General features: G+C 31.3%; 9 protein-coding genes across 10 annotated transcripts; 4 read left to right on the top strand and 5 right to left on the bottom strand.

Annotated features, from left to right (window-relative positions):
• The first annotated feature begins 12,940 nt into the window (after nt 1-12,940).
• Nucleotides 12,941-14,840, top strand: LOC126656403 (desmethyl-deoxy-podophyllotoxin synthase-like). The gene is made up of 2 exons (XM_050350971.2): nt 12,941-13,929; nt 14,021-14,840. The coding sequence occupies exons 1-2, from the start codon at nt 13,030-13,032 to the stop codon at nt 14,642-14,644; spliced, it is 1,524 nt and encodes a 507-aa protein (XP_050206928.1). The 5' UTR covers nt 12,941-13,029; the 3' UTR covers nt 14,645-14,840.
• Nucleotides 14,841-22,482: 7,642 nt separating this feature from the next.
• Nucleotides 22,483-26,519, top strand: LOC126656813 (uncharacterized). The gene is made up of 11 exons (XM_050351433.1): nt 22,483-22,708; nt 22,831-22,961; nt 23,034-23,336; nt 23,421-23,891; nt 23,958-24,099; nt 24,295-24,439; nt 24,674-24,866; nt 24,947-25,087; nt 25,313-25,510; nt 25,661-26,009; nt 26,158-26,519. The coding sequence occupies exons 1-11, from the start codon at nt 22,483-22,485 to the stop codon at nt 26,517-26,519; spliced, it is 2,661 nt and encodes an 886-aa protein (XP_050207390.1).
• A 4,409-nt stretch (nt 26,520-30,928) lies between these two features.
• Nucleotides 30,929-34,723, bottom strand: LOC126656812 (ethylene-responsive transcription factor LEP-like). Its single transcript, XM_050351432.2, has 5 exons — nt 33,645-34,723; nt 33,453-33,505; nt 33,386-33,408; nt 31,244-31,384; nt 30,929-30,958 (listed from the first exon to the last, which is right to left on the bottom strand). Exons 1-5 carry the CDS (start codon nt 34,505-34,507, stop codon nt 30,929-30,931), a joined length of 1,110 nt encoding a protein of 369 aa, XP_050207389.1. The 5' UTR covers nt 34,508-34,723.
• A 6,843-nt stretch (nt 34,724-41,566) lies between these two features.
• LOC126656811 (uncharacterized) lies at nt 41,567-42,960 on the bottom strand. The gene is made up of 2 exons (XM_050351430.1): nt 42,739-42,960; nt 41,567-42,184 (listed from the first exon to the last, which is right to left on the bottom strand). The coding sequence occupies exons 1-2, from the start codon at nt 42,958-42,960 to the stop codon at nt 41,567-41,569; spliced, it is 840 nt and encodes a 279-aa protein (XP_050207387.1).
• A 6,408-nt stretch (nt 42,961-49,368) lies between these two features.
• LOC126656384 (terpene synthase 10-like) lies at nt 49,369-56,055 on the bottom strand. Of its 2 annotated transcripts, none has more exons than XM_050350948.2 (7): nt 55,839-56,055; nt 55,045-55,309; nt 52,808-53,162; nt 52,252-52,470; nt 51,361-51,499; nt 50,001-50,249; nt 49,369-49,865 (listed from the first exon to the last, which is right to left on the bottom strand). In XM_050350948.2, exons 1-7 carry the CDS (start codon nt 56,043-56,045, stop codon nt 49,560-49,562), a joined length of 1,740 nt encoding a protein of 579 aa, XP_050206905.1. In that variant the 5' UTR covers nt 56,046-56,055; the 3' UTR covers nt 49,369-49,559. The 2 variants fall into 2 exon arrangements, with proteins under 2 accessions (XP_050206905.1, XP_050206904.1); XM_050350947.2 differs by having other exon boundaries at nt 49,370-49,865; nt 52,808-53,183.
• Nucleotides 56,056-61,477: 5,422 nt separating this feature from the next.
• On the top strand, nt 61,478-63,237 carry LOC126654968 (uncharacterized). The gene is made up of 2 exons (XM_050348974.2): nt 61,478-61,603; nt 61,683-63,237. The coding sequence occupies exons 1-2, from the start codon at nt 61,600-61,602 to the stop codon at nt 62,798-62,800; spliced, it is 1,122 nt and encodes a 373-aa protein (XP_050204931.1). The 5' UTR covers nt 61,478-61,599; the 3' UTR covers nt 62,801-63,237.
• Nucleotides 63,063-65,542, top strand: LOC126656810 (uncharacterized). Its single transcript, XM_050351429.2, has 4 exons — nt 63,063-63,934; nt 64,040-64,348; nt 64,441-64,528; nt 64,601-65,542. The coding sequence occupies exons 1-4, from the start codon at nt 63,063-63,065 to the stop codon at nt 65,375-65,377; spliced, it is 2,046 nt and encodes a 681-aa protein (XP_050207386.1). The 3' UTR covers nt 65,378-65,542.
• Nucleotides 65,543-66,860: 1,318 nt separating this feature from the next.
• Nucleotides 66,861-68,383, bottom strand: LOC126656808 (uncharacterized). Its single transcript, XM_050351427.2, has 4 exons — nt 68,073-68,383; nt 67,581-67,943; nt 67,406-67,510; nt 66,861-67,328 (listed from the first exon to the last, which is right to left on the bottom strand). The coding sequence occupies exons 1-4, from the start codon at nt 68,349-68,351 to the stop codon at nt 67,101-67,103; spliced, it is 975 nt and encodes a 324-aa protein (XP_050207384.2). The 5' UTR covers nt 68,352-68,383; the 3' UTR covers nt 66,861-67,100.
• Nucleotides 68,384-68,458: 75 nt separating this feature from the next.
• LOC130014817 (uncharacterized) lies at nt 68,459-70,058 on the bottom strand. Its single transcript, XM_056103756.1, has 2 exons — nt 69,822-70,058; nt 68,459-69,319 (listed from the first exon to the last, which is right to left on the bottom strand). The coding sequence occupies exons 1-2, from the start codon at nt 70,056-70,058 to the stop codon at nt 68,459-68,461; spliced, it is 1,098 nt and encodes a 365-aa protein (XP_055959731.1).
• Between the last annotated feature and the right edge of the window lie 1,280 nt (nt 70,059-71,338).

Genomic DNA, 71,338 nt, shown 5'->3' with positions numbered 1-71,338 from the left:
TTTTACAATTTAATTAATGTTAATAAAAATTCAATAATTTAATTAATTATAATTTATAAATTTCCTTCTTACAAATTCATTTTAAAAAAGAAAAATTGATTAGTCTTTCATACTAGACTCTGAGAGCATGTTTTAGTCCGTACAAGACTTTTAACAGTTTGTAAACACGATCAGGCTTAGCAAAATCTTACTTCACATGCACTTCTTCCTCTAGATCTGCCACGTCCAATTTCATAGATTGTGACCGATGCTAGGATATGAGAGTGTTATTTCCAGAATCCGTAGCTGGCCTCGCAGATAACACACAAACATACCGAGTTCTGAAAGCAGTCTTTGAAATAGCTAAAGGAGAACTTTGGGCCCCGAGTTCACTCTGATGCTTAAATTAGTCGATTATTAATAAGTGTAATTAATGTCAGTTAAAGAGAGTAGGGGAGTAAGACTATTATCCTTTTTATAGGATTCTCCGAGTAACTTTCCTATCTTTGGCGATGTGAGCCTTTTGGATTTTGTAGTGTTCCATCAGAAACTATTGTCCCATCCGCTTATCCTTTCCTTACAACCTTCTGTATCTTTACCTTTACTCTTTACTTTCCATCTTAAATATTCTTCTTCTAATTTGACTAACAACTCAATTTGAATGTAAGAGTCTATATATAAACCACATATGGCTTACAAGAAACGCATGGTTTTCTCTGACCATCGTTTGTCATTTACAATGGTTAATCATTTACAATTTACGTATCTGTTTCCCAATATCATTTATTGTAACACTATATGAATCAAATTCACCTTATATACTTCAAGCATCATGTACTAAATCAACGTTACCACTTTTATAATCTTATTTCTGTTAGATTTCATCTTAAAACCAATTGGTGTCAAGTGGAGTTGCCCAACCAATATTTAAACGCATGTTCATTCACAAACATAACCAATGTGGGATTCCCACTTCAACACTCCCCTTCACGCGCAGCGTGTCCGGGCCGAGCAACCAATCCCCCCTCACGCATCTTACGTGGGCCGGGCCAAATTCAAATTGTGTGAATGGACAAGGCTCTGATACCATGTTAGATTCCATATTAAAACCAATTGGTGTCAAGTGGAGTTGCCCAATCAATATTTAAACACATGTCCATTCACACACACAATCAATGTGAGATTCCCACTTCAACAATTTCAACATTACCATATTCAAAAAATGAACTCTACAATAAATTGACTTTCTAATACTCTAGCTCTCGTACGATATACATATGTATATCGATTTTTTATCGATCTAATTCGCTTGATCCCTCGATTTGTCCAATTTAAAACATCAATATCAGATATTCTGATAACAGCGTTAATAATATTATTGAATTTCCACTCTGGTGAAAATCTGGATATTCATTAATGTTGGGTTATGGCTCATATTTTTCCTATTTGGATTAGGATACTTAATTCTTTGTTTAGCATTACTTTCCTTTATAGATTTGTAGTCTAGTTCCTTAATAGATTAGGATTTAAATTGTGTCTTAAGGGTTCACTATAAATACAGTTGATGACCCTATTGTAAAATACAACAAACATATAGAATAAATTCTCTCTCTGCACGTGGAGTAGATCGCATTGATCGAACCACGTAAAAAATCTTGTGTGATTCTTTTCTCTTTTCTTTTTATTTTCTGCTGCGCTAACAAGTGGTATCAGAGCCTAGATTTCAAGTCTGAGATTCTAGGTATTTTGTTGATTGAAGATGTCGCTTCATAAATTCGATATTGAGAAATTCAATGTTTCAAATGACTTTACTTTGTGGAAAGTGAAGATGAGGGCTGTTTTGGTTCAATAACGATGCGTTGCGGCGTTAGGAGGAGAAAGCAATTTACCAGAAGGTTTGTCTGTGGGAGAGAAGGCAGATATTATGTCAAAGGCACATTGTACGATTTTATTGAGTCTTTCTTATGAGGTGTTGAGAGATGTTATCAGTGAAGAACTGTTGATGCTTTATAGGGAGCGTTGGAAAGCATGTTTCAGAAAAAATCTTTAACAAACCAGTTGTATCAAAAACAACGTTTGTATACTGTTGAGGCATTTATACCGATTGTTAAACCTTTGGTACCAATTGTCGTGACCGGTTCTTGACCGGATTGGTATGCGCAGCGAAATCAAAACCATTCGGTAGGTATTTAATTATGAATTTGATCAACAAACAATAATATAGCAAAATAATAAATAGCACAAGAGATTTATGTGGTTCTGCATTAAAGCGTACATCCACGGGCGAAAGAATCGAGCCATCTACTAATCATCAAAAGGAGTACAAAATTGGTGGAGAATCACCAAATCGAGAACATCTCTAATAATATGCCCTTTGAAGAAAAACCCACAAAGTGTTTAACTCTCTACAAGAAGTAACCCGAAAGGGTTAGAATTAACTTTTATTCCTCACACTAGACACACCCCCCTTTTTCCCCTTATTCACATCAATGTCTACACTGTGTGTTCGGTTTTTGGTGTGGTCCAAATGGTGAACAAGGTAGTGTATTTATAGTGAATATATATGGTATTAGGAGTATTAATCCTAATTGGATTTATACTTACTAATTAGCCAATGATAACAAAGTTATCCTTCTCCGAAATACTTCACTAATTAGAATCCTAATACAAATTAAAATTAGAATTCTAGGCATACTCCAACAATCTCCACATTGACTTGAATTCTCCAATAAACTGTGGTTGCTGTTGTGCTCCACCTTCTCCATTTAAGTTCAAACTGAACTTATTTCATAAGAGGTTCTTTGAGGAAGACCATACAAGTTTCAAGAACGTCTTGAACTTGCTGAAACCAAAATGACTTGAAGATTTACTTTCTTCGGGTGTCTCAATTAAAATATCACGAAGCTTCGAATTTTGTGGGTCTTGAAACTAATACCAGAAACAAACGTCATTAGTAGCCTATAATGATTAAATAAAAAAACAAATGTTGAGGTCGTTACATATCCCTTAATCTTCATAAATCGACCAACCCAATGAGCATACATCACAAGTGCAGCATCCAATCTCACTTCATCGCCAAATAATCCATAAAACTCGTAGTTTTATATATAGAGATACAGGACATGTGCATTTAGAAATCATGTTGAACAGTCATTATTGTTCTAACTGTCTCATTATGCATCTTTCCCTTGACTGAATTAATATCCAAACTTCTGCATTGACCATTGCCCATAACTACACTCCACTATCAACTCAGTTGTAGTCGGAAAACCAATCGAAATTGCCACATATGTGATATGAGCAACCTGAATCTGCATAAAGTTCATATAAAAAATAATTATGCTGCAATTTTAAGCGTAGACAGATTCTCTGACCCGATTCGCCTAGAACTACTAGAATTCAGTCCTCGTCTAATTATCTCCAAACAAATTGACTTATGAGTGATCTAAAAGTGACGCCGTTCCAAACTACAAACGTTGTAATCCATCTTGTGTCTAAGATTGCTACTTATTCAAAAAAAAATCTCTTTTGCAATGTCATGATTTTATCAAAATCTGACTATGCCCGAACAAACTCTTCATTTAATAAATTCTTAAAAGTAATTTTTAAATCACTAATAGAATTTTATGAGAGTACAAAGAGATCACCTCAATCATTCATCTTGCAATGGCTCTATAAAATCCTCAAATAGTATGTTTAGAAAAGTCATACCTTTCTTCCTTATAGTTTAAAATGACATATGCATCTCCATCATAAAAATATCCTAAAGAATTTTAATACCCAAGTCTGTCTTCAACGACTTTCGGCACTTGAAAATTGGTGGCTTCTCTATCTCCAAAACATCTTATTTGTGTCAAGTAAATGCGCCTTGCGAAATCCTCCAAATAATAATTTTGCCATAATAATCATAATCCATAATAAATCTGAAAAACCAAATTAGCTTTGATACCAATTTGGTTTTTCAGATTTGTTATGGATTATGATTATTATGGAAAAATTATTATTTGGAGGATTTTGCAAACAAGGATGTGTTGCGGCGTTAGGAGGAGAAAGCAATTTACCGGAAGGTTTGTCTGTGGGAGAGAAGGCGGATATTATGTCAAAGGCACATAGTACGATTTTATTGAGTCTTTCCTGATGAGGTGTTGAGAGAGGTTATCGGAGAAGGAACTGCTGATGCTTTATGGGGAGCGTCGGAAAGCAAGTTTCAGAAGAAATCTCTTACAAACCGATTGTATCAAAAACAACGTTTGTATACATTGAGGATGACGGAGAATACTCAGGTGAGAGATCATGTTAATAACTTCAATCGAATTGTTATAGATTTACAAGGTGTAGGTGTTTCGATTAAAGAAGAGAATCAAGCCCTCATTCTCTTATGTTCTTTGCCTAGTTCATATGAAAACTTTTTTGATACAATGTTATATGGTAGAGATTCGATTTCTGTTAGTGATGTAAAGGATGCTTTGCAATCCAAAGAACTAAAAAAAAGGTCTCTAACTCTAATGAGGAGGAATCGGTTTCTGGTCTTGGGGTGAGTCGGGGCAGGAGTCATGAGAAAGATGGTGGGAAAGGAAATAGGCCACGTTCCAAATCTAAGTCTAATGGACGACGATGCTATCACTGCAAGGAGAAGGGGCACTTTAGAAGAGATTGTCCAAAGCTGAAAAAGGGTGGCGAAAACAAGGAATCAAGCGGTAATGTGAGTGCAACTGTGATACAGGAGAGTTCCGATGAGGAAGAAAGCGGTGATGTTTTGACTGTGAGTACATCAAGTTCTGATAGTACTTGGGTCCTAGATACTGGTGCATCTTATCATATGTCTTCTAGAAAGGAATTGTTTAATTCTTTCAAGGAGTGGAATGGCACTGTAAAGGTGGCGAATGATAAGGAGCTTCCTGTCAAAGGTAGTGGTTTTATTCATATCAAGATGTATGATGGTATGGTTAGAACATTTAATGCTTGGTTTATTCCTGAACTGCGGAAGAACTTGATTTCTATGGGTACAGTGTGGTAGTGGGAACAGTGACGGTTGCTCGGTCCTTGGAGGTGCATGATGGTAAAACCGAGTTGTGGCATCGGAGGTTAGGTCACATGAGTGAGAGAGGGCTGTCCATATTAAGTAAACAAGGGTTGTTAGAAGGAGCAGAGATGGGAAAGCTGAAGTTCTGTGAAACTTGTATTCTTGGCAAGCAACGTAGGGTGAAATTCAGTTATGGCAGGCACACTTTAAAAGGCATCCTGGATTATATTCACTCGCATTTATGGGGTCCTGCTCGGGTTGAATCCTATAGGAGACTCAAGTATTTTCTGACCTTTATCAATGACTACTCGAGAAAGGTGTGGTTGTATTTTCTGTAATCAAAGGATAAAGTTTTTGGGCGGTTCAAGGAGTGGAAGACCATGGTTGAAAAAACATACTGGTAGACAGGTCAAGACACTCAGGACGGACAACGAGTTAGAATTTTGCAATGCATCATTCGATGACTTCTGTAGAATGGAAGGTATAGTGAGGCATCACACTGTACGGTACACACCACAGTAGAATGAGGTTGCAGAGCGAATGAACCAAACACTACTACAGTGTGCTCGGTGCATGCGATTAAACGCGGGCCTTCCAAAGCGTTTCTGTGCTGAAGCAGTTAACACTTCTTGTTATCTAGTGAATATATCACCATCTATTGAAAATGATTTGAAGACGCCTCAAGAGGTATGGTATGGAAAACCCTCTTATTATTCTGGCTTGCGTGTTTTCGGTTATGTTGCCTATGCTCATGTTAATGATGGTAAACTTAAGGCGAGGACAATGAAATGCATATTTCTATGGTATGCGACTGGAGTTAAAGGGTACAGACTGTGGTGCACAGAGATGGATAGAACTCCAAAACTGATTATTAGTAGAGACGTAACCTTTGATGAATCTACTATGTTTGGCCAGAAATAGGAACTTGGTGATCTTGCAGGAAAAACTGATCCGGGTGCTAGCTAGAAGGTGGAGTTTGTAGCTCCAATTAGGATTACTAATGATCCTATAAGCGAGCATAATGAAGAAGTGGTAAAAGAGAGTATAGCAACAAGGAGAGGAAGAAGGCAAATCAGAACACCAATGAGATATGTGGATTGTGTTAATACGGTTTATACTAATCCTATGGCTTATGCTTTGGCAATAAGTGAGATCATTGATTCTGATGAGCCGCAGTCGTTTAAAGAGGCACTGCAGAGTAGAGAAGCATCCGAATGGTTAATTGCCATGAATGAGGAGATACAGTCTCTCGAGAAGAACAGTACATGGGAGTTGGTACCTCAACCAAAATGAGTGAAACCGGTAGGATACAAATTGGTCTTCAAGAAGAAAGAGGGTATTCCAGGAGTTGAATCAGCTAGATTCAAGGCGAGACTTGTAGCGAAGGGTTTTTCACAAAAGGAGGGAATTGACTACAATGAAGTATTATCACCTGTTGTGAAGTGAAAAACCATTTGGGTTCTTCTAGCTATGGTGAGTGCGTTGGATCTTCAGTTAGAACAAGTTGATGTGAAAACAACGTTCTTGCATGGGAGTTTAGAGGAGCAGATTTATATGTCACAGCCGGAGGGATTTCCTGATTCTGATCATAAGGACTATGTGTGTTTGCTGAAAAAGTCCTTGTATGGTTTGAAGCAGTCTCCTAGACAGTGGTACAAGAGGTTTGATGCTTTCATGCTTTCTCATGGGAATTTTCGAAATCAGTTTGACAACTGTGTGTACTCTAGGAAGCTGTCTGATGATTTCTTGATCTATTTGTTGCTATATGTGGATGATATGTTAATTGTAGCTAAGTCTAAAGCTGAAATTAATGACTTGAAAGCCTTGTTGAGTAGTGAGTTTGAGATGAAGGATTTGGGTGCAACCAAGAAGATTTTGGGCATAGAGATTTGGAGAGATAGGAAAGAAGGCATGTTGTATGTTTCTCAACAGAAATATATTGAGAAGGTGCTGCAATTTTTTCAAATGGAGAACTCTAAGCCAGTAAGTACTCCTTTGGCATCGCATTTTAAATTTGATTCTAATGCACTACCTAGTACTAATGCTGAGAAGGAATACATGAGCGATGTTCCGTATTCGAGTGCGGTTGGAAGCTTGATGTATGCAATGGTCTGTACAAGACCTGATTTAGCACATGCTATAAGTGTGGATAGCAAATTTATGAGTAATCCGGGAAAGACTCATTGGGAGGCGGTCAAGTGGATTATGTGGTACTTGAAGGGAACGAGTGACATATGTATGGTTTATGGTTCTAGTGGTAGTTCTTATGGAATTGTGGGTTACATAGATTCCGACTATGGAGGAGATCTTATTCGAAGGAGGTCCTTAACATGTTATATCTTCACCCTATATGGATGTGCTATTAGTTGGAAAGCAACTTTACAATCTACAGTTGCTTTGTCCACAACTGAGGCAGAATACATGTCATTGACGGAAGGGGTCATGGAAGGCATGTGGAAAAGCACGAATGGTTATAGACTATCGTCAGGTAAATCAAATGACCAAAGATGATGGCTATAAAATTCCTACAGCCGGAGATGTAATTGACAGGTTAAATCTTAAACAACCATCTATTTTTTCTAAATTTGATTTAAAAAGCGGTTATTGGCAGGTAATAATGGAGGAAGACTATATACCATTAACAGCATTCAATGCTCCTCAAGGAATGTATGAATGGTTAGTACTGCCATTCGGTTTGAAAAATGCCCCAGATTTCAACAAAAAATGGATAATGCTTTTAAGGCATTAAAGAAGTTTTATGTGGTCTATATAGGCGATGTGTTAGTTTTTAGCAATAAAGAAGCTGAACACATGAGTCACCTTGAACAAGTGACTGATATCCTTCAAAAGGAAGGTATGATTCTATCTGAAAGAAAGATAGAATGGTTTAAGAAAAAGATAAAATTTCTAGGGATAGAGATAGCAAAATGAAAGATATGGCTACAAAGTCATATCTCTGAAAAACTTATCAATTTTCCTGATGAATTGGAAGATAGGAAGCAAGTACAAAGATTTTGTGGACTTGCTAACTATGCTAGACAATTCGTGAAAGATTTGTCCAAATACTTAAGAATGATATCTAAGAAATCTTCTAACAAAACTCCTTGGCATTGGGATGAAGAAGACACTCTAGCTGTACAACAGGTAAAAGATAAAATGAAAAATTTACCATGTTTAAATTTGCCTTCTGATACAGATGAGTTAGTCTTAGCGACAGATGCTTCAGAGAAAAGTTGGGGCGCAGTCCTTAGAATTAAAGGACGAAAACCTGAACCTATTTATAAGTATTGGTCTGGAACCTTTAAAGGTGCAGAATTAAATTATCCAATTCACGAAAAAGAAGTAGTAGCGGCAAAAAACGGTATGAAAGCTTTTTATCTCTTCTTCGCACCGAAAAGGTTTATTCTTAGAACATATTCTACTAATGTTAAAAGGTTTAGGAATCTGAACTTCAAAGAAGTTAGACAAACTAGACTCTTGAGGTTGCAAGAATGGTTTAGCTATTACAGGTTTGATGTTGAATACATTGCATCTAATAAAAATGTAATAGCTGATTCTCTTTCTCATGAACTTTCTGATATTGCACATGGATCCTGCTGCCAAAAACAAGCTATGTTGGATTTGCAAGAAGGAAGGGCATACAAGAAAGAAGTGCCTTATGAAGCGAGGAAATGAAGAGAATGAGAGTGTAGGCTCTGGTCCTAAAAGGACGAACAAGAAAACAAAGGCTTCAAACGATAGTCTTTGTTGGCTGTGCAAGCAACTTGGTCATTTTACTTGAGAATGCCCAAAAGGAAATGAAGTTGCAAGTTCAAAAGAACTGATAAACCCTAAAAAGGTTTATTAAAAGGTAAAAAAAAAACCCTTGGTTCCCCAAAAGGAACGAAAGGAATATTCCTTGGTTCAACAGAACGAGAATAAGAAGTCATTGGTGTCTCAAATGCCAAAGAGTGATCATCTAGCCGAAGGAGTTGCAAAATTTGGCTTGACTAAAGAAAGAGCTGAAAAACTTCGAGAAGAATGGTACAGAAAATGAAAAGAAGACTATGACAATCAGCTTTCTTCTAAAAACGATAGCTCTGAAATACTGCAAGGTGACATTTTAGGTCACGAGGCTATTGAAAGTGCGAGTGAACCTACAAGATTCCAAATCAAACTCGTAATGAGGAAGAATTTGTTAATAATTCTGGAAAAGAATACTCAGATAATGATGATCTTCTCGATGATGGTCCTGAGTGGGATACGTTGAGCGAACCCTCTGGAAAATATGACTTTAAAGTCAAATATTCCGTGGAAAAACTATCACATTCTCAGGAAGAAAAAGATTCAAAAATCAAATCTGAAGATATTGATCTTGGAGGATTTCTTGCATCACTAGAAAATCATGAGGTTGAACAAACCTGGAATTATTATGAAGACGAAAGTCTTGGTCTTTTAAAAGATGGATCTAATCTGTGTGCAGGTCTAAAAGGAGGAATCCAAAATAAATATTTTCAGCAAATCTCAGACTTTGCAGATGAAGCTGTTCAATACATTTTACAATTGGAAAAACAACTTGGTTTCCGTTCAGCGCTAGAAGAAGATTTCCTTAAACATATTTCTGAGAGGAAACAACTTCTTGAAAGAATGAATCAATATTTACCCCCAAATGTGAGATACACTATTAAAAGGAAAATAGTTGATTCGATAGATCGTTCTCTCAAAGAATATTCTATGTTACCACCTTACATTCATTGGCAGTCACATGGATGGCCTGGTTTGCAAACTGAAGCAGACGTGGCGGTGGAATGTCTAAAATTCACAGAAGCAGGTCTAACTTCAATTTTAGAAGTGGATTTAGAAACTCTCCGGTCAGTATTTTCAAGAATTATGCAGACAACTTTAAGTTATGTTAAACAAACATCTAGGTTTGTTACATTTCAAATTGTAAGTACAATGATGGAATATGAAGAGGATGGTAAGGTCCGATATCCTTATCAAATTTGGGATCTTCGTCCTATCATCAATAGAGAGCTTGTGGAACTCCATAAAGTTAATAGTCAAAATCAAAAGTTAAGGTGGAAAATGTATGAAGAATCAAAGCTCGCAAACAAAGCTCATCATATTAAGTTCTGTAAGTCTCTTCATATTGTTAATAATTCTAACTACATCATTCTTGGAGATGGAAGAATGTTCATAACCATCTGATCCAAAGATCTTGAAGTTGTCGATAATGCAAGATTTATCTCTATATGAGAAGAGGCAAAAGCATTACACTTGAAGCTAGTTAACAGGGATGCTAGCTTAAATTTCAAATCAGAAACCTTTGATATTTGGAAGAAAGTAGCTGAGTATAGAGAATAGCTCTTTGAGAAAGCAAGGCAGGAACTTGACGAAATGAATTGGGACATGTCTGTCACTCACTCACAAGTGGCATGACAAAAAACGTCATCCATGATGTCACCCTCAGCATGTATAATTGAGGCAACCATTATCCTACAAAGCACTACCCATAATACGACCCATGTGTCTTAATATGTGTGCCATACCTTTAGTGTTGTAGTAGGAATCTTATCTTTTATACTGTATTATTGTGAGTTATTGTACTACAGCTGGAAAATGGGACAAGAGACACCAGCTGTCTAAATTATTGCTTTCAATTATTGAGTCTTTTGAGCTGGAAAACAGTACTAGAGGCACTAGCTAGTCTTTGTATTCCCTATAAATACCCTTAAGTTTTATGAACAAAAGGAGAAGAAATAAATCAGAGTGCTTTCATATAATTTTATAAGAGTTTTTGCTACTATATACCTTGTTTATTTTACAACAGTCTGTTTTAGTGAAGGAGTGTTTCATAAGTCCCATAATCAATTGAAGTGAAGCGGGCATTCATAACACAGAAGAACCTTCTAGATGCTGGTGACGAGCGTAAAGGAAGTGGAAGCTATTGTGGAAGCTTAGTGGACCATGTTCATTGAAGGTATATATTTAGATGAATAAATTGTTTTATTTATCTGAAGTTTTAACTTAAAGCTTGATGAATGGTAATTGCCCTCATCCTAATTGTTTCCATTTAGATCACGGAACCGGTAATATGATTGTTAAATTCTATTATTGATCGTATTAATTCTCTAAGTGTGAATTTAAAAACTTTAAACAAATCTGTAGAAAGTTTTTCTAAATATTTAGAAGAATTGACTCTCAAACTGAGCGAATTTGAGAATTATTTTTTTAAGAATAGAGAACTATTAGGTTTTGATGCTAGCTCTCGATACTTTCATGAGTATGAGAAGCTGAACGAGTCTAGAAATAACAGACAAAAAATGAAGGATCTCTGAGTAATTTTTTAGTTCCGCCATTGTAGGAGTAGGCTCACAATTGATGGTATCAGAGTTTAGTAGATTATTAGAAATTTTTGGACTGTTTTGAAAAAATAAAAATTTAAAAATTAAAATTGAAATAACAAAAAACTTTAAAAACTGGCTAAAGTAAGAAACTGACAAGTACACTATATTGTAACTATTCAACAAGTTGCAACACCATATTGTGATAAAATAAAATTCAAACACCATATCATCATTTCATAAAAAGTTAAAACACTAAAGGTATAGTAATCCCTTAAAAATAACACCTTTTTGGAATAACTTTTCGTAAAATAACTTATATTTTAAGATAAAGATTATACTTGTACAATTTCGATTAATGGACAAGTAATTAAAAAAAGGGAAGGAGTAGTAATTAACGTATAAAGACATTCTTTAAATTAGGAGATACATTATACAAATTTAACCAAATCTAATCATTTTTATTTATTCATCTACAATATTTCATTAAATCATTTTTATAATAAAATACTTTTTCTTATTAAACCGTTAACCTCATAAATATTTTTCTTGTATCTATTAATTAAATAATTTGAGAACTTTGGATATTGTTATGAAAATTCAAAATATGGCTGTTAATAAAAATTAACAATAAACATAGATGTGAGTGTTAGTGTAACACAATTTTTTACAACAACTTTTTATAATATTTGCCGTTGCTATATGTTTTACAAAAATATAAAATTCGTTGTTAAATATATTAATGCCCATAAGAAGTCGCTGTCAAAATGACATAATATCAATTACTATTTTAATATGTTATGTAATTTTATAGAAGTTTTTTTATTTTTAGTATATTTTTATAATTTAAAATTAAAATATTCTTAAAATTTAATATTTTTACTTTCTAATTGATATATATTAGAAAAAAAGTAAAAGAAAAATATTTTTTATAGTGAAAGGTGAATTTCTTTAATAATAAAATTACAATATTTTCATTTCATTTTTTAGTTGACGTGAGATTTTTAATTTTTCTTTCTTTTTTTTAGCAACAAAATTATTTATCGTTGTGAAATTGTTATATTTAAAAATGACATAAATTAAGTTGTTGGAAAAGTAAATATTTTACAATGACTTGATTAGCTGTATTAAAATATATTTAAACATGATAAAAGGTAAGTCGATACTAAAAATGCAATTTCTTATAACGGCGTTAATAGGTGTGGTAAAATAATAATAATTAAAAACGATATCATAATATAGTCGTTATAAAATGTATATATTTTAAAACAATTTCAATAGTCATTTCAATAGACCGTTATTAAAAGTTATTTTTAGAAGGGAATATTCAACTATGAGTTATGTGGCTTATAAACTTAGGATGATATAGTATTTTGAATACTATATTGACAATCTGAAGTTTTCTAAATATTATCCCTCTGGAAAATGAGTTTTTAAAAATTTATAACTCACATCATCTAAATACGAATTAACTGTTAAACCATTTGAATATATATATCTTGTATTTGTCAGTTTTTTTATCCTTACTTATTTTATAAGTAATATATTTTACCGACACATGAGTTGGCAACGTGGAACATTTTAAATTTAAATTAATATCATAGTTTTTGTTTATTGAAAGTAATATATCATAGCTTATTTAAGGGACGCTTATGCCTTGAGGTTATCAACCAAACAACTCTTCAAGTTAGCTCAGCCTTCACCATGATTTCACAAATCCTGTCTCTTCCATTGCCAATTTTGTTCTGCTTGTTTTTCTTAATCTTATTGGTAATATGGAAGAAACTGAAAACCAGCAATAGCAAGCTTCTAAACCTACCCCCGGGACCACGGAAGTTTCCCATCATCGGAAACATACCCCAGTTAATAGGTGGTCTGCCCCATCATAAACGCAAAGAGTTGGCAGACAAATATGGACCAGTCATGCATTTACAGATCGGAGAAGTTCCGACAGTTGTAGTGTCTTCAGCAGAAAGTGCAAAACAAGTGCTGCAAACTCATGACATTATCTTTGCAAATAGGCCCTTAATCTTGGCTGCAGATGTCATGTTTTATAAGGCAGCGGACATTGGTTTTGCACGTTATGGGGAAAGCTTCAAGCAACTGAAGAAAATTTGCATGTTAGAGCTGTTTAGCCCGAACAGTGTCCAGTTGTTCCGCCCGATCAGGGAACAAGAGACATCAAATCTGATGAGATCTGTTACCGCTGGTGCAGGATCTCCGATCAACCTTACCAAAATGTTACATTTCTTATCGTGTACGATTATCGTACGAGCAGCCTTTGGCGACAAATGCCCGATGGATCGAGAAGCATTCATACCACTTGCCCAAGATGTTTTAAAGGCTGCATCTGGTCTTTGCATCGCGGACCTGTTTCCTTCTCTGAAATGGCTCCATGGGATTGCCGGTTTTCAGTATGGACTCAGAAATCTGCACAAAAAAATTGATCTTGTGCTTGAGAAGATAATCAATGAACATAGGATTCTCAGAGCTCAAAATAATACCGATAAAAACAAAAACTTAGTCCATGTTCTGTTAAATTATCAAGAGCAAGGGAACCTTGAACATCCCTTAACCATCGAAAATATCAAAGCGGTTATACTGGTTAGTGTTTACATTTGTATGTGTGTATGTATTATAATTTCTAGTATTTGTTTGTGTTTCCTGAATTTAATAATCGTCCTACATATTACAGGACCTTTTCATTGCAGGGACCGATACATCTTCTATAACTACGGAATGGGTCATGTCAGAATTAATAAAAAATCCAAAAGTGATGCAGAAAGCGCAAGCAGAGGTTAGAAAAGTTTTTGACGGCAAAAGAAATATTGATGAAACAATGATTAGTGAATTAACGTATTTGAAGTTAGTTATCAAAGAATCGCTAAGATTACACCCTTCTGTTCCGCTCCTAGTTCCAAGAGAATCTTCCAAGCATTGCGAAATCGGTGTATATGATATTCCGGCCCAGACCAGAGTGTTTGTAAACACATGGGCGCTAGGAAGGGATCCTAAATATTGGTTTGAAAGTGAAAAGTTTTTACCAGAGAGATTTATCGACAATCCAATCAATTTCAAAGGAGGAAATTTCGAATTTTTGCCATTCGGTTCGGGAAGAAGGATATGTCCGGGCTACTTATTTGGCCTGGCAAGTGTGGAGCTTGTACTAGTACATTTATTGTACTATTTTGATTGGGAACTTCCCGACGGGGAGAAGAAAGAAGATTTGGACATGGCTGAAGAGTTTGGCGCAGTGACTACTCGAAAAAATAATTTATACTTAATTCCTATCCCATGCCATGAGTTTCCAACTGACTAGACAAATGAAAGAGTACCACATGTGTTCTAAATCTAAATAAGAAAATATTGTTCTAAATAATAACTTATGATGATGGGGTGTTTGTGTGCAATTATGAAACTTTGAAGTCTTCTTTTGTTTTTCTTCCGTTGTAAAAGAAAGGATTGATTATTAAAGTATCATTTATATAAATCTACATATAAATTACTGTTTTGTACTCGGATTTTAAAAAAATTACTATTTTTATTTTCTTTAACTAACACCCTTTTTTATAAAGGGATTTCAAATATCAAATATCAAATTCAAGAGAAAATTAACAATATTTTTAAAATTTAACCGAAGATTAATCTATGAGGACCAAGGTTCGACTGATTCAAACGACAGAGGGAGGGGGGGTGGCATGAGATGGCCATGGCCCCCTTCCAACTTTCAGAAAATGTTAAAACTAGCACCAATTCTTTTATATTTTATGATTCGGTCGTCTCTATTTTAAAAATTATCTCTCCGTATATCTATACTATATATAAAAGCACGGATTGGGGGGGGGGACAGGCAAATTTACTGAATAATCGTTTTCAATTTACTACTAAATAAAAGTTTTATATTCATTAACTAATTAGTAATTTATTAATCACTATTGTAATTAAAGTCCTAATTAGAATAGGTAGTTAAATTATCTCCAATAGTTTTTAGTATGTACAAAATAACTAAATTATCTCCAAATTAGTAGGAATACCTATCTTTTAGTTTGATTGAACTATAAAATTAAAATACTGTATTTGTCAATATAATATTATTTAAATTTATATCTTATTATTTTTAAAGATATTATTAATAAAATTAAATTAATTATATAATTATGGTTATTATAAAACCAAAAAAAGAATAAATTCAGTATGAAAAAAAAATTTAATAACATAATATATTATATTTATTTTTACAAAAATTCTTAACTAATTTAATATTAATTATAAATAAAAAATTAATATAATTATAATAAATTTACTAATATATTCATTGACGAGTTACGTTACGAGCCACGTGCATAGCACGTAATGCGAAACTAGTATATATTAAAATTCTGATGTTAAAATTCTATTGTAATTTGGCCTCTTTGATGTTAAAATTCTGATTCCGTCTCCCATTCAACTGGGTTAAGTCATATAGACACAAGCTGTAAAAATTGGTTGATATAAACTTGATGCCAAGTACAGCCTACATAATTTTTTGTAATTTTTAGTTTCCACATGCTTTATCACTTAATTAACTGAGGTCCAACTCTTTTATGTTGTGAAAATGTTTGATTGTTTTGTTTTCACCCTTCATTGATGTTAGAAGTTGTTTTTGGTGTGCTTGTATTAATATGCTAGCCTATAAAACTTTTTAGTAAAGGATTTGAAGATATATAAGCAACAAATTGAAATAAAATGCTCATTACACTATAAAAAAAGTGAGTTTTATAAACGGTCTATTACAACAACCATTAAAATCGTTATAATACATATATCTTTTATAACGATTATTTTAATGTCGTTTCGAAATATAATTATTTTACAACGCCTAATAAAATCGTTATTAAAAGTTATACTTTTAGCAGCGACTTAATTTATATCGTTTTTAAATATAATTATTTTACAACGACTAATCATGTCATTGTAAATTATTTGCTTTACCAACGATTCAATATGTGTCGTTTTTAAATATTATAAAGAAGGAATAGTTAAAATCCCACATTGAAAATAAGTGAAATGAGAATGATGCATTTCCACTATAAAAGAAACCAACCCTTCACTATAAAAATAATTTTTACTTTTATTATAATATATCTATCAAAAAGTAAAATATACAATTTATATAATAATTGTATTTTAATTTTTAAAAATAAAAAATAATCTAAAATTATATAACATATTTAAATAATAATTAATATTATAATGTTTTGACAACGACTTTTTATAGTTACTAATAACTTTTAATACCCAATCTTAAAGAAGTTGTAAAATCTATAGTAACGATCATTATTAGAAAAAAGTCGTTATAAAAAACATTACATTACGCCAACATGCACAATCACATTTATCGTTGTTAAAAACTTTTAACAACCATATTTTAGGTTTTCACAACGACAACTCATGTTTCCAAAAATTAAATTTTTTGTAGCGTTACGAATTCATATGCGATGGTGGACACAAGATGTTGAATGGAACACTCTTTTGAAGCTCGGTAATATCTTTTTTTTTTGTCATGTATTTGTTCTTTAAGATGGTTCATTGTGTTTTCCTTTAGTATTAGATTAGGGGGCATAATTCTCAAGACGCTGATGAATCAGTAAGATGTTTTTCTGGTTTAAATGAGATTGTGGGTTCAAATCGTACTTATGTATGCATTCGTTTAAAATTTAGTGCTAGATTTACCTCCCACAAAAGGACCTACACGGCTTGAATAGAAAGTAGTCTAAATGTAAAAAGTTTAATTTATGATTTTAATTAGAACTCATTCAGAACACCTCACATCATATATTATATACCAAAAAGAAAAGATTAGGGGCATAACTATATGTCTAGAGTGAGCGTTCTTTGAGATTGGCATGGCTTGTAAGAAAATTCATGTCATATTGCTGGCTTAAGAAATCATCGCTTAGGCCTAGTTAACTGAATTTTGTACTTAATTAATGAGCTACAAAATGACTTAAATTGTATTTAAAAACATTTAAATTTATTCTTTATTATAATATAATTTTAAACTTCAAATTAACCATTAAGCATCATTGATATTTTGACAAATGGACTGACCACAAATTGTCAAGTGGCAATTTGTTTTATTATTTCAGATTGATTTATTATATTATAAAATATTTTTCTTATTAATTAATATAACATTTCTAATTTATGGAATATAAGTTTTTTTATTTTAAAACTTGTAATAGGAGTTTTTGTTATTCAGCTAGGGATTTATATAAAAATCCACGGTGTATTTTGGACTTTGGTCTTTAACTGTTTTGCAAGTTCTCTAAACTGTAACCTTTAATGTGACTCTTTATGTGCGCCATTTTTTGTACGAAAGTTTAGAGCGCTTGGTTTTACCACTTCTTGTAACTTTTATTCATAAAAAAACCCATTAAACTTTAGAAACCTAATGATTACGAAATTTGAAATTTTTTAATATAAAATTAATGTTTATAAAGAGTTTAATATAAAGAGTTTTTATTCTCATTTTTCAATAAATTTTTTATTTTATTAAATATATTTTTATTTAATATTTATAAGTAATTTAGTGTATGTTTTAAATGTTTAATCAATAAAAATTAAAAATTGTGATTATAAAGTTTTAATATATTAATATTGTTTATAGACTATTTTATATGAAGAGTTTTATAAATTTTAGTCAATAAATTATTTTATTATTATATGTTATGAAATATAAAAAGTTCTAAAAATTTAATAAATTAATTAACATTTAAACATTATATAATTTAAATTTTAATGATATTGGATTTTGAAAAGTGGGTTGACCATAAATTTTCAAGTGATAATTCTTTCTTTTTAAGTTGATTCATTATAATATTAAATTTTTTATTAATTAATATTAATAATTATAAATTATGAAATGTTAAAAATTAAAAGTTGAAACTTATAGAATTTTAAAACTCAATGGATATAAAGTTTGAAATATTATATTGTATAATTGATGTTTATACAAAATATATATTAGTTTTTTTAAAAAATAATTATTAACATTTTAAAAAACAATTATGGTCATAAATTTGAAAGATTTATTATATAATAATAAAATATTTTTTATAAAATTAGATCAATAAATTATTATATTATATTACATTAAAAAATTTCCATATTTAATTAATGTTAATAAAAATTTAATAGTTTAATTTATTATAAGCTATGGTGAATAATGTTTTATCAAATTTTCCTCTTACAAATTCCTTTTTTCAAAAAACAATTGCTTAGTCTTTCGTACCAGGCTCTAAGAACCTGTTTTAGCCCGTATAAGACTCTTAACAGTTTGTAAACACGGTCAGGCTGAGCAGAATCTTCCAACCTAGAAGGTTACTTCACATGTACATATTCGTCCAAATTTTTGGCGCAAAAATCAGTGCTACTAATTTCAAATCATGTGTCGAATGATCCATTTCATGTTTTTTCAGCTGTCGAGAAGAATAGGCTATGACTCGACCATACTGCGTAAGGACGCATCCTAATCTGACTCTTAAAGCATCGCAATACACTGTGAATCCTTCAATCCCTTCTGGTAGTGCTAACATTGAAGTTGTTATTAAGCACTCTTTCAACCTCTGAGAACTAGACTCACAATTATCGGTCTAGTCAAACTTTGCATTTTTCTAGGTTAACTTGGTTAGCGGTGAAGAGATTTTTGAAAAATATTACATCAATCTCCTATAGTATCCTGCTAAAACACGTCCTAACATGCATTTTAAGCATCAAAATCGGAGAGAAATTGAATATGATTTACAAAATATGTGAAACCAGCCTAATAACATGTTTCTAATCAGTTTGCATGGCAATCACGGCAAAAATATCAAATTTAATTGTTATAGCAGTTTTATGGTAAAAACAGTCAAAACAAGCTAAGCATGTAATATAACACATAGAATCTAACAATCCTATATCATATATGGCATAATGATAAGAGAATATAATAGAGTCCTTCGAAGTACCATTATGAGTCTTTGACTCGTTTTCTAAGGATCCGGATGTGGAATCCAGCCTCAGATCAGTGTGCAACAGGGCGTTCTTGAGTAATTAAAGCGTAGAAGCTTGTTTTCTAGACTGGAATCGACTGTAAAGTGTGTGTGGTGGAGCTATATAATTCGACTATTGTTAATATTTTTAGAGTTTTATTATGCATTTCTATATGTTTGGTGCCACCTCTGACTAGGCCGATTAACTGTATTATTTATAGGAGTTAGGTTAGACTTAGGGTTTACTAGTGATTGTGTTATGTTAGGTATATGTGCAAAATGAGTGGAGTGATTAATATTTATCGGAAAGTACGTCATCTTCAAGAGGTAAGTTATAATTTTTAGGCCTAATTACTTAAAAAAAAACCCACCTTGTAATTTTTTTCGTTTATACCATGACTTAGGAAAAAGTTCATTTGTACCTTTTTTTGATTTTTTGTTTTCAACTCTACCCTAAAGCACTAAATTGAACTGTTTTTATTTAGAAAAAAGTTTAAAATAATCCTTCATTTTTTTAACTTATTTGTATTTTTTCAAATAGAAAAAAGATGATATAATCCTTCTATTTAATTATTTTTAATGTTTTCATCCTTTAATTAATTAAATTGTCAAAAAATAAAATTTTGGGTACAGTAGAAAACAAAAAATCAAAAAAAGGGTACAAATAAACTTTTTCCTAGGTCAGGGTATAAACGAAAAAATGTTTTAAGGTGGGATTTTTTAAGTAATTAAGCCTAATTTTTATTAAATTTTGCAGTTTTTTTATTAGTGTATTTAGATGTGTAAATATCGGTAGATTTTAGTAAATAATAAAAATGCACGCCGATTGATAAACTGTCATTTATTAGGCTTCGATCCCGAGTAGTCATGCATGTTATTTTATTAGTTGTAAATTAATTTTTGTTTGGATTAAATGTTTGATTTGAGTGTTTATAATTCTGTAATCTATATAATGGGCCAAAAAAAGATATAAGGATATGCTCTTCACCTGCCTCTTCTGAGGATCATGTGAATCAAAACTTATATTTAAACGCCATCTTAATCATATAATTTTTAATAAATAATAAGAGTGCATGTCGGTTGATAAATTGTCATTTATTAGACTTTGATCCCGAGTAGCAATTCGTATTATTTTATTAGTTATAAATTAATTTTTATTTGGATTAAATATTAGATTTGAGTGTTTATAATTCTAGTACATATATAATGGCAAAAAAAAGATATAAGGGTATTGCTCTTCTTCTGCCTTTTATGAAAATCCTGTGAATTAAAACCATATATATTGTTTTAAACGATGTTCTAATGCTATAAAATATAGTTAAAAATATTGTTATTTGTAATAGTGTTATATGTTGACTACTGTAGTTATTGCAATCATGGTGCTATCCTTTTTGATATATTGGAAAGGTGAAATGGTAAACATTCCGGGTGAAATAGTGTATGATAATGGGTGTCAAGCTCCGGGTGGTATAGCGTACAATGACAGCACCAGAGCCTTCTAGTCAGCCGCATCCATTGCCAAAGGATCCACACTCGACCGTGATCTGCAATCTCTCCGCGGCTGCCGTTGTAGACATGATCGATTCCAGCCCCCAGTACGGTCTCAGCCAGCTGACCTCATCCCGCCTCCTGCGATTTATCATCCTTTTGAGGGAGCAGAGCCGTTCATACCGAGTCAGTATTATAGCACCGGATACGACACTGCATATGCAGGCACACCTGATACATTTTCTCCACCACCAGCTTATACCATCCCGACTTCTGGCGTTTTGGTGCTAATGAAGTAAAAATGAAATAAATAAATTTTATGGCTTTTTTTTTATCAAATCTGATTATCAAATGTATAATTTTAAATCATTTTTCCAATAGATAATTTACTAATCTCTTGTTTGATTAAAAAAAACTCTTTAAAACCTTAGATTGACGCATGACTTAAACAAAAAATATAAATTCTATACTAGAATTCAAAATAGCACAACAAATTAAATATTTAAGAAATTAAAGTTTAAATATTAAAATACATGATCAATGAGCTTAAATGGTATATAAGTTATTTTTTATATTTTTATATGTACATAAGTTATTTTTATATTTTTATTTATGTATAAAACATAAATATACATTAGAAAATTATACATCTTTTTCATATATTTTATTAAGTACCATCATATTTCAAAAGTGTATATTAAGTTAATTGTTTATTAATTTTTTATTTAATAATTTATAATTTAGTCTTTCTATAAATATTTTTCTAAAAAATGCATTGAGATATTATAAAAACATTTAAATTTGTTCGCAATTAAATCTAATAATTTACTATTTTGAAATTAGTAATTTGATATTTGAACAAACTTCTATGTACAAGAAGATTGATAAAAAATAATTTACAAAATAAAATGAGATTAAAATATTATTTAATAGCATACTAAAATTATGTACTTAATAGTACCAGTAACGATATAATTATTTAATATTTTAATAATATAAAAATTTGTCTAGGATCATTATAAAAAACTATTTATTTATTATTTTGTTGAAAGTTTACATATATTTATAGCTCAAATTTAGTATATAAAAGGACCTAATCTTACCGAATTTCTGGATTCATCACTTATTGGCTAGGTTCACCCATGCAAGCCATGGAGATTTGTCGAGGAGATCTGAGACTGGTTTAGGTTATGGATATTACTAGATCAGAATCATATATTGTAAAGAAAGGAGCTGATTATTTAGCTACTAAGTTAGTTAGTTATTTAATTAGTTAGCTTAGTTTTGTTAGTTTATGGTAGTCTCTATTTCAGTTAAGCTAGGCTTAACATCTTTTATATAAACTGCTCTGCTGAGCTGTTTCCATTTTAATCAAATCTTTTGATTCTCACCTCTAATTTGAAATCGGAGCATTCTTATCATGGTATCAGAGCAGGTCATTCCTGTATTTTCTTTTTGATAACCATTTTATTTTTCCTCACTTTCTCGGCATCCAAACAGGCTTGATTCAGCTTATTTCTTGATCATTTCTTGCTCAAATCACATATTCTAGCTCACATTGTTCATCACATTCCGAGAAACTAATTTTCTTCGATTGATTCGAAGCATAATCACATATTTTTCTCAATCAAAGTTCTAAGTTCTTTGATTAATCATGGCGTTTTCTTCACAAAATGAAGATTCAGCTTCTCCTTTTTACCTTCATCCAACTGATAATCATAGTTCAGTAATTGTGCAACCAGAATCGAACTCTGTAAATTATGCTACATGGAGGAGATCTTTCCTTCTTGCAGTTTCAATCAGAAATAAACAAGGTTTTTTGCATGGATATATTTCAAAACCTTCAGTTGCTGATACTCAATTTAATGCCTGGGCTAGATGTAACAATTTGATGATTACTTGGTTATTACTTTAATTTCTCCATCCAATGCTTCTATTGTCTTTTTCATGGAAGATGCTTGAAAGATATGGGCAAAGTTGAGTTAGAGATTTTTGCAACCAGATGATGCAAAAATTTGTCAATTACAGCACAAATTATGCACAATTACTCAAGGTGATAAGTCAATTGACACTTATGTTACAGAATTAAATGCTATATGGGGGAACTTCAATGTTATAGACCTTTACCACATTGTAGCAATGGAAAGTAATGAAAACTGTTTTCAGAAATTTACTGATATTTAACAAAAGGATTATGTGTTTCAGTTTCTGAATGGCTTGAAGGAAACATTTCAGATTCAAAGGTCACAAGTGCTTAATACTAAGTCATTTCCTAACATTGACCAAGCTTACAACATGATTCTCAGAGATGAAAGTCAGAGAACTTTATCTCTTCACAAACTCAGTATATTTGATACAGTTGCTGCTACGGCTAAAACGAAGCGTAAACTAGATCTTATATGTTCCAATTGTGGAAAACAAGGGCATGAGAGAGAATCTTGTTTCAGATTTGTTGGATATCCTCCTAATTTCAAATTTAAGAATGCTCCCACAAGAAATCCTAATCTGGTTAATAATTACACAGGCACCAATCAATAAAGGCCATATTACATTGCACCTAGACCTCCAATTCAGTCTAGTTGTTCTTATCAGAATCAACAAGTGTCTAGATCAGCTTACAATGTGCAAGATCAGATCAATGAAACTTCGATCATGATAAATGACCAAACTTCACTCAATCTCTCTCATGAGCAGATTCAGAAATTGTACATGCTGCTTAATGATTTCACAAATGCTTCTCAGTGCAACTCTGCTCCTCAATGCACTCTAGAACCACTCAACACTCCATCTGGTATGACTATCTCGCCATCTACTTTTGCTGCAATGAATGCTCAATATGGAAAAGTTAATGCTCAAACATGGATAGTTGATACTGGGGCTACTGACCATATAGTATGCTCATTAGAGCTATTCTCAACTTACAAGCATGTCACAAATTGGAATGTTCAATTACCAAATGGAATGAAAGCTCCTATCACTCACATTCAATATGTTGATTTGTTTTCAAAACTGACCATTCACAATGTGCTTATGGCCCCTTCCTTTAGTTTTAATTTACTATCAGTCAGCAAATTAACTACTTGCAGAAATTTTAGTTAGACATTTCTTGCTGATCATTGTTTGATACAGGATCACAACACTATGATAAGGATTGGTCAGGCTAAAGTCTTACAAGGGCTATACTATCTTCAACTTGCAGCTTCTGAGTGCAAAGTGATTAATACTAGTGTTGTTTCTACAATAACTGCAAATAAAATAGATTTAAGGCATTGTAGACTATGTCATCTATCTAAAACCTAGGATGCATTTGCTTAAATCTGACTTATGAATTACAGATGTTGATTTGTCTAATGTTTGTGAAGTTTGTCCAAGAGCTAAACAGAAGAGATTACCTTTTCCTATTCATACAAATAATTCAAGTTCAATTTTTAAACTTATTCACATGAATGTCTGGGTCCTTATTCAGTTTCTGATTTGAATGGAAATCACTATTGTTTGACAATATTTGATGATTATTTTAAAGTAACCTGGATTTATATGTTGAAATATAAATCACAAGTTACAAATATTGTTGCTCAATTTTATCAACTGGTTCTCACTCAGTTTCAAAAGTCTATTTAGATGATTAGAACAGACAATGGCATAGAATTTCTTTAGTCTTCCTTTTATGCTTCCAAAGGGATTATACATCAGAAAACATGTGCATATACACCACAACAAAATTGTGTGCCAGAGGGGAAACACCAACATCTGTTGAATGTCGCAAGATCCTTGTTATTCCAGGAAAGCATGCCTATTAAGTTTTGGGGTCCTGCTGTTGTTACTGCTGCATAAATCATTAACAGGCCACCTACTCCAGTTCTAAATAACATAAGTCCATATGAAGTTCTATATCACTTCAAGCCAAATTACTCTCATTTTAAGGTCTTTGTCTCTCTATGTTTTGTTACAAATGTGGATCCACACAGGAAGAAATTTGATTCTAGAGCCATAAAATGCATTTTTCTTGGCTATCCTATGCATACAAAAGGATACAAGGTATTTGATCTGAACACTAACTCAGTTTTATCTCTAGAGATGTATTGTTTCATGAAACCTCTTTTCCTTTTCAAATACAGTCTCAAAATGATTTACATTCTACTGTTTTACCAGTTGTACCTCCATATAACTTCACTCATCCTTCACCTACTTTAAACAGCCATTCTAATCTTTCAAACCCAGAAACCTCATCAAACACTACTTCTGCTCTTTCTACTCATGTACCTCTTCGCAGAATTTCAAGACCTCATATTATACCTTCATAACTATCTCATTACCAATACAATGTATCTGCTTGTTCTACTTCTCATCCCCTCACTAATTACATGTCATACTCCAAACTTTCACCTACTTGCAGAACTTTCATTAATCAAGTTTCTGCTCATCCTGAACCAAATACCTATAATCAAGCTGTTTTATCTCCTCATTGGCAACAAGCCATGTAGGAAGAATTACTGGCCCTTAACCAAAATAATACCTGGTCTATTGTACCTTTACCTTCTGGTCTGCATGCCATTAGATCCAAGTTGGTTTATAAGGTCAAATTTCATTCAAATGGAAGCATAGAATGTCATAGAGCTAGGCTTGTAGCCAAGGGTTACACTCAAAGATATGGTTTTGATTATCAAGAAACCTTCAGTCTTGTTGCTAAACACACCACTATCATATTATTTCTTGCATTAGCAGCCATCGACAACTGGCATTTATCTCAACTGGATATTAATAATGACTTTCTTAATGGGGATTTCATTTAAGATGTCTATATTTCTATTCCTCAAGGTTATTGGATTCAGGGAGAGTCTTCTGATAATCCTGCTGCAAAGCTTGTGTGCAAATTGAATAAGTCTTTATATGGCCTTAAGCAAGCCTTTAGACAATGGAACATGAAATTTACCAATTCTTTGCTGACACAAGGTTTTACTCAATCTAAATATGACTGTTCTTTATTTAATAAGTCAGATTATACTGGTTTTATTGCTCTATTACTATATGCGGATGACATTATTATAGCCAGTTCTAGTATCTCTGTTATTTCATCTATCAAAGCTTTCTTGGCTAGTCAACTCAAGTTAAAGGATTTAGGATCCATCAAATACTTTATTGGTTTAGAAATAGAAAGAGATCATTTTGGTATTAACCTGTGTTAGTGCAAGTATGTACTGGATCTTCTAGAAGATTATGGTTTAGTAGGTTCAAAACCAGTTTTCATTCCTATTGAAGCAAATCATAAATTGGTTCATCAAACTGCAGATCTTTTTGGATAATCCTACTGGTTACAGACAATTAATAGGTAAGCTTCTATATCTTACGCTTACAAGACTAAATATTACATATGATGTTCATGTTCTTACTCAGTTCATGGACAAACCAGCAGCTATTCATCTTCAGTCTGCTATGACAGTTCTTAGATATTTGAAAGGCTCTCCTGGTCAAGGTATTTATTTCTCCTCCACTGCAATTCTTCAAATGCGTGCATACTGTGATAGTGACTGGACTGGTTGTCCAGAAACAAGAAGGTTTCTTACTGGTTATTGCATATTTCTTGCATCTTCTCTTATTAGCTGGAAGTCTAAGAAGCAACAGGTTGTTTCTCGCAACTCTACAGAAGCTGAATATACGTCCATGTCCCCAGCTGCTTCAGAAGTCACTTAGTTGTTATACCTTTTGACAGATTTTCAGATCAAGCATTCTCTCCAGTACCTTCTTCTTTGATAATATTTCAGCACTTCATATTTGCAACAATCCAGTTTTTCATGAACGTACAAAGCACATTAAACTGGATTGTCATGTCATTAAAAGAAAATTCAAGCTGGAGTCCTTAAATCAATGTATATTCCTACAAAGCAGCAACTTGCTGATATATTCACCAAAGTATTGAGTCCTGGAATTTTTCATGGTTTGTTAAACAAGATGAGCATTCATAACGTTTATGCTCCTCTTGAGGGAGAGTGTAAAGAAAGGAGCTGATTACTTAGTTACTAAGTTAGTTAGTTATTTAATTAGTTAGTTAGCTTAGTGTTATTAGCTTATGGTAGTCTCTATATCAGTTAAGCTAGGCTTAACATCTTGTATATAAACTGCTCTGTTAAGCTGTTTTCATTTTAATCAAATCTTTTAATTCTCACCTCTAATCTGAAATTGGAGCATTCTTATCATATATGAACATTCGAAATTACTATTGTTGAAGTGGGAATCCCACATTGGTTGTGTGTGTAAATGGACATGTGTTTAAATATTGGTTGGGCACCTCGCCTTAATACCAATTAGTTTTAAAATGGAAACTAATATGGTATCGGAACTTTGTCCATTCACATAATTTGAATTTGACCCGGCCCACGTGAGATGCGTTAGGGGGGATTGGTTGCTCGACCCAGACACGCTACGCGTGAGGAAGAGTTGAAGTGGAAATCCCACATTGGTTATGCATATAAATGGACATGTGTTTAAATATTGGTTGGACACTTCCACTTAACCCCAATTGGTTTAAAGATGGAATCTAACAACTATTACCTGAAACATAAATAAAACTTAAGTTAATGAAAATATATAAATTAAAATGATGTAGTATAATATTGTTTTAGTTACATCCTGGTTTCATAGTAAGATTCGCAATGAGATTTGAATTACTGAAAAGCTGATGCCTGATGCCACACTCTAGGGTTTCCTTCAATTGTGCAGCCTCTAGTATTATGATCTTCTACCTATACTTTGTAGCTGCCACCTAACTTTGACCTCAGTTTTTCGTTCCAAATCGACTCAATTTTTTTTACTTATTACCTCACCATTTCTGGTGTTAAACTAAAATTTCAAAGAATAAATTTTTCACATTTAAATTAATCCCCTCTTGAGGCAGGTAGGTATTTTGCGGAAAAAAAAATTTTGATTCCAAATTTTAAACGGTTGCATACATAAATACGGTTCAAATCTGCAACCTCATTTGCTCAAATTTAGTGAGAGAAAATTTAATCATTAAACTATGCCGGTTATTGATGCCGGTTATTGATGTTTATTAAACTTAGTTGTGATACTATATATCACTATAAGGAATTCTATATTTGGCAATACATTCTTTTGCAGCTAATTTTTTTTACTGCTAAAAAATATTTTGCAGCATTAATTTTGAAAGTTGCTGCCATTAATTAAGTTATAGCAGCATTTTACAGCAAATTTTGTTACCAATTACTTAAGGCAACGTTTTATTAGCAGTAACATACCACAATTTTTTTTTTATTGCTATATATTAATAGTAACAATTTAAGCACTATTAGGGCATCTCCAAGGGGAGTCACCATTTTTCCCTCACCAATTTTCAATTTGGTGAATTTTCACCAAATTTACTCCAATGGTCATCACCAAATTCTTCACCAAAAAACATACTTTTTTACTTTTTAATAAAATAATCATTTTTAATTCTTAACATTTTATACACTTTTTACCAATTACACCCACAAATTTATTTATGCTCATATTTATCCGAATTATTGTATTATTTATATTTAAAAACATAAATTGCTATTAATTTTTTTAATTATGAATATCTTATAAAATTTAATTTATATTAAAATTATTTAAAATGAACATTACATTAATTTATTTAAACTAATACAATAAAAAGACTAAAATAAATATTACATTAATTTATTTAAATTAACACATGGAAAGTAATTCCAAAAATATGGCACTCAGAGAATTTAGGGAAGAAAATAAAATTTTAATAATGGACTTGAATTTAATTGTTGATCCAAATATGCGTGCATATTGGGAAGCCGAACACAGACGAATATTTCAAAAAAGAGCTCAACAATCATCCTCTACTTCCAATACTTTTGGTGACTATTTTACTAATATTGGTGGATCCGATACCAATCTACCACATTATTGATAGAATATGTGTTCTATTTATTTATTATGTAATGTCGTAGTATGTTTCGTTTTTAGGTTATTATATCATAAAATTATCTATGTAATGTTTTTATATTATTGTCTCGTAAAATTAATTATGTAATATTTTTTTAATTGTCTCGTAAAATTATTCATGTAAGATTTTTATGTTATTGTTTTATAAAATTATTCATGTAATATTTTTATATCATTGTCTTCTTAAATTATTTAAAAAGTAAGCAATTAATTAAATACAACTACAAACAAATTATATGTATTAAAATGTAAATTAACCACATTATTATATTCAAAAAGTGAAATGGTGAAAGAAAAATTCCTTCACCATTTTTGATGAAAGAGAGTGTGAGGGAGTCACCAAAATGCATTTTGGTGACTCCCTTGGAGATGGAGAGTCATCAATTCCCATTTTGATGACTCCCCTTGGAGATGGTCTTAGCAACAAAAATGTTTGTTGCAAATTCTATTATTTCTTGTAGTGTATGTCCGCAGTAATAATTAGTGGCGAGTTTAAATTTTTTCATAAAATAAAAAAATATAAGATAGTAATATATTTTATTTTAATTATATGAAGGTTGACAAAATTAAAACTTTAAATGAGTAAATAGATGATATTATTATAATTATTATTATTTGGTACAAGATACACAAATTGTCTTTGATGGATCTTATATAATACAAGGGGGTACTTTTAAACTTTGTACATTGTGATTTTAATTCGAGCCCGATATATGTTTTATGGGAAAAAAAACGGGCTTTTTATGCCAAATACGACATTTGGCAGATTCTTTACATTTATACAGCCCATCTCATTTCTTTACTATCCCCACCATCTTATTTTATAAATATAACCTAATATCTTAAAATTATATCTTTTATACGATTTCCCTTTATGCTCTCAAATTAATAGTTATGTTTTCCATATTCTTCCATCCTCTGCTCTCTATTTTCTTTCATGGTCGCCGCACTTCATTAAGTTTCAATATCGCCTTCATCCTCGTTGCACCGCCGCCTTTCTTCCGTTTCCGTATTTTTTTTTTTCAGATCTGAATCGGAGTTTATTGTCGGAAGGAATAATAGATATTAGAAATTTTTAACGATTTTAAAAAATTTCTTAAAGGCATATGATCGGATTTCGAGACAAAAAGATTCATCGTTCTTCTTCTTCTTCTTTTTCATTTTCATATGTAGAAATTTTGTTGTTAACTGTTTTTAAGTAACAGTGATTTTTTTTACCATTAAACATGTGTAAAGATTATCTTTAAGGAATGTAATACTAATTTTCATGTATATAAAATAATTTTATGAATGTATGGATGAAAATTTGTTATTTCTGTAGTTTTATTGTGTTTGGTTGTATTTCTGTGTTTTTTTATTCTGCAGCACGATTTGTTGATGATGGTTGATTGACGAATTATTGTAATGTTTCAGTGTTGTTGATTTTATGTTGATTTTATGTTGATATTTACTGATTTTAACATTGACAAATAAGATAACAATATTTGTGAAATAAACTAAAAAAATAAAAATTTAAATGAAACTAAATAATGATATGTTAGCATTGGGAAATAAGACAAATAAAGATGTTGAATTATTGTAATGTTACAGTGTTGATATTGTGTTGATTTTCGGTTGATATTTTGTTGATTTTAGCATTGGTGAAAATGACAATAATGATGATGAATTATTATAATGTTATAATGTTGATCTTGTGTTGATATTTAGTTGATTTTAACATTAACAAAAAATGTCAACGTTATAATAATTTAGCAATCAATCAAAAATTAAGGTATCATTTTTTCTGTTTCAATTTAATTTTTATATTTTTTAGTTTATTTCATGTACAATATAGTTTTTTTTGCCAATGTTAAAATCAACCAGATATCAATACAAAATCAACATAATACCAACATAAAATCAACACTATAATGTTATAATAATTCAACATCATTATTTACATTTTTCACCAATACTAAAATCAACACTATAATATTATAATAATTATATATATTTTTGAATTTAATTCATATTTTTTAATTTATTGCACGGGCAATATTATCTTATTTGTCAATGTTAAAATTAAGAAAAAATTCAATTGATTATCAACACAATATCAATATATAATCAACATAAAATCAACAATATCGTAACATTACAATAATTCAGCAATCAACCATCATTAACAAATCGTACTGCAGAATACAAAAAACGCAGAAATACAATCAAACACAGGAAAAAATGCAAAAAATAACTGAATTTTATTCCATAAAATCACAAAATTATTTTATATAACATGAAAAGACAATCTTTATACATGTTTGATGATGGAGAATTACTGTTATATAAAAACAGTTTACAAAAAAAGGAAATATAGATAAAAAAAAGAATAAAAAGAACTATTAATTTTAAATCTGAAATCAAAATAGGAAAACAATAATAAGAAGCAACACAAGAATAATAACAAAAAGTCATTTTACAATATCAAAAATAATGTTTTTCTTCGCCAGAATTCTATGCAGATCTTCAGCTCCAACGATGGCAAAAAGAAAAACAATACTGACAAAATTTGTAGCAATTTTGGACGGCGACGTTGAGAAAGATGAATGAAGACGATAGATCTGAAAGAATTGGAGGAGTTTATGAGATCTGAGGGAGATTAGAAAAATGAGCTGAGAGAGAGATGAGAGAAATGATGGTGATGAAAGAGAAAATAATTTTGTTTATGAGGATTGATTTGAGAGGAAGAGTATATATATGTCCGTATAAAAGTTATAATTTATAGCCTGTATGGTAGTTTTGATAATAGAAATATATGTCTGTATAAAAGTAATAATATCATAAATGTTGGTTGTTTATGAAAAAAGCCCAAAAAAAACCTAATCCTAAATTTAAAAGACGGCGGGATTGTAAATTTTCTATCGGACGTGTGACACGTGATGTTACTAAACAATAATAATCAATCATTTAATAGCATAGCAATTTGATAGTTTTTTTAATTATTATTAAGTAATATATAATAATTGGTTATTTTAATTTATCAACGTCACATATCACACGCTTAATATAGTATTTGTAAATTTACATAATGAACCAGTTACATTCTAAGAATAAGCAAATATATATAATTAAATTTATATATTAACTGAAATCGTGGTTTCTTATACTCGGGGAATAATTGGTTGTATTAATTATTTCTGTTATGGCTTTTAGTAGCTTTTGTTGTTTTTGACTTTTTTTTGTCATCCACTTATTTGTGGTTGTGCTAATTTACGGATTATTTATCCAAAAAAAATTATATATTACTCGTACTGTTTAGACTTTAAAATTCATAAAATAGATAATTATTTACCATACGCCCCATATAAATAACTTCAAGAGTAATAATGGTCTATTAAATTTGGGCATGTGAAGTTAATTAAGAAGATATAAAATAATAGTTGTAGATTAGTACTATATGCATGCATGGTCCATCAGTACTACTCGTAGTATGTGGATTTGGAGTTGGGACCAAAATAGCAAAATTGCAGAAAGTGGCAGAAAGATTTGTATATTTCTTACTATGAACTGATTCAAATACAGCAAGTCCACTATAAAACAATCCCCTTCTGATCAGTTTCTTTAAATGTTGTTATTACAACTCACCTGTCAATTTTACACAACTACATAACCTTTGATTCTAACTAGAAAATTACAAAAATAACAATAAAGCACAGTGCAAAAAACATAGGTAATCGTCATTGAGTTATACTTTATTTATAACATTATCACTTTTTTGAATAGATTTTGGATTTTAACATTTTACATTCTGATGCATAAACTTATATATTATCTTAAATACAGTTATTTGACCTAACTGAAATCGCATATGCATAGACTAAATAATTATCAATGGAATATATTAAAAGGTATAAGAAGTAGCAAAATGCTCAACCCTTCAAAGTTTACGCACAAAAAGTAGCACACACGAAGCTACACAATAAAAATTACGACTTTGAGAGAATAAAATACAAAGTCATGATAAGATACAATCAGAATTTCTAAAAAAATCCATGTCCAAATAAGTAAAAGACCTATTACAATTCTTGAAATGAAAAACCGCTTTAAAGAAATAATTAAAGTTCCGCCTTTATGTTTTTTAATAAGGTACTAAAAGTCACAAAAATTTAGTTTTTTTTATAATAATGGACAATTTTCTTTACTGGGTGCATTCAATAATTTATGAACTAATTGGTCATATTAATTGGTTACTGCTCATAATACTTTATGGACTAATTTTCTAGAATTTTATGTATTTTTTCCAATCCGACCTTCATTTTTTTTCATTTGATGGAATTAATTGACATAAATAAAAAAAAAATTATTGGATTAAGCTGTGAAATTTTTTCATTCATGAAACAGTTGATAAATGCATTATTAATTTTGGATATAAAGATTATTTTTCCTATAGTAATTATTGAAGGTAGAAATATTTTAAAAAAACAACATAAAATTGATGATCAAATAAAAAACAAATGTAACAGTTAGAGGTTTTCAATATATATAAAGAAAATGAAATATTTGTGAATAAAAAATATTAGGTGCTTATTGTTAATGAATAATAAGGGATTTGCAAAACTTACAATAAACATGGGTGCTTCTTCCACTATATAAAGAAGGTCAGACATTAGAAGCAGGCAATAAACTTACAAAATTTTGTCTTCAGAAAGTGAAATCTTTTCAAACAAAAACTCAGTTTAGAACTGACATTAAGACATAGGCATGCATGCACAAACATCAATTTCATCTCATTTCATAAAAGGGACTTGCTAAACATAAACAAAGTGCATCAAAATGAACACTAAATAAAATTCAGTACACAATCAAAAGAGTGGATTATACTCAAAATCTACTATATTGTCACCATAAGCAGGATTATATGATGATACTGATGGTGTAGTTGTTGCTTGAGACAGTACTGAGCCATAACTAGGATTGCAATTAATGCTGCTATAATTGAAACCTCCCACGAAATCATCACCTACCGTTAATGGGTTATAGTTGATAACCGCAGAAATCTCATCAGATTTCAATTCCCAAGAAGGGTACTGGTAGTGGTGACCATCATCATCTCCCCATAGTAATCCTTTGTTGAGTTCATCAAAGCAAGCCCCACTATCTACAGGAATCCCATAACTATGAAAATGTGACTGGTGCAGATCATTTTCTGGAGTTTTGGAGTTAGCACTTGTCTGAACATCAATGGAAGTTGTTGGTCTTAGGCAGTTATCAGGAACAATACAACCCAAGTAGCCAGAGTTAGAAGAATCCTCTTGAGAAAAGAAGAAATTGAAACTATGATCAGTAGAAACTTCAGCAGCACATGAGTCAGCAGATGATTGGTTGGGTGGAGAAATTTGAACATTGTTAGTATTCTGGCTAATGGGGAGCTGAAAAGGAGTAAGAAGAGAGTGAAAATTAGGGTAAATGAAGTTGGTTTTAGCTTGAGTACCTTTAATGGAAAGGGCAGCCCTATCATAAGCAAGAGCAGCTTCATGAGCAGTATCAAAAGTACCAAGCCAGTGTCTTGCTTTAGTATTAGGGTCTCTAATTTCAGAGGCATATCTACCCCAAGGTCTCCTTCTTACCCCAATAAATCTTCCTGCTTCCTGCTGCTTTCTTCTTCCTTTTCTGAAACCAGTTTGACATGTGTTCCTCTGGAGAAGAGCAAAACCAGGATGCAAGGGTTTTTCTGATGTGGACATTGTTGGTTAAGTGGAAGAAGAGAGTGATTTATGGGTATATATAGATAGAATGGATGAGTGTGATTGATTAGGGTTGCAGAAAGTGAGGTGTGAAGATTTAGTTAAGGTATAGAGAGAGTGCACTGATTTGATGATGGTGAGGATGAGAGAAAGGACACTACTGTTTATACTTGTCCTTCTTTGTAAGACCATGCTCCCATCTCCAACTACTTTAAGATTTTGCTCTTTAAAAAAAGAAAATAAAGATGTCATATGAGCTTTCAACTAAATTTTAAATAGACTATACAAGTCATAACTTCAAAATCAAATGAGATTTAATAACTTGAATGTTTGAAAAGTATAATTCTGAAATTTACTTTGAGATATTAATCTTGATGTATTACAAATAAGGTAATATAATAGTTCAAACCCTACTAGAAATGCTAAGTTTAGCGACAAACCTAAAATTCGTAGGTAAATTTTTATTTAGCGATGGATTTAGCGTTCGTCGCTAAATCCCAGACGTTTTGGTGCTAATTTTGGCGGGCATTGGTGGGAGAGGAGGCGCCAATAATTTGTGCCAAAATTAGCGACGGATTTTGTCTATCCGTCGCGGAAATTAGCGACGGATATTTGTCAATCCATCGCTAATGTTGGCATAAATGAAACGCATCATTTTATTATAAAGTTAGCGACGCTTTATAAAATTTGTCGATAAATATGGCGACGGATTCTAACATTCGTCGCTAACATTCTTAATGAAACACTACATTTTATTAAGGTAGATGGTTAGCGACGGATTTATAAAATCGTCGCTAATTATATATCCAAAAAAATAGCACCTCCTTCTTCCTCTCATTTTCCATTTCTTCCTCTTATTTTTCATTTCTCTTTCGTTCGCCGTTTTTGTTCTCAATTCGCCGTTTCGGTATCGCCGTTCGCCATTTTCTTCGTTATCCCATCAATTTCCATCGGTTTTTGTCCTACTCCGCTGTTGCCGTCGCTCAGTTACCCTAAAACCTTCTTCTCTTTTTGTTTTATTTGTTTATTTTTGATAGTTTTTAATTAGTAATTAATTATGAATTAATTTTTTTAGTTTTTCGTTGTTGCCCGCTGCTGCCATCCACCATTATTGCCGCCAGTCAGTTACCCTAAACACGTATCATTTTTTAAATTTGTTTAATTTTGTTAGGTTTTAGTTATTAATTAATTAGATAAATTTTAATTTTAATAATGGATTAGATTAATTTTGTTAATTAGGGTTTAGAATGATTTATTTAGTTTAATTTAGGTTAATATGTGTATTTATTAGATTATGATTATAGTTTAATTAAATTATTAATTGTGGGTTGATTGTTTAATTAGATTAATTTTTAAGTTCATTACATTTTAATTTAGATTAAATTAGTTTAATGTGTTTAATTAGATTATAATTGTTATATTACGTTAAAGTAAAGGTAATTTGACAAAGAATGGCATATTTAGTTGAGTTATTTAATTGCTAATTATAATTTTACTAAATTTTATTTAAATTGTTAATTTTTGGTTAATAATTTAATAATTATGTATAGTTTAATTAAGTTTTTAATTTTAGATTAATTAAAAGGTTAATTAAATTGTAATTTTGGTTAAATTAGGTTAATATGTGTATTTATGTTAAAATCGTTAAACTGCGTTAAGTTTTAAGTTAATAAGATTATTTGGGTTAATTTATTTTGTAATTAGGTTAGATTATTAGTAATTTTTAGTTTAAATTATTAAATATTTTAATAATTATGTTAGTAATTTATTTTTATTTAGAATATTAGTTAATTATGTACAGTTTAATTTAAAAATTATCATGAGATAATTTGTATGAATTGGTGTATTATGTATTTCGATGTGTATTATTGTTTTTAGAATTTTCCTGAAAAATATGTGATGATTAATATCTAGGGGAATGTTGCCGAATTGTTTTTAGATATACAATTAAAAATTTATAAAATTCAGTACTTAAGTTGAAATTTTAATGATTGTTTTCTATTATTTAAATCTAAAATAAAGTTTTATTTTTTTAACTACACGCAGTTTTGTCTGTGCTAAAACCACTCCTTGCTAACGTTTGTCTCCACCCGCGTTGACCGCCTTCTGTTCGTTCTATGTCCGATTGTTCTTCAACAAGTAAGTGTTATTGTTTACTGTTTTTTATTTTAGTTACAATAGAATGAATAAAAATATAAAAAATAAACAACGATTTTATTCAAACTGAATAAAATTTTAATTAGCCGTAGAAAATATGTCTTGTGTCTTCAGGAGATTCAACGACACGGCAATGTACGTGTGTAAAGTTTGCAAAATTGATGTCTACATATAATTCAATCACGACAAATATATATGTATAGATATAGTAAAAAAAATATTTGATAGTTTTCTAGTGTATATTCTCTGGGTGGCTATTTATTATATGTTGCGTAACGCTTTTCCCTTAAAATATATAATTGGAGTTATGCAGCATGTATTATATAATGCACTTGTAGAACTACGTCGCAAGGCTGCCAAATATTTTTCCGTATTTATGCATATATCGTGATCGAATTACGGGGCGTCATTTTTGCGAATGGGATAGGGCCTTACCTTTTTAACGGTAAATTACATTTACTTTGCGATCATCAAGTATTTAAACCACCTAAATGTATGTGCTACAGAAATGAACTCATACCGCAGTTGGATGTATTTTGGGAGAATTAATAATGGCCCATTAATAGACGGGTTCGTTAGGAACGTTAGGGAGTTTTTACACATTGCTGTGCAACACCCCCGTGAGCGGGGTAAGCATAAAATTCCCATGCCCTCGGACCAAATGGCGGAATAAGGCTTTTCTGACTGTTGCGAATGTGGAGTTATAACTCTTCTAAAGTGGGTTTGTACGGGATTACTATGTCAGGACTTACCATGATGAGGAGAACAGAGTGGAGGTGCCTGATAATGTTCTGCAATTTGATAACATGTGCGAGGATAGAAATGAGGGGGAGGGTTAAAGTTCGATCCAGAGAATGGTTACTAATGTTGCTGGTCCAGAAGCGTTCACGAAAGAGCATCCAAATGAAGAAGCTTAGAAGATTTTTGATACAATGCGTGCGGGCGAAGAAGACATATGGCCCGTAATGATAGACATTTTCCTTTGTCTACAACTGTAAAAAAGTTAAAATTCAAATGCCGATTTCAACCACCGGGATCTTTAATGAATAAAATGAGCGATTTCATACAAGAATTGCTGCCCAAGGACAAGAAGATAGCGAAGAATTTGTATAGCGTCAAAAAACTGGTCAAAGGTATGGGGCTACCAGTTGAGGTGATTGATTCCTATAAACGTATATGTATGATATACTAGGGAGAGGACGTGGGTTTAACCGAGTGTAAAGTTTACGGACATGCTAGGTGGGTACCATCCATAACGGATAATTCCAAAAGAAGGAGTAACATGTCGTATAAAATATGTGTTATTTTCCTATAACTCCGAGACTCTAGAGGTTGTACGCTTCAAAAGCTTCAAAAGCTTCAGCTTAACATATAAGGTGGCACGCCAAACATGAGATGGAGAATGATATGATGTTTCATCCGTCTGACTTGTCAACTTGGAACATTGTAATGAGTTACACGAAGATTTTGCAGCTGAAGTCCGAAATATCTGAGTAGGATTATGTACCAATGTGTCACAACCATTTGGTTGCTCTGGGAAACAATACTCGTCATGGCCGTTAAATATGTATAATTTGCCTCCTAGCATGGCCATGGAAGACAAGTTCATATTTCTGACGGTACTTATCCCATGCCCCGTAGTCCGAAACATACATAATTAAAATTTAAAATTATTATTTATTATTTTAATAATGAAGTTTGTAATAAATATTCCTTAATAAATATTTTTTATGAATTTTTTAAAATAAACATTATATTTTTTAAAAATAACTTTTTTAATTATGTTTATTAAAATAATTTTCTAGGACAATATTTTAAATAATTAATTTAATTTATTTTAAAAACTATTTTGAAAAAAAAAATATTTTCTATAAATATGTCACAAATTTGTGACGAAAATGGGCATAACAAAGTTTCCGACAATAGAAAACTTGGGACGATATTGGGTGTCACAATTTTTGTGACGGAAGCATTCGTCACAAATTCGTTATAAAAGTGTGATGGATTTTGTGTCGTCATAAATTTATAACGAATTTGTGACTGAATCGTGATAGAGATTTCTTTTATAAATTCGTAACAAATGTGTGATGGATTTATATCGTCACAAATTTGTGACAGATATGTTTGTCAAACTGTGCGTGAATTTCTCATTACAAATATCGGTGTTTGGCATCTCTAGAATGTACGGAATAAACGAGTTTTTAAAGATGAACATTCAAATATTCAGAACATGGTTTTTATTTGCATTTGCAAATCGGTGAAATTCTATAGAGTTAGGAATCAAGGATTTTCTTATACGGGCAATGATGTTTTCTATAGTTTAAATTTCTTTTGTTATGATTCTTAGTTTGTACTCTTGACTACTCTTTTGCCGCCCACGCCTTTGTGGGCGAGCTAATCCACCTATCATTTATAAAAATAAAAAAAAATTCCTTCACAAATCCATCACACATTTGTGAATCTTTCTTTAATTATAAATTAATTTATCATAAAAGTTATCGTTTTTGAGAATTTTATCATAAAAGTTATTAATGATACTAAATTACATTTTATTTTTGGCAACTATTTTCTTAATATTTATATACTTATCAAATATAAAATTAATGAATTAAGCTGCCATAACTTTTATGTGAGGATTGCGCAAGGTCCAGAAGGTAGTAGGGTTGCTAATCATGGTGTGACAATTCCCAGCTAGGCTCCGCCCCAAGTCAATTGCTGAACATTAACTTTGACGAAGCTTTTAGAAAAGATATGAAGATGGGTGTAGGAATGTGTGTAGTTCGAAATCATTTGGGAAGAGCCATTGCCTCCAGTGCAAGGCGTTTTGACAATGTATATCTTCGCCCAGCTATGATTGAAGCCTTGGCCCTTAGAGAAGCTATTCATTTAGCTAGAAGACTCCAGCTTCCCAATCCTTGGTTTGAGGGTCACTACAAGAAATTCTGTATTTGGCAACAAATACTTTTACAGCTAATTTTTTTGACTGTTAAATGATATTTTGCAGCAATAATTTTAAAATTTGTTGCCATTAGTTAAATTATAGCAGCATTTTATAGTAAATTGTGTTACCAATTACTTAAGACAACGTTTTATTAGCAGCAACATATATAATTTTTTTTGTTGCTATATGTTAATAGTAACAATTTTACACTATTATTAGTAAAAATATTTGCTGCTAGTTTTAGTATTTCTTATAATGATGCCAAATCTATAATTGACGTAATGAATTCATCGGGTTCTATTGGTATGGACTGTGTGATTATTCAAGATTGTCAATCGTTTTGTGAACAAGTTTAATTTTAGTCGTTTTAGTTTTGTCAATCGAAATAGTAATTGGTGGCACGTGATATAGCCAAAAAAACCTTTATAGATCCTTTTTCTATAATAATTCTCTAGTACAATTGGGTGGCTAGATTCGAGACTGTAATAGTCGATTCATTAATGAAGATTTTCATCTTTTTTCCGGCAAAAACAAACATTTGTGCATATTTTAATATTTTATATAATAAAAGAATTTTAAATGTATACTATTTGGAAGAGAAGAAATGAATAGTTTCACATGTCATTCTTGTCATGAAAGGTCTGGTATGAAAATAGCCAAATGAAGAGAAGAAAGGACAGTAAGGGGCAACCCAAAAAGATGCAAATCTAGTTGATATGGAAGAAATTTGTTGATACTTGATATGGTACAAGTACTATATTGTTCTTGCATGGGCCACTCAGCTGACGAGAATTTTGCACATTCTCCTAAAGGTTTTTGTTCGTCTTTTAAATTTTTAAATCAGTTAAATTAATGTAGTCCTGAATTTAGGGTAAAGATGTATAAAAACATGTCTTTCTGCTACAAGAACTTGGACTTTGAACAAGAAATTCATGACTTCAGATTTTAGCCTTTTCTTTTATTCTATAGTTTTAGCTAGCTGATTTATAGACTCTAGTCAATTTTCAATTCCCTCCTTCACATTTTTTTTCTATTATTATTATTATTGAAAATGTATTGCCATTCGGAGAAATGTTTAAGTAAATTCAATCCATCACGTCATTCATGGGCTGAACCAATAATATTATAACGCCTTATTAAAATGAGAATATTTTTGTAATTTTATTTGTTATTTTTTTACACGTTTTAATAATTATATTATAAGAATATCCTCATTTTTAATGAGATATTATAATATTAATGGCTCAGTCCACAGATGATACGATAAACCAAGTCTATTTAAAAATTTCTCTAGTGAGGGTATTTTTGTAATTTCATTTATTATTTTTTGGACTTTTAAATAATAATATTCTAAAAATATCCTCATTTTAATGAGATATTATAGGCCTAATGCCTCAAAAACCTCCGACCTTTTATCCTCTTTTCAAAGCATTTTTATGTTTCAATTATACCCTGAAATATTATATTGATGTTTTTTTTCATTTGAAAAATATTAAAAAACGTTCTCCATGTCTAGCATATATTAATTGTATATGTTGAAAATTTATTTAGATTTAGTTAAATTAATTAATAGATTTAATTAGATTATTTTTTTAGTTAGTTTTAAAAATAAAAGACTTATTTGTATTTTTTTTAATGGAAATAAATTTAATTTTATCATTAAACTTAGTTAATTAAATGATTTCATCATTTAAATAAAAAAATTAGGTACAGTTTTTTTTGGATAAATGATAAGTGGATTAGCTCACCCGCAAAGTGCAAGCGGCAAAAAAGAGTTAGAAACTAGGAATAATTACAAAAAAAGTCAATCGACCTAAAAACATCATTCCCATTAAATTGGAAGCTATGATTCCTAGCACGATAGAACTCCACCGCCTTGCAAATAGTCAAAAAAAAATCAAGTTGTTCTGATCTTCCATTTCGTTCTTAAAGACACGTTTGTTTCTAGCTTTCCAAAGGTGTCAAACTCCGAAAAACCACATTAACTTCCAAAGAGAGCGATGACGTCCTGCAGCTAAAGAATTCCATAAATTGAAGAAGTGTTCTAAAGAATTCCGTGCAACCCAACTAACATGACATTTTGAAAGAATGTTCGTCCAAAAACCCCAGGCAAAACCGCAATGAATGACGATATGAAGACTAGATTCCTCTAGCTGACAAAGGGAACAAGAAGCGTGATTGTGTTGAAGAATACCTCGTCTAACCAAAGAAAGATTTGAAGATATCCTATCACGAGCCAACAACCAGAAAAAAAACTGAAGTCGAGGAGGAATAGGTTCCTTCCAAACCTGCAGAGCAAGAAACGAAACCTGCTGGTTATTACGATCCACAGTCGTTGACAGCAGCTTGTTCATTGAAGCGGAGGAGAAATGATGATGATTCTTCCAGTAGAAATGGTCTGGTTGCTGTTGAAGAGGGATGTGAGCATCCAACAGGTCGAGCATCACTTGGAGACGATCCTGTTCACCAATACGAAGACGTCTAGACCAGGTAATGTTGCTGAAATTTTGAAACTGAACGTTAAAAACAGCAGCAACCATAACGTCTTGTTGTCTACAAAGACGATAAAGGTCCGGGAACTGAGAACAAAGAGGAACTGAAAGCCAACAATCCTTCCAGAATCTAGTACAAATACCATCACTAATTTCCACATGAGCCGAATCCAAAAAGCCTTGTTCTTCACGCAAATGTTAAGAATTCCTTTCCATAAGTGCGAAAGGTGTAGCAGATTTACCGATTCAATATCATACCAAGCTGATATCGAATTACTATTCGAAACAACCGCAAACCAAAGAGATTTTTTATCACAAACCATCAATTTTCAGACCCATTTCATAAGCAAACAACTATTTTTAGTGCGAAACGGGGTAATGTTAAGGCCTCCGATGCTGAAAGGAGAACAAACATCAACCCAATAAACTTTACTAAAGCCCTTTTTATCCACCCTTCCATGCCAAAGAAACCTTCTAATTATCTGATCCAAAACAGCTTCAACGGATTGGGGAATACGAAAAGAGCCGAGATAATAGACAGGTAAACTACACAAGACAGATTTGACGAGAATAAGTCTACCTGCGGGAGATAAAAGTTTACCTCTCTAGGAGGACAACTGAGAAGTGAAATTGCTGATTACCGGATCCCAAAGTCTTCTCCCAATCGATCTATTTGATAAAGGGAGTCCTAAATAGGTGATGGGAAATGTTTCAACTTTGCAGTTCAGGATGCTAGTTGCCCGCGAAAGAGAGGATTCATCAACATTGATGCCGATAATAAAAGATTTATGATAGTTTATCTTAAGTCCTGAGATCAGTTCAAAGCATCTCAAAATGCGAAGAAGGTTCTCGATCATTGACATGTCATTAGGAACAAATAACAACGTGTCATCGGCAAACTGAAGAATGGGAAATAGGATCAGATAAACCATCAACATGAATCCCAGAGAGCAGACCTGAAACAATGGCTTTTGATAAGATGGCTCTTAAGGATTCAACCGCCAGCACAAAAAGCATTGGAGAAATCGGATCCCCCTGCCGAACCCCTCGTCCCATAAAGAAGTTATCAGTCGGACTCCCATTTAGTAAAACTGACAGCTGAGCCGAACCAAAGCAATAAAAAATCCACATAATCCATTTGGAATCAAAGTTCATCCTGCGCAAGGTTTGCAAAATCAACTTCCATGAAATCGTATCAAAGGCTTTCATGAAGTCCCATTTAATAACAAAGCTTGTTCTCTCCGACGTTTAACGAGATGGATAACCTCCGAAGCTATCATGTGACGGATCCAGGATTTCAACATAAGCAGAGTCAAATTTCCATATATAATATATGAAGTAGGCAATTTTAAAAAATTAGGAGGGGTTAAATTATAAAAGATAAAAAAAATTGGTGCTAATTTTAACAATTTTAAAATTTTAGAGGAGGTCATGACACTCCCATGCCTCCCCTATCTCCATTATTGGTACCAGATGAAGCAAATATTTGTCACCTTCGTCTAGGTATGAACCCAGATGAAAGAGACAGAGCAATCGTCTAGATTTTGAACCCAAAGGAATAACTCAGACGATTTCTTCGTTTGGTTTCGAAAAATTCAGATGAAAAAAAAAACGATTTTTTTTCGTGTTTGACATTTATTAGAATTTTTTTTAGTGTTTGTTAGAAAATTATGAAAGAAATTAGGAAAGAAGATGATGAAGTGGAGACATAAGGGTAACGTAGGCAATGACATGGCGAAGAGGAAGGTGTGAGTCAGCTTCTGGCAAGCCACGTAAGACAAAAGTCGCCGGAAGTCATTTGGGAACTACCGGAAGTTCATTATACTAAATGGCAGTGGCGGAACTAGGACTCCCAATTCGAAGGGTCGAAATTTTTACGTTCGGCTATTTAGAAAAATAAAACGGCAGTAAATACATGCAAATATGTTATTCTGTATTTATAGGGGCGGTTTTAACCGCCCCTACAAGGACAAAACCGCCCCTACGGTTATAACCGCCCCTACGAGAAAAATTTCTAAAAAATCTACTCTTTTAATTTTTTTCAACCGCCCCTACAAGGACAAAACCGCCCCTACGGTTATAACCGCCCCTACGAGAAAAATTTCTAAAAAATCTACTCTTTTAATTTTTTTCCGGCGAGGAGGGTCGGCCGACCCTCTTCGACCCTCCATAGTTCCGCCCCTGCTAGATAGAGAATTATTTTGAAACGAAAATTAGTTTAATAACCATTTTAAGACTTTGAAAAAGTATGGACCGGACAAAACCGCCGGAAGTCCGAGTACCGGCGCTGGTTTATTTAAAGGCAGTCATGGCTGCCGCAGAAGAAAGAACGAAGGATTGAGGAAGAAGGCCGTTAGCCTTCTTCTGCAATTTTTTTTGATTCAAGAGGCCAAAACGACGTCGTTTTGGTCTCTATTTAATCAAAAAAATAAGATCGTTTTGGCCCCTTGTTGTTTCACCTGGTCTCTTGAACAGATGAAACCAGCGGGACTTATGCTTATTAAATGCATCAGTCCCAAACTCTCTTTTAAATATAATTAGTCCCTCAATTTCTTCCATCAATTATCTTTTGCTTTATTAGTTCTTCATTAGATATTATTATTCTCTAAATTCTTTAACATAATTTTAAAATCTACAACCTAATTCCTAAATATTAAAACCTAATTTTTCAATTTTAAATTCTCCTCCAAAATCAATCAATCTCTGAATTTGGGTAAGACTTTTTCTTTTTAAATTTTATTTATATAATTTTATTGATTTATTTGTCTTATTGTGAAATAACTATATTCAATTCTAATTTTGTAGGTTTTCAACTTAATTTATTCATAAAAAATCAAAAAAAAAATTAGACTACAACAAGTAAGTATTTTAAATTATTGTTATTCTATTTTATTGATAAATACTTGATGAATTTTTTTATTTGGGTATTTTTTATGAATATTAAATTAAATTGCATGTTATTTTGTTCAAAATGGGGGATGAGTTTTTAAGCGAGAGTTTATCATGTTATATTGAAAAAACAATTTTTTTGAAGATTGATAATGAGCCCATTCTACAGCGCTTTCATGCTATGCACACCTGGAGATTGCAATTGCCTCGTATTGATCAAAACTAATGTAAGTAATATTTATTGTTTGTTTTTTATAGTATAATTTTATGCAAATAAATTTATTTATTACGTGTTATTTAGCCTGTGCTGAAAAGAATTCTTGGATCCGCCACTGTCTGCAACTTACATATTATTTATCAGTTGAAAGTCCGGATATAAATCTAAAAAATTAGAGAATTAGTGACAGATTTATCTGTTGCTTATTTTCTATGTCTGATCTAGTTAGATCATTTTTTCAATCGCCTGTTTGATTCGGTACTGTTTCTGGTTAGATCTGCTGAACCAGTTAAACCGTCCGGTCCATTCCGGTTCTGTAATCACTCCATTGTATTATTCGTCTTTTTTTATATAATTGGGGAAGAGAGAGCGCTTGTTGGAGGATTTGAACTCATAACCTTGACAGTTTGTTGTCCAGCGCTTATACCATTTGAGATACAGCTCGTTGGTTGTATTATGCGTTTTTTCATTGAACACATTGTATTATGCGTCCTGTTTCCTTGCTGCTTACTGCTTCGTACCAACCAATAATGTAAGCTTTAGTTTGATAATGTTGTGCAGTCTAACAGAAAGGCCGGGTTTGCCCTAACAAATGAAATAAATCGAATGATTAGCACGCGACCTGAAAGGACCAAACCTAGGCTCTCCTGCCCGAACACTGTTACCACATCATCAAACTGGATGACGTGCATGGGTCAGAGTTAAAATGATCCATGCACGTAAATCACGGCTATGTTTTGTAAAGATTTGTACTAAGGAGTTGAGTGAATCTCTTATCTCTTTATCTCAATCTTTTATCTTTAATGGAATGTACAAATTGGTCAAACATTCATTGAAGAAGAAGAATGAGAAGTGACTTTGTCTTGCTCTTAGGGCACATATATAACAGCTACCTCCTTAATTTTCTAGCTTCTGATCGTGCTTTGATTGCTAACATTTCTGTTCAAGTTCAGTTTCTACAACTGGCCCAACTTCTTGTTCAATCATTTTTTTAGACTGAGATGTTCGTTATCTTTGTGCTGACAGATATAACAAAGTTCATGTGTTGAGAGGGTGTAAAATGTTGAGAAATGATATTAGATCATATGTTCTCAGTTCCTTATTTTATTTACTTTATACATTGGTATTAAATATCTTTCTATCATTATTTCTAATTTTGAAATTTGTTAATTCCTCATGCAAATAAAAGATATGAAGTAATATATTTTCTCTTGCATCATGTGTCTTTAAAATTAAAGTCGAATTTACCAATGGGGTTAGTTCAAGTGGTAAGCGGTTTGTTATCGCTTAAACAAGGTCTCGGGTTCGAGTCTTGTGAATGCAGAAAATTCCGACTAGAAGACTCACCCACCATTTCAGGTGCGCGACGCGGGTCGGATCCAATTAGTCAGGGCGAAGTCCTGAAAACCGGATGGGCTTACCAAAAAAAAGTAGAATTTGTTTTCTTTCAGAATAAGATAAATTTGATATAAAAGAGAACCAAAATCATTCACTGTAGCTACTTTGAACATCAACTACAAGGCCAGTGAGGCCTAGTCCAAGTGGCTAAGGCGCTCCAGTGCATTCCTGAGATCTCGGTTTTAAGTTTCAGTAGGACCAGTGTTTAAAGGTCGAATTAAAAATGAAAATTTAACTACTAATCACTAACTACTAACATAACTAGATTCTACCACAATTAAAAAAAAACATCAACTACAAGAATTGCGACATAGAATGATTAACCGTTTGAGCATGAGAATGTCTTGTTGAATCTCCTATTAACATGTTGAATCCTGTAATCTTGGAGCTTGGTTAATTAATGCCAAATGTTCAGACAGATTTTCTAAGTCGAACTAAGCAAAACCGAATTTGAATTAATCGACGAGATTACCGAAGATCGTCTATTTCAAGAAGGCCTAATGGAAAATTTAATCTAAATCTTTGCAGGTTGTTGCAATCAAATTGTTTAATTTTTATAATAATAGCCTAATTTTGATATTTCATTGCAATTTTAGCCATTTTTTTCAATCAAATTAATTTTCTTATCAATTTTTCACCTTAATAAAATACCTAATAGCTTCGTTTGACTTTTCCGGTCAATTGAGCTTCAAATTCGTGTTTTTTTACTTTAATCGTCGACAAAAATTTAAAGAATTTATAATTAGATTTTAACGTTATTTTTTTAATATTAGAAACTAAATTTTGAAATTTTGAAAAATAATTTTTTGACATTTTAGAGTTAATTTATAAATTTAACTAAAGATAAAATCAATTAATTAATTGATTGGAAAAAATTGGTTAAAATTGCAATAAAATGTTAGAATTAAGCCATTATTATAAAAATTAAAAAAATTAAATAAAAATAGAGGAAATTACACCATTTACCAAAAAAAATGAAAATAATTACAAAACTACATGTTGACTTTTTCATTTACAAAAATATTAATAATATTTACAAAAGTACAAAAAAATAAAAAAAAATATCAAACATACGGTGTATACTGTGGGTATAATGTCAGTATACTAATAAACTAACATTATATCAACATTATACCAAAATTATACCGACATTATACATACTGAGATTTTATTAATATTAAATGGAAATTTACCAAAATTACATCAAATCGTATACTAAAAATTAAATTAATAATATACCAAAATTATATCAACAGTATACCAAAAGTGTACACATCAAAATATACTGAAATTTTATTATTACATCAACATTACACCACATCGCATACTAAATATTAACCTAACAATATACTAAAATTATACCAACAATATACAAATTCTCTAGTTCATTACCAACTATAGTGAAAAGTACATATAAAACAAATATACATGTTATCAACTAGAAAAAATATATAAAAATTTATAATCGATATACCAAAAATATACTGAAATTATACCAATAATAAACCAAATATTATTTTTAAATTATCTGATTTATAGTTTTAGTATTCTAAAATTATACCATAATTATACCGACATTATACAAATCGTACTTTTGTAATTAATTTTAATTTTTTGGTACTTTTGTAATTAATTTTAAATCAGTCGTATTTTTGTAAATAAAAAAAGTTTACTGGTACATTTGTAAATATTTTTAAAATTTTAGATATTTTTGTCATCGCCCCATAAAAATACGACAGCTTGTAAAGGTATGTATTTGTCTTTCAAAAATCCACCTATTCCAGCCTTTATACTTCGCCCGGTCCAGAGTTTCCCGCAATGCCATAAATTTCAAAAAAGCTGAAGCCATTCTAAGATGGCGGCCCAGCAATGCCATGATACGTTATTTAAATCTAAAAATTTCATATTCACACATTAATTTCTTCTCTCCACAACAATAATAACTATGGGTGGGCAAAACAACCCGGCCAAACCGTAAAACCGTAAAACCGAACCGAAAAATATTATTAATGGTTTAGGTTTAGATTTTGAAATTTTAAAAACCGCGGCTAACCGGTTTATATATATATATAAATGAAAAATGCTCTACGATTTTCTTAATCGACAAAAAGTGTATTTATATACAATAATTAATATATATATATATATATATATATATATATATATATATATATATATATATATATATATATATATACATACATACATATGTTTTCAATTATTCAAATAAAATATAATTTATAATTTACATATATAAAAATTATAAACAAAAAAATATTTTATTTATCAATATATTTTTATTTTGGAAGAATATATATATATATATATATATATATATATATATATTGAAAAAACTTTATTTTTCTTAATAAAATATTTATATACCTAATTTAAATAGGAATAAATAAAATTTATATTTTAATAATTAAATAGAATGAAAATTAAATTTTAATTATTAGACTATATTTAAAATTTTATCTATAAATTTTATCTTTATTATGTCTAATGTTCTTAATGGTTACATGGTTAAAAACTCCAAAACCGAAAAACCGAACCGTTTTAAATGTTTAACCGATTTAATGATTAATCGTTTAAAATTTTAAGTTTAGGTTTTTAATTTTTAAAACCGAACTACTATGAACCGGTTTACATATTACCCTTGTGGACCGGTTAACCGGTCCATGCCCACCCCTAATAATAACAACAAGACAAGAACATCATTTCCTTTAATATTCCATCCTCATTTCCATCCCAGTTTAGGTTCTTGTTTATCCAACAAAATTACAAGCTTCATTTATAAATATTAACTAACAAAGATTCATTTCAGTCCTTCAACTTGACATTAAAGATAAAAAAATATATATTCTGATGGGTTTGAACAAATAAACCCATAGTATTGATATGACACGGACTAAAATATTTAAATGAGTTCTATATAGATTCTCAAGAAAAAGGAGATTAAATCTGTATAGGAATAGGGTGAATAAGTAATGACATAACACGATCCTTAGTCTTACCCTCCTCATTATTTCCATGTCCATCTCCATATTGATACATGTATAACGCCATCCTTGCTAGATTCACCACTACTCCGATGAAAGTATCCGAGAATGGCGAATCGTCAGCTACTCGTTCTTTATTCATCTTCTTCCATGTTTCACAAATTAAGGATCTAATGTGCTCACGTGCTTTCTCCTCCGAAACTCCAGTCTCGTGCATATAACATTGTATTGATTTTGGAACATCGCCTCTCTTTACTTCATCCTAATAGAAAGCATACTTGAGTATGCAGTATAAAACTTTAAATCTTAACAAAATAATAAAATGATTACTATCATCTACTTGACATTACGTTAAAATTAGTATTTTTCAGTATTTTAAATAATCATTCTTGAGTACCGAAGATGTTCCGAGATCATCTGCAAGCCTCAAAATCGTAGACGAGTATCGAATTATACGAGGATACTCATTCAAGCATTTCAAAGCATCATTTGTTATTGGATTTTTGAGAAGAAAAAAAGCATGGACCAAGATCACAGGAGCCGATATAGAAATCCATGCATTATCCATGTATTCTTCAAAACTTGGTGTATAGCCGTTGTAGTGCCACTTGGCTTCCAATAGATAACATTTACATATATCTGCCCACTGACCAAATTAAAACAAATCAAGTGAATAAATTTGTTTAGCGAGACAACTTATGCATCAACCAAAAAATAAAAGAAAAAATCTATATTTATTAAATTTTTAAATAAAAACATTCTATTAATTTATAAAGAAATTAGAAGTTTTGTCAATTTATTCAACTTTTACATATTTAGGGACTAAATTGACTCTTCTTTGTTACTTTTCTTTTAACTGTCATAATTATGTAGGTTTGTTTTGAAACTTTTTAAAAAGTTAAAATTTATTTTACCAAAATTTACCATAAAAGTTAGGGTTAATATCATAAAAATTCACCAGCTTTACACGTTTTCTCATTTTAATCACGAAGTTTAAATTTTCTCATTTTCATACACGAACTACCACTTTTTCTTAAATTCATACACGGTGCTGAGGTGTCACGGCTCCATTCGTGTAATTCATTGAGGTGGAGGTCATTTTACACCAATAAATGAGTGTCACCTCAGCACCATGCATGAATTTGAGAAAAAGTGATAGAAAATTTAAACTATGTGATTAAAATGAAAAAACGTATAAAGTTCGTGATTTTTTTTAACATTAACCCTAAAAGTTAACTTGTCCGCTATATGAAAGATTGAGGTTTTTTCAGTTGCTTTTTCTAATATGTAAAGACAATAAACAATTGCAATTACCGGTCATTGTAAAAAAAAAAATGGATCATTCAAAGAAACACCCTGTTTTTTTTCGCTTATGGCTAAATTTTTAAAATTGTGATCAATTTTAGCTTATTTCTTAATTTTCAGTTTAAATTGTAGCTATTTGTTTAAATTGGAGTAAAAAAAGTTTAAATATGCCTTCCTTGTTACTTGTAGCTATAACTTAAACAAATGGCTATAATTGAAGAAAATTAAGATATGAGATAAAATGAAAGATTTTAAAAATTTGGATCGTAAACGAAAAAAAACAAAAATGTGAGGTACTTTTGAATAATTAAACCTACAAATAAGTTTTCAGTTTTATAAAATTATTGTACTACTAGTAGTCAAGAATATATAAGCAATTAGTGATAATTCACCATTATTATTATAAATTATTTATGTTACTGTAAGTTATTTATATAATTATGATTACGTACAGCTTTCTTCAGGTAAGGAATGCTGTAAATTCCTTGTTCTTTGAGGGGGTCATAAGCTATTTGGTTGATGGAATTATGAAGGGTTAGAAAACATAGTTTCATGTAGTATGGAAGCTGCTCCATTGCATTAACATCCCACCTGAAATCACAAAGTTAATTAAGTACATTTTGAACATATATACAAAAACTATGGTGGAATTGTCACATATATATTAAATAAACAATTTTGACAGTTTGGTTTATGAATTATATAATCTTTATAGATTGTATCCTAGCACCAAATAAAAAGGGCGGAGAAACCAACTGGTGAAAATAAATATATTTTAAAACTTTTGAAAGATTTTGATAGATTTTTAAAACATCGAAAAGGTTTGACTTTTTAACACCATTAACCTTAAAAATAATTTTACAAATTAATATCTTATTTTTATTAATTAGACTCTTTAATGTTTTATTTACTTCTTAGATAATAGACTAAAAACGTGAAATTACTAGACCAAATAGTCAAATATCAAATAAAATATTTGCCAATGAGCTGTAGTTTAAATGGTATAAGCGCTAGGCATCAAATTGCTAGGTCGTGGGTTCGATTTCTCCCACAAGCGCTCCCCCTCTCCAATTATTAAAAATATAATCTATTTTGATTTAAAGTAGCAATTAAACAACCAATGGGGTTGATTCAAGTGATAAGCGGTTTGATATCGTTTAAATAAGGTCTCGGATTCGAGCTTTGTGAATACAGAAAATTCCCGGTGGCAGATCACCCACCATGCCAGGTGCGCGACGCGGATCGGATCCGGATTAGTTAAGGCGAAGTCTTTAAAAACCGGATGGACAACTTAAAAAAAATTAGCAATTAAACACATATGACACATAAGATGGATGACAAACCTTTGAACGGCATCAGTAAATTGCTGGAGTTCATCCAAAGTGCCATACACATCATAGATGTCATCAATGGTTGTTATTAGTGCATTCACTTTGGTTGCCATTCTCCTAAAATATCCGAACTGGGGCTCAAATATAACCCCAACAGTCCATAAGAAATTCTCCACTATCCTGTCTCTTGCAAATTTCAAATGTTCTCCAAGACCTGTATTTCTCCACCACCTTCATATGAAAAGGAACCCAGTGAACAGGTTCATGAGGAGTGAGATTCTGGTCTAATTTGATTACTATAACTATAACTACAACAACTAAATTGTTATTAAAGTTATATATATTAACCAATAATTAAAGTTTTATTTTGCCCTCCTCAACTTGGCACAAAATATCAATTATATATTTTTCTACATGTAACATATGATATAAATAAAATATTCTTCTCTTTATATATTTATTATATATATTAACGAATCATAATACGTGTGATCATCATATTAATAATTACGTCCATCGCACAAAAAGTGAAACTATAGCATATGTAAATTTAAATAAATAAACAAACCGTGCAGTGTATTTTAGGTCATCCAGGTGCATCGCCTGTACAATGTTGAAATTGAGCTTAGCGAATTGGAGAAGAAGAGGATTCATGTCTTGTTTTTGCTCATACACATCAATGAACCATCTACTCTCAAACCTTAGCATCCTCCAATGAAGTGGGACCTCAAGTGACTGACTTATTAAGATCGATAGATAATGATTTTTGTTGAGTTGAGTATGCTTCTGTAGAGAAATGGTGGTAAATTTTCTTGCCACTTCTAGTACGTTTTCACCTTCTTCTAAAACGTATGACGCCTCATATAAAGATAGCAATCCCTTAAAATCCTCACAATGACATTTTTTGAAGTTTCCAAGCTCGTCTAGAAAGAAATCGAACATTTCTGCATTCGTTATTTTTTCATTTTAAAATCTTCGCAAAAGCATTTATCTATCCACAACTATAGTCGTTCTGCTATATATATCATATCGTGCCATATATAACTTCCCCTTTTCGACTTTTTTCAAATAACCATCAATATAGATGGAGCTGATGTAGTACGATGCTATATACGCTATGTAAGATTAATTATATACACATAAATGTATAACATCGTGGCACATCAGATTCAAACTGATCGTGCATTTATTTGACAAAAAGGTCAAAAGGATGATGATAAATATGACATGATTTAAAAAAATGAAAAATGTTGTGTAACCCACCATTTTAACCACATTCTTTAACCTTACTTACGTGGTAATATTTTCATTCGTCCAATTTTCTTCAAATGTATATCTCAAAAATCAACTTTTAATTCATCCACTCATTTATGCCACCTCAGGTGAGTTGAAAAGGATGGGTTAAAAAGATGAATTATATAGTATTACTCTTTAAAAATAATATAGTTGGCTAACATGCTAAAATTGTGGATATTTGCCTATAAATTATCAAAATAATTAAAATTACGGCTAGTCTATATTAATATTAAGAAATTCATTGTGGTGTTTAAGTTTTTGTTGCTATTTTGATTTGTGTTGAATACATTGAAATCTAACAATTTATAGATAATAATTAAACTCTAATAATAATTTTAATTTTCTAGAGAAATTGTTTTCCTCTCCACTCTCTCAAATAGAAAATCATAACCGTTAAGAGTTCTCTTTTTATTTTTCGCTTCGGCTGCCGTAAATGGTTTATTTTTGCCGTTGGCGGTAGCCATTTTTTTAATTGCTTTAGAATAAAATAAATGACTGACTCCTTTTTATCTTTTTTATTTTTGTTGGTAAATCTATCGACGAGGCGCATCAATTTTAATATATATACAGATCAAGAATCAGAGATAGATCAAGACATTTCAAGATTGAAGATGAAATCGTTATAGGTTATATTAGTTTTATTTTTATTTGATAACTATTTTACAGCGATTGTCTTTCTTTACGAAAGTTTTGCTATTCTTTCTCTATGAAAAATTGTTTTTTATGAAGAGTTTGTGAGTTTTATGTTAAACAGAAAAAGATTAGATCTTATTATGGTAGAGCAGTTATGTAATTTTGTTTTATTTTATAAGACAATTTGCGAATTAAGGTTTACATCTTATTTCATGTGTCAGGTCATTAGAAACGGTTACACCCTTTCTAAATTCTTACACCTGTAACTGCTCAATATTATTAATGAAAAATTATTCGATTGTCAAAAAAAATTAAACTCTAATAAAAAATTAGTTGAATACGGTTTAGATAACCTAATGAATATAAAATAGATAAATAAAATAATTAAAACTAACTAGAAATTTTTGGGTCTTAAATTTGAATTAGTCCACTTTTGCCCTATATTTCATATTAAAAGTTAAAGGATAAGTACAAGCTTTTGGGTGATCCGTAAAGCTAACAAATGACAGCTGAAGTCACAAGTTTGAACACCACATAGCTTTTATATTATTCAAATGTAAATTTATTGATAATCATAACAATAAAATCTGATAGAAAGTTAGTTGAAGAAAATTAAGTAGTTTTTTTTTAGTTTAACTATAAGAGGAACAGCTACGAAACGATGACACTTTTAAACAACGTTCAGACTAATTATCATTCGAAGTAGATTGTCTCCAAATTTTAAACGGCTGCATACATGAATGAATAAAATTTCAACTAAGATTTCACATAAGCCAAGAAAACACGGATAAATTATTTATTAAATAATTAACCTAAAGTTTGGATATCAACTTTAAATATTAGAGTACCCGAAAAAATAACAGAAAATTAATTTACCTTGGGATAACTTAAACCCATGTTGTCTAAAGAGTCTAAATTGAAGAGCTGCAGCATACAAATCCTCCTTCATCCAATTATTTACAGTGTGATTGTAAATGCTTTTCAAAACTGTCTTTATTTCATCACTGAAATGATAAGCTATTCCAAGTCTTTGCAATGTATCTATTAGCTCCAGCTTTTCCAAAGGAACCATGTTTTTATTAAGCATCATCATCTTCACTTCTTCCTTTAGCTCTTTAACTCGTTCTGTAAACTTCTCTCCCTGAAATTTTCAGTATTAATTATCCAAATTCAAATAATGAAATCTTTAGTATTAGTGATGAGTTTAGAGATATTGATAAAAATGATACCAAATTTTTGAGTTTTATATCAAAATAGCACCAAATGGTCAATTTCTATATTTTTAGTACCCAACTTTCTATCATTTGTTTCAGATTTGGTTGTTTTTACGAATTCTGGCCACTTTTAATGACGTGTGGCAACTGCAGCAATATTTTTTATTTATTTTTGCCACATCAGATGCCATATCAAATGACACATAAGATTGTATATCATTTAAATAAAATAAAATCATCAAGATAAAAACTGAAATCGATTTTAAAAATATTGCTCCGATTGCCACATCATTAAAAGTGGCCGGAATCTGTAAAAAAAAAAACAATCTGAAACAGATGATAAAAATTTAGATATCAAAAATATATAAATTAAAAGGTTCGGTATCATTTTAATATAAGGTCCAAATATTTGATAATTTTTTTGACAATAACCCGATGAGTTTATTAAGTAAATACCTCATATTCACTCTTCAGTGACTGCACAAAATCATAATCCCAGATGGTGGGTTTGTAGTGTGCAGTTCGTCTCACTGTAATTTGATTGGAATTTGATGAACCAGCCATGCAATTATACCGGCCAACAACATTACCATTTCTTTGCCGGGCAACATGATTTCTTCCAAATGATAGCTTAGTAAATGCGGCACATAAATGAAAGGCCATTTCAAGAGGTTTGCTCGTAAGTTTACCAAATGTGTGTATGTGTATGTATATATATAGAATAGTTTGCGCATAATTAAATAATTTGATACCGGATTTTTTTAATTATTTAATGGATTCTGTCAAATTTGATGTTTTAGACTGATTTTGATTCAAAAGTAACCAAAATAGGTAATAAGTAAACTAAAATTTGTTGGGAGATTAAAAAATCTAAGCAAAATTAGTTCAAATTTAGAAAACGGCTAATGGGCTGAAAAAACTTCGACCTTTGTTTTAGTTTTCAATTCCACCCCGACGTAGCAATTTTTTCAATTATATCCTATTTCGGATTTTTGGTTTTCAATTGCACTCTGATGCATCAAATTGAACTCTTTTCATTTGGTTAATATTCAAAATAGGTCCTTCATTTTTATTAAAAAATCTAAAAGTTCTTTAATGTTATAAATTATACCAAAAAACTATCTTCTCTATAAAATAAAAAAAATTAAATTTAAACTAATTAAAAAAAATATCCGTTGAGGAGTCCTCAACGGAGGAGCAGAGTTGCTCCTCCGTTGGAGCAGATGCTCCTGGCCTGAGGAGCAGCAGCTCCTCAGGCCAGGAGCTGTCGGAGGAGGAGGAGCTGCTCCTCCTCCGGCAACTAAAAAAAAATTAAAAAAATTAATTTATTTTTATTTTTAGGATGTATTTGAACTTTATTTAAGTTTAAGGATTTGTTTAAATTTAGCCAAATAGAAAAAAGTATGAAATAATCCTTAAATGTATTTGTTTTATATATTTTAGTCCTTATAATAATAAATTCATTTAATATTTTCAAATTAGGGTGCACTTGAAAACTAAAAATGCAAAATAAGGTATAATTGTAAAACTTGATACGTCATGGTGGAATTAAAAATGAAAACGAAGGTCAGACTTTTTTCAGTCTATTAGCCATTAGAAAACTATTAAAAAATTACAGTTTTGGTAATAAGTATCAAAACTTTTTAAAAAATGTAAATTTACAATTAAGAAAGAATTGTATTTTTTTATTAGTGTAATTTACATAGTCAATATGAATTACTATATTTAGCAAATTTATATTAACATTTTGAATAATAGCTATTTATGCAAATATATGAATGACAGGGATAAATAAAATTATATATCTTAATTTAATTGGGTTGTTATTTAAATGACGTATTAAATCAAGTTGATGTAATAATTTTTTTTAACATATATATATAGAGATCTAGCCACCAACAAAAAGATCTTCATAATATCTATTATTGAAACTTTTTTTCTCTTCCTACCAAACACACATTTAAATATGTATTCATGATAAAGATGTGTATAAACTCTTTATGAACATTTTTAATAATATACTTTAAATTATCTATTTTTAGTTATAAAATAATTATATAATTTTTTTTTTATAAATGACAACCCATTTTCCGGCTTATGTACTATTTTTTTATTTATCTGATCCTTGAAAATTAATTAAAAATCATCAAATCTTTGTATTTTTACTTTTTTCTATTAATGAGTTCTTATCTTAATATCGATGGAATAAGAAAAAAAAAATTATAATCACGACTCAGATAGTTAATATCCGCAATAGATAAATTATTAAATAAAGATAATTTAAACATCATTGAAGAAAATGGAGAAACCAAAATTCTTATTAGGATGGACGAATGCAGAATTTTATCGTTCGACTATTTTTTTTTAAATAAATAAATTAAGGTCAACGACGTGTCTTTCATCTATTTAAAACAACAAATTCAAAATGTCGTTCGACTTTATTAAAAAATCAGAACCAACAATGTGTCATTTAATTTTTTTTAAACGTTTTTCAGTAAACGACATGTTTGATCCAAAAAAAAATAGACTTATTGAAAAAAATATGAAAAAAATGGAAAGCTATTACCGATTTTATCTCTAATGTTTTTTTTTTTTTTTAAAGAATCAACCCCAAGACGCGAGTGAGTTGATAAGGCGCTGTTCTGATTCAAGTGAGGTCGCGGGTTAAAACCGTACTTATATATGCAGTTGTTTAAATTTTAGAGTTAGAATCTACCTCCTGAAAGGAACCTTCATTATTCAGATAATAACTAGGTTAAATGTATAAAATTTAAAGATACCGTTAGATAGTTGAATTTTTATGAGCTGAGAGACATCGATGAAACTCATTGGACCTTATAGTATTAGGCAGCCATAGAGGAATTCAAGGAGGGGCAATTTCGGACACTCATCGGATCTCAGAGTCACGCCCTTTGCTTCTACTTTTGATTAAAGAACAAGTCAAAGTATAATTCAACTAATTATATTTTGATTTGATATTTGATGATGTGTAAATAATTTCTTTTGGTTGATATGTATTAATAATGTAATGTATAATTGTAAATTTTTTATTGGATAAAGACTTGATAATTAAATAATACAGGACTACTTTTTAAAAAGAAATTGTGCGTTACAATAAATACATAAGTAATTTAGTATTCTATCCGCTCTGTTCTTTTATAATTGTCCTTCTTTTAGTATTTTTTTTTTAAAAAAAAATTATTAATTACTCTCTCTGTCTCGTTTAAAAAATCTCATATTTTATTTTGAAATGTCCTATTTGAAAAGTCTATTATTATTTTTGAAATGTTTTTTCATTAAATATCCTATTTCATCCTTCTTTTAGTTGTCTTAAAAAGAATTATTTGAAACATTTCACTATTATCAATAGGAGCAAAATATGAAAAAATAAAAATAATAAATGTTTTTTTAATTTGTGTGTAAAAGTAAATGGGAGTTTTTAAGTGGGACGGAAGGAGTATAACTTTTAATAATAATTTTTTTCCATTGTCTTTTAATTTTATTAGTGAAGTAGAGAGAACATTTATTAAGGAATAATCCAGTTTTAGGTCCTTAAACTATATCTGTTTTTTTCATCTGGTGCTTAAATTATTTTTTGTCCTTATATGCTTCTTCAATTTAGCGAAAAATCATTTTTAAGTCCTTGAATGGCAAAAACAACGCCGTCTAGGATAATAAATTGTATTTTCAAAAATTACTAAACAACGTCGTTTTTTTTCGTTTAGGGACTTAAAAATAATTTTACGTTAAGTTGAAGAATCAGATAATGACAAAATATAGTTTAATAACCGGATGAACAAAACATGTATAATTTAAGGATCTGAATATGAATTATTTTTTTATTAATATAAAAACTTTTAATATATCTATATAAGATTACTTTGTCATTTATAGCAAGTGAGTATTGGCCCGGATGGCAACACTGCACTTTACATCTTCAGAGGGGCGTGGGTTCGACCCGCCCCTCTACCAGCCAGTGCGCTGAAAATAAATTTCTAAAATACTAACAGCTAACCTAGTGTAATTCTATTTTTGATAAAAAAAAACTGGCATTTATATAAAAATTTAATGATTTTTTTAATATATATGTTTTGCTAATTAAATGAAAAGAGAAAGTATATATTAAGCAACTAATAATAAGTTGAAAAATTAAGTAGTACACTCATAAAATGGAGCATCCATAGATAACAACAAATCTCACTACAAAAAATTTGGCTTCTTGTGACAAAAAAATATGTGACAAACTATATTTTGTCATAATAAATAGGTTAGTTGTGACAAAAAAAATTATTTTGTCACAATGAGAGTTCAATAAAATGATATTGCGACAAATACATATTGTGTCAACCATTTTTGTCACTGTAAAAAATAATTATGTTTGTTGTGACTAACTATTTTGACAAAAACATGTTTTGTCGCCGTAATTTAAAATATTTTTATTATGACAAAATTATTCTTATCATAATATTTAAAAAAGTTGTGACAAATTTTATTTTGCAGCAATTAGATATATTTTGTCACTATAAAAATTAATTACGTTTGTTGTGACAAAGTATTTTGCCAATAAAAGATATGGTAATAAATTAATATTGTGTCAAATTTTGTCGTCACTTATAAAAAAGTAAATACATTTTTGTGACAATGTATTTTGCCAAAACAAATGTTTTGTTTTCGTATTTTAAACCTAGAGTTATAACGACTGCATACGGACCTGATGTCAACCTTATGTCAACCTTATAAAACACAAAATAGAGTATGAAAAAGGAAGTGTAGAAAATATATATGTTAAGGAATAACTCGAAAAAAACTCTTTCCACTACTGTTTATTGCGTCAAATTTATTTGTCAATAAAAAAAGTAAATTTGTTTTTCTGACAAAATATTTTGCCAAAACAAATGTTTGGTTCCGATATTTTAAAAAGACAGTTATAATATTTATTGTGTCATATTTATTTGTCACTATATAAAAAAAGTAAATATATTGTTGTGACAAAGTAATTTGCCAAAACAAATGTTTTGTGCCTGTATTTTAAACTATAGTTATAATAACCGTAAATAAACCGTTTATTAACCATATGTCAACCTTATGAAACACAAAATACACACAAAATAGAGAAAGAAAAACTAATTGCAGAAAATAAATGGTAAAATAGAAAATATATACAGTTATTATGATAAAATAAATTTTAGCATAATATTTAAAGACTTTTGTAACGAATTTATTTTTTCAGCAATTAATTAAACTTATATAATGTTGTGATAATTAAATATTGTGTCAAATATTTTTGTCACTATAGCAATTAATTGTGTTTGTTGTGACAATGGGTTTTGACAAAAACTGTTTTGTCACTGTATATTAAAAATACAGTTATTATGATAAAATAAATTTTATCATAATATGTAAAAATATTATGAATAATTTTTTTTTTCAGCAATTAAGCGAAATTAAATGATATTGTGATTAATAAATGTTTTGTCACCATGGAATTGAAAAAAAAAATTATGATAACAGGTTTAAATGGGTTATGAAATTATATTTTATTTTGATAAAAAAGGTATATGACAATTAAGATTCAAATATCCAAATTAGGTTAATCGAAGCACTCTTCATTAGGGAAAAACTTTTTTTGCTGAATATTGACACCACACTACCGCATCAATTCCATACGTTTGTACGCTTCTCACGCCGCCGCACTTTCATTGATTTTGTGTTTGTTGATGCTTATTTGTCCAGGTATTTTTTAACTTATGAAAAGAGACTAAATTGATTAATGTAGGATGAATTTCACATTCAAATTGCTTATTTGTTCAATTGATAATTTAAATTTTTAACTGATTCGTACAAACTCGAGGTCGAGCTTCAAACTCGACGACTTATCACCTATTCTCGAGTTTATTAGCTCAGTAAAAACAAGAACTCGAGGTTTTGCTTCCATTTCGTCGAGTATTAAGACTTACATCAAGTTTGTGCTTTGACAGAGATAAAAAAGTCGAGTTAAGGATGTAACTCGTCGACTATTACGCATGACATCGAGTTTAACATTGCAAACGACGTATAAACTCGAGTTAAGTTTAAAAATTCGTCGACTATATAGCCTGACCTCGAGTATGTTTTAACAGTAACACTAACCAAATGTTAGCCTTGTTTTAGAACTGCAGGTAGTTCAGGGAAAGAAATTGGATATATTTTTAAAATAGCTAACGGTATCTGATTTGTAATGGGTAAGTTTTAATTATATTTTCAATTGATAGATTTGTACCAAATATTGATGTTGCCTAATATATTATTTTGGAATTAAAGGGACGCCATCAGACAAAAGTTGGATGACGTCGTACCGATTTAGTTCATGTTATATTCAAGGGGTCAAAAATTTTCTGAATGTTGCAAAAGACTTTACTGATTCAAATGGCAGAGTTCGATGTCCATGCAAGAACTGCATCAATATTTATTTGAAGCCATTGAAAGAAGTCAAAATGGATCTATATCAATATGGAATTAGTGAAAACTACACAAACTGGGTGCACCATGGTGAGACTTCTCAACCTCGTGATAGTTTAGATGACTCTATTAATTCGGACAATGAATTGGAGGATAGTGGAAATGATGTTTCAGAAATGTTAGATGATATGTGTAATGCAACTTTTATGGACACCGACATGGAAGACAGACTTCCCAATCAAGATAATAACATGCTAGAAGGAGAAGTAGCAAAATTTGCTAAATTGTGGAATGATTCTCATTGTGAACTATATCCTGGAAGTCAAAAATATTCAAAGCTCTCTTTTCTTCTTAAGATGATTAATATCAAAGCACTCACAAATTCTAGTAATAAGTCATTTTTTTCGAATTTGGAGTTGTTCAAGGATGCACTCCCGAGAGGAGAAACCCTTCCAAGCTCAAGTTATGAGGTTAAAAAATTGATGCGTGATTTAGGACTCGGTTACGTAACTATTGATGCTTGTGTAAATGATTGTGTGCTATTTTGGAAGGAAAATGAAAATCTTGACACGTGTCCAACTTGTAAGGCCCCTAGATGGAAATTAGGTTTCGGAAAACGCAAGAAGGTTGCTCAAAAAATTCTTAGACACTTCCCTTTAGTACCTAGACTTCAGAGGTTATTTATGTCTAAAGATATTGGTGAAAATATGAGGTGGCATAAGGAGAAACGTGTAGATGATGATACGATTAGACATCCAGCTGATGCTACGGAATGGAAAGATTTTGACCAGAAATATGCTTGGTTTGGCAAAGATGCTCGTAACGTACGACTTGGGCTTGCTAGTGATGGATTTAACCCTTTTGGAAATATGAGCACGAGTTATAGCATGTGGTCGGTGATTGTGACGCCATATAACTTACCACCATGGAAATGCATGAAGGAGAATTTTTTTGATGTTATCTTTGCTTATTCCTGGTAAGGAATCTCCCGGAAATAATATCGATGTATATTTAAGGCCATTAATTGATGAGTTAAAAGAGTTATGGGAGACCGGTGTGACAACATATGATGCATATAGCGGTAAGAATTTTCAATTACATGCTGCATTATTATGGACAATAAATGACTTTCCAGCATATGGAATGTTATCTGGATGGAGCACAAAAGGAAAATTGGCATGTCCTGTGTGTAATAAGTGGACGTGTTCGCTAATATTAAAAAATGGAGTGAAGCAATGTTACATGGGTCATCGGAGATATTTACATGCCCAACATTCTTGGAGAAAAAGCAGAAAATTTGATGGCAAACCAGAGCACGGGTCAAAGCCTGAAGAGTTGTCAGGAGATGAAGTTCTAAGGCAATTAGATTTGCTTCCAAAAAGCCTTGTTTTTGGGAAGACACCTAACCAAAAAAAGCGTGCACTTGGTCCTGAAGAGCTCAATTGGACAAAGAGAAGTATATTCTTTGAATTGCCTTACTGGAAAACATTAAAATTACGTCATAATTTAGATGTAATGCATATTGAGAAGAATATATGTGAAAATATATTGGGTACGTTGATGAATATTGATGGAAAATCTAAGGATAACATTAAGGCTCGAATGGATTTAGAAGCAATGGGTATAAGAAAAGAGTTACATTTACAGCAAAAAGGAAATAAATTTTTTATGCCACTTGCTTGTTATACATTACCGAAGCCTGAAAGGAGAAAGTTTTGCGAATGGTTGCAGTCAATCCGGTTGCCAGACGGATATGCTTCCAATCTTTCTCGATGTGTAAGTGTTCAGGACTGCAAAGTTATGGGGATGAAAAGCCATGATTATCATATATTCTTGCAACGGTTACTTCCAGCATCAATTTGTGGGTCTTTGCGTAGTGAGGTTTACACTGCATTATCAGAGTTGAGCTCTTTCTTTAAGGAGTTTTGTTCGAAGACTTTAAAAAGATCTACAGTTAAAAAGTTGCAGAGCGATATCATTTTGATAATATGTAAACTTGAGATGATATATCCTCCATCTTTTTTCGTGGTAATGATGCATTTGGCAATTCATCTGCCACGTGAAGTAGAATTAGGAGGCCCTGTTCACTATAGGTGGATGTACTTTATTGAGAGGTTAGTTGATAAGGAAATTTTATTTTTAGTTTTCTTGCTGCAGTTTTAACTAATTTTTATATATCTATATGGTTTATTCACATTTACAACAAATTTGTTGTGCAGGTTCTTACGTACTTTGAAAAATTATGTACGTAATTTAGCTCGACCGGAGGGTTCAATTGCTGAAGCGTATATCACTAAAGAATGTTTGAACTTTTGTTCACTGTATTTTCATGGGGTTGAGACAATATATAATCGCGTTGAGAGAAATAATTTTCCTGTGCAAATAGGAGTGGAAAATGGATTTTCCATATTTTCAAACAATGCAAGACCTTTAGGAGCTACAGAATATAAAACGTTATCCCATTCTGATTTTGAAAAATTGCAGTGGTATGTGCTTAACAATTGTGAGGATGTTGATGAATATCTTAAGTAAGTTATTTTATTTTGAAAAAACAAAGACTTTAGAGTTTCAAAATAGCTTTATTTTACACTTTTTATCTAATTTTATAAATGTTAAGCAGGATTCACATTGAAGAATTACAAAAAGAAAGTGTTATAGATGTGCAAAAAAGACACCAGGCAGGATTTGCCAGTTGGTTCAAGGAGTGTGTAAGTATGATGCTATAAAAGTACTAAATATTGAATTATGCCTCTAATTTCACCATTAAACTTATTTTTCAGGTTGGACGCTTACGTGCTACTGGTTTGGTTGCAGCAACAGATCATATATATGCGTTGGGATTAGGTCCTGATATACGAATTGCTAGGTACAGTGGGATAATTGTCAATGGAGTTAGGTTTCACACAGTTGAGCGTGATAATTTTCGTCGGACTCAAAATAATGGAGTTTCAGTTACGGGAGAGCATAAGTCGAAAGAAATCGAGTTTTATGGTGTGCTAACAGATATCATTGACCTCCAATATGTTAATGGGAATCATGTTTTCTTGTTTAAATGTGATTGGTGGGATGTTGGCGATAAAAATGGAATTAAAACAGATGGCAACTTAGTTTCTGTTAATGTGAGCCGTAAATGGTATACAGGTGATTCTTTCGTGTTGAGTTCTCAAGTACAGCAGGTTTTTTATGTCAGCGATATGAAAAATGGAGGTCATTGGAAAATTGTGCAAAAATCATTTCACAGGAATATATTTGATGTGCCAGAAAAGGAAAAAGTGTGCAATGAAGATTCAATATTGAATGATGAGCCCTATCAGCAATATGAGGCAGATAATAGTCATGAAGTCGATCAAAATGGTGGTGAAAATTTGGAACTCTTGCATCCTATAGATGTATTACCGGATGAAGTTGATGTTGGTCAAATGTTTCAAGGTCAAAACTCAAACCCGATTTATTCTAGCGATGAGGAGGATGATACTACGATCAATTATGATGATGCCGACACTGATGTACTAGAAGACTCAAATGACAGTGACAATGAAGACGAAGACGATGATTAGTGACTGAAATTTACCGCTTATTGAACTCTTTTTGGATTCTTGTAGCTTGTTTGAAAGTATGAATTTTACTGAGAGATGCTTTTTTATATTGCCTTGAATGTAGATTGTAGAATTTTGGTGTTTTATGGCAGTAGTTATGCAGCCCAACATGAAATTTGTGGAAAACTGGATAGCAGAAACTCGATGTGTTGATGAAAACTCGTCGAGATATTAGCCACACATCGAGTTTGAACTTATGGAATTATATATGAGATATCAGCCAAACATCCAATTGATTCCTTTGATTTAGTTTGATTTTAAGGTTTGGTGTAATACCAATTATTTTTTCTCAATTTTGTACTTCTACTATAGAACAGAACAGAAAAATAGAATTGAACTCCTGCCTTTTAATATAACTATTGACAATTCACAATTTTGCGGAAATTTGCTAAAACACTACACATATTGTAATTACCTGTTTTTACACATACTCTAAAATAGACTTCAAATAAGAAATAAATGGACATTTATGTCCTCCAAGCAAAATAAAAGTGTGACAAAAAGGAGACTTTCTTTACAAACAAAAATCAATAACATTCTTCATCTTGAACCTCCATAAATTAGCTTCCTCTTCACTCCCTAGGCAGATGTTCTCTTGAGTTTTAGAGGACCCTCATCTTCACTAACACAAGAAGAGCTTTCCTTCCAACGAGCATACAAATATAATGACGAAGCATAACGAGCACGGTGTTCTTTGACATCATAATCATGCCCCATAACTTTCCCATCAACAAAGAACTCAGCAGCGGAAAACAGATGAACTCCACAATCACTACGAAAAGTGAGAAAAAATAAAAAAACATAAAAAACAAGGTTGACATTAGGTTCCTATTCTGTCACCATAACTCTTTAATATAACCCAACTAACTAAAGTTAAAAACAGATTATAGACTTACACATCATTTTGGATAGGCATGTTTTCCACAATCTCTATTCTGAACGGATCAGTTATTCTCTTTCCCTCATAAGCACCGGCAGTAGTATCGATGTCATCTCGAGAATCATAAAAATTGGTAGCTTGAAGGAATAGTGGAAGCAACACACTATAGCAAGTAACATATTCAGTTGCTGATCTGTCATATTGCGCCGACCTCAACGAATTGTAGATATAGATGCATCGTTCCTTGAAATTCAGGCGAGCCAAAATCCAATGCCAATCGTTAACACAATTGATCGGAGAAAGAACATCGTCAACATTAGCCCAATTCGTATTGCAACGCATAGCACCACCTTTAATGTAGATAGCCACTGTATGTTTCAAAGAAACAAGTGACACATCTTGCTTTTTCTTGTATGCTGTGTAGAGAGTTTGAATACGCCGATCAAAAAAATTATCAGTTGACGTACATCTACTGTTTGCAGCACATCCATATTTTATTTTCTTTCTCAGATAATAAAAGAGAACATCTACATGCTGCCAAATAAATAAAATTCAAGGTTAAGTAGCCATACAGTCACAACAATGTTATTAACAAAACTATCGTGAGTAATTCAAATAATAAACACATAAAATAAAATAAAAAGAACAAATAAAAGAAATATGGATATACTTACAGAACACTCAAGAGCCTTTCCAACGTGGTAGAGATGGTAAAACCAGGATTTCGTTTCAATATCAACCACGCCAAGAGAAAGACGAGGATGGAATTTATCAATCTTTGGATCGTATATCCAGCTTTACCTTCTAAACAAACAAAGAAAAAAAAATTAAATAAGTGAGCATTAAAACAGAACTGAAAAAAGTTAGTCGAGATACGAACTTGGCCCCTTTAGGACGTCCTTCTTCCAGCCAATTCTGAATGATGTCTTGTTTGGTGGCATCACTGAATAAAATGTGATTAGCATCAAATGGACAAATACGGACTTTACAACCAGTTTGCGTCGGTATGAAGCGGCTTGAAGAAGGACCAGACTACCAAAAACATAAGAGAAGATACAGTAAGTAAACTATAAAATTAAACTATAAATATAATTTAAAGCAAACAATACCTCCTTTGATTTGAATTCAGCAATCGATTCACTTGCATTTTTTTTAGTCTGATTGATGGTGTCATCTGGTGGAGATTTTAAATTCAACTCGCTTTGTCGCGAAACCTAGTAAATTGACAATAAACAAATTAATATAGTTAATCAAAACAGCTTAATTTCAAATTATTAAATATACCTCAAAATTCGGAGAGATAACATCAACGTGTTCGGAAGAAACAATAACACAAGGTTCACCACGGTCATCCTTGCCTTCAAGTACAGCCTTCTCGCAAACCAAATCTTCCAATTCGACTTTTTCAGCACCTTCTTCTTCATCAGCAGACTCCCTACCATCCCTTTCTTTGCTGGAAGTAGCTTTAGTATCAGCAGAAACAGGAACAGCAGACTCCCTACCATCCCTTTCTTCTCGTTCCGTTACTATAGAAGTACCATTTTTACTTGGTTTCACTGAAATGTCCTCTGCAGGAAGAACAACCTTTTTTCCTTTGTCAACCCTTGTCTGCAAGCCATCAGAAACATCATGTTTCTCAATTTCAACCTGATATAGATATGGAGTTCACATTAGGTTCCCATCAGGTTACAATAACATAATATGAAATAACATAAATTATATTTAACTAAACTCTAAGCGATAAAAGTACAAAATACATAAATCAAAACAAATTACCGTTTTAGAATCACCAATCAGAGTTAGCCTATCATTCAATGAATTGACAACTGTCAAAAGTTCGGAACATTTGGAAGTGAATAAACGTTTCAAATCCATTATATCATCCTTAATCGTCTTTTGACCAGCCATCAAAATTTCCAGCCTCTCTTCCATAACATTTAAATTCGAAGTGTTCGACGTTGATTCACCGTCCTTCAATATATTAAATGCCGGACAATAACCCTCCTCGTTTCCCTTAATTTTTTTGAATAAGTCACCTAGACGAAGGGCATTCATCTCTGCCGGGGTTGGAACAATTGATCGGAAAATCATCTACACATAACAAATGAACACCATAAATGAAAACAGAGTCAATGATAAATTACATTTGAAAAATTGAAAATTTAACACATACGAACCTCATCGGATGCAATCTCAACAAATAAATCCCTGTCAACAGCAATGTATTTTGCAGGAACGAATGCTTGCCACCTCAGAATTCGCGGGATAGCATCTTTGTTCACTAGCTGAGCAAAGGTATTTTCCACCGCCGGGCAACACTCGTAGAACCAACATACCAGTGCATATGGTAAACCTTGAAGTCGATACTGGTAAATGTTGTCTTCAATAATAAGAGATCTCGGACTAAGATCAGCTCTTTTCGACAAAGAATCAAACGTGTACTTGAAAACGTCAATACCCCATGGATAGTCGTTCAAATCAGCCGAATCAACTACGTCAAAGTCCTTCAAAGGGATACGAGCAGTCCTCGGTGAAGCAAGCAAGAAGTTATGCAAAAAATGCATAAATGCTATCTTAAACCCATCCTCCTCCGACTCCCAACGCCTAGCTTTGAAAAAATCCTGAAGGGTCTGTTTAGAAACAGATTGCAGCCCGCTGAAGTACTTATCCAAAATGCCATTTTCAACTTTTGTATAGGCATACTTACTGCTGTCACCTTGACAGTTTAAACCCGAGATCAAAGCAAATTCGTCGATTCCGAATTTCAGCCTATGACCGCCAACCTCAAACCACAATTCAGACTTGTTTAGCTGCTCCACCTCCCTCAACAATAAACAATGTATGATCTGATTTTGCACTTTGATCTTGGGAATATCAAGAAAGTAGCCAAAGCAAGATTGTCTAAACTTTTCCAATTCACCTGGAGTCAGAGTCGATTTGATATCAGAAATGACATCGTATGACATGCGCGTATCAATCTTCGAGTGAACACGATCTTCTCGGCTTACTTTAAACTGCCATAGCTGTATGGAAATTAGAGTGAAAACTGTTAGATATCAAAAATTTCACCCAAGCAAGATTCAACTCTTTTTCTGTTTTTGTGTTCAAACTTAAATAGAAAATAAGCTATTCAAAAGCACAACCATACACATTAAGTTCTTATCAAATAGCATACAAGAAACATTGCCAACTTTGTAAATCCAATTTCTAACATTCCTCTCAATACAATGCCCAAAAATAACCAAATCAAAACCTGAAATTTCATTGTCAAACCCAGTAGAATGGAGGAATTAACCTTCAAAAACTGAAATTTCAATACCCTAAAAAAACAGAGTTCATAATTGTACCTTCAAAACTATCTACCAATCAACCTAACCACAATTTTATATAAACATAATTCCAAACAATCATACTTAAACATAATTTTAAACAATCATATAAACAGAGTCAATTTATTATTTTAAGACATCAAACAATTCTAATGCAGTAGGTTCTTAATTGACTTATAAACTAATGAAATCATACCTTAGGAGGAGATTTCTTGGATTCAGTTCTGGAAATGCCTTTGTGTTTCTTCGATTTCGGAGGTGAATCATTTGCATGTCTCTTCTTACTCAACTGTATAGGAGATGGAGGAACTGAAGCTTCTCCGGTTGACACTACCTTTTTGTTTTTTGAAGCTTTTTTTGCAACAGATTTCCTACCCATATCAGCGATTTTGATATTACCGTCGTTCTCAGTGGCACCCCGTGTAGTCACCATGGATTTAGGTCATAAAGAAGAACAGCAAATTAGGAAGGAAGAAAAGAGTTTTGATTAATTAGGGATGAAATCAAATTTTGCAATATCAAATGGGTATTTCCCGCTATATGAAAAAAGGAGAGGTAAATTATATGATACATTAGACACATACTAAAGAGACATATACCTTAGATGAGGATAAAATAGGAATAAAAAATTTAAAGGGTGTTGAAAATAAATTAATGTTTTCAATAGAGGCATTTTTTCAAGGGAAAAAAAATGAAATCAATAATTTAAAATTTTGAGATTTCAATTAATTTGTTATAGTTTTAATAATTTAAAAGATTAAAATTATTATATTAATTAGGGTATGTGCATATAAAGAACTGGACAAGTAAATACTCGATGTCTGGCTAAATACTCGACGAGTTTTAAGCCTAACATCGATTTTGTTGCTGTTCAGTGCTGCATAAACTCGATGATGGGTTAATATTCGACGAGTTTAAACCTAACATCGAGTTTATGCTAGTCCAGTTATGCCAAACTCGATTTCAGGCTTTGTTTTTGTCGAGTATTTAGACCCACCTCGATTTATTTTGAAAATTACTGCAATTGAAAAATAAACCTCCCACTTTTCTTTAGAAACCTAGAATCAAAACAAGTGAAAAAAAAATTCTCTAAATCTTCCCCATTCCACAACCCGAAACCTAGCCTCTAAATTCATCAAATTGCTATCATAATCTTATCAAATCATTAACCAAAATGATGGTATCAACAAAGGGACGAGCTAAAAGAGTTGCTTCAAAAGGGAAATCATCAAGTTCAACTATGCCTCCGAAATTTGTTAGAAGAGAAGATTTGTCCTCAAATTATGATTGCCCATTTCCAATTTTCTCCGACGAAGAAGGTATTCGTTACGAAACTATTTCACGCAAGCGTATTGTTATACCTAGATATTTTGATTATGCTTTGTTGACTAGGATGGGTTTGAAATCAAAAATTGATGAAATAGTTGGTAGAATGGGTTTAAATTTTATTGCACATGGTAAGTATCAAGTTTATAAAGAGTTAACTAGGGAATTTTATACCACCTTGAATTATGCCTCTAAGAATGAAAAAGCAATTTCTTTTAGAATAAAAGGGGTTGATTATAGCATAGGGTATGATTTTATGAATCAGAAATTGAAGTTGCCTAAAGGTGGCATTAGAGGTTGTCCTTCAAATTTTGATGTTAATAGAGTATGGAAGCAATTGACCGGTGAAGACTCGGTCGATTTACAACAAGCTCCTAATGGACTCAT

This window comes from Mercurialis annua, linkage group LG7 (assembly GCF_937616625.2).
Source record: "Mercurialis annua linkage group LG7, ddMerAnnu1.2, whole genome shotgun sequence".
In the NCBI taxonomy this organism is placed as follows: domain Eukaryota; kingdom Viridiplantae; phylum Streptophyta; class Magnoliopsida; order Malpighiales; family Euphorbiaceae; genus Mercurialis; species Mercurialis annua.
Note: the sequence above shows the minus strand (reverse complement) of the source record. Positions and strands in the feature narration are given on the sequence as shown.

Coding starts and splice junctions, on each gene's coding strand:
- LOC126656403 (XM_050350971.2), top strand. CDS start 13,030: ATGATTTCACAAATCCTGTCTCTTCCATTGCCAATTTTGTTCTGCTTG. Junction 13,930..14,020: donor ATATCAAAGCGGTTATACTG/GTTAGTGTTTAC, acceptor TACATATTACAG/GACCTTTTCATTGCAGGGAC.
- LOC126656813 (XM_050351433.1), top strand. CDS start 22,483: ATGGCGTTTTCTTCACAAAATGAAGATTCAGCTTCTCCTTTTTACCTT. Junction 22,962..23,033: donor TTATAGACCTTTACCACATT/GTAGCAATGGAA, acceptor TATGTGTTTCAG/TTTCTGAATGGCTTGAAGGA. Junction 25,511..25,660: donor ATCAAGAAACCTTCAGTCTT/GTTGCTAAACAC, acceptor TATTGGATTCAG/GGAGAGTCTTCTGATAATCC.
- LOC126656812 (XM_050351432.2), bottom strand. CDS start 34,507: ATGTCCACATCAGAAAAACCCTTGCATCCTGGTTTTGCTCTTCTCCAG. Junction 31,385..33,385: donor AAGAAGCACCCATGTTTATT/GTAAGTTTTGCA, acceptor CAATTCTTTCAG/ATCTATCGTCTTCATTCATC. Junction 30,959..31,243: donor AAAACATTATTTTTGATATT/GTAAAATGACTT, acceptor TGTATTCTGCAG/TACGATTTGTTAATGATGGT.
- LOC126656811 (XM_050351430.1), bottom strand. CDS start 42,960: ATGTCAATGATCGAGAACCTTCTTCGCATTTTGAGATGCTTTGAACTG. Junction 42,185..42,738: donor GGAGAAGACTTTGGGATCCG/GTAATCAGCAAT, acceptor CTTTGTTCTCAG/TTCCCGGACCTTTATCGTCT.
- LOC126656384 (XM_050350947.2), bottom strand. CDS start 56,045: ATGGCCTTTCATTTATGTGCCGCATTTACTAAGCTATCATTTGGAAGA. Junction 50,250..51,360: donor TTCCTTACCTGAAGAAAGCT/GTACGTAATCAT, acceptor TAATTTGGTCAG/TGGGCAGATATATGTAAATG. Junction 49,866..50,000: donor ATGATCTCGGAACATCTTCG/GTACTCAAGAAT, acceptor GCTTTCTATTAG/GATGAAGTAAAGAGAGGCGA.
- LOC126656810 (XM_050351429.2), top strand. CDS start 63,063: ATGGGTCATCGGAGATATTTACATGCCCAACATTCTTGGAGAAAAAGC. Junction 63,935..64,039: donor TGGATGTACTTTATTGAGAG/GTTAGTTGATAA, acceptor TTTGTTGTGCAG/GTTCTTACGTACTTTGAAAA. Junction 64,349..64,440: donor GATGTTGATGAATATCTTAA/GTAAGTTATTTT, acceptor AATGTTAAGCAG/GATTCACATTGAAGAATTAC.
- LOC126656808 (XM_050351427.2), bottom strand. CDS start 68,351: ATGAATGCCCTTCGTCTAGGTGACTTATTCAAAAAAATTAAGGGAAAC. Junction 67,944..68,072: donor TGATTGGTGATTCTAAAACG/GTAATTTGTTTT, acceptor TATCTATATCAG/GTTGAAATTGAGAAACATGA. Junction 67,511..67,580: donor TTATCTCTCCGAATTTTGAG/GTATATTTAATA, acceptor TCAATTTACTAG/GTTTCGCGACAAAGCGAGTT.
- LOC130014817 (XM_056103756.1), bottom strand. CDS start 70,058: ATGGTGACTACACGGGGTGCCACTGAGAACGACGGTAATATCAAAATC. Junction 69,320..69,821: donor CCAAGAAATCTCCTCCTAAG/GTATGATTTCAT, acceptor ATTTCCATACAG/CTATGGCAGTTTAAAGTAAG.